The sequence below is a fragment of the Hippocampus bargibanti genome, linkage group LG07, assembly GCF_051943395.1.
Source record: "Hippocampus bargibanti isolate YZ-2025 linkage group LG07, ASM5194339v1, whole genome shotgun sequence".
NCBI lineage: Eukaryota > Metazoa > Chordata > Actinopteri > Syngnathiformes > Syngnathidae > Hippocampus > Hippocampus bargibanti.
The window spans coordinates 11327692-11399780 of NC_142740.1; the positions used below are offsets into that span (position 1 = coordinate 11327692).

Below are 72089 nucleotides of genomic sequence, written 5' to 3' on the forward strand. Positions count from 1 at the left end.
AGGGAAAAACATTTTTAATTTGTCTGCAAAAACTACTGATTTGTGTGGGACAAATGAAAGCCCATTTGCGCACACCAATTACAATTTTGTGCGCATTAATTACTAATTTGCGTACACACACTATTACTTAGTGCACATGAAATTGCCACATTGCGTACTGACAGTATGCACATTAAGTAGTGCTGATCCCGACTGGACAATAAAATAAAGACATCAAGTGCACCATTATTGTATAATATTCAAAAACACACAGTATACACAAAGTATTGCATCAGATGTTTTTATTTTATACCAACATTCAGTGGTGACATGATGACAAAGAGTTGACATCCACCGATAAAATGGATGGCAGCATCCTCGACCTTTCAACTTTGCACGAAGGTGCATTAGATTTTTTTCATCAAAGTGATCCCCATGGGGCCATAGCTACATTCTGAGCATCCTCTCACTCAGGGGTGGGCAAACTCGTGGGCCACAATGGGTTCTAAAGTTTGACAGAGGGGCCGGGCCAGGAGCATTTGGAGGGAGTATTTGGGCCGCATATACTGAAGTATTAAATGTAGTGTGTGCACACCTCATAGCACATTAAGAACACTACAACCCAATTTATTAATTGCCTTTCAAATGTGAAAAATAGCCTTTATCAGTTAATAAATGTGTCCCAAGTAATATGCAAGAGATGGCATTTACATACTATTTTGCAGATACTGGGAGGAGGAAATGTAAATACAGTGAGACCTCAACTTACAAACACCTTAACGTACAAAATATTCGTCTTACAAACGTCAAATTTATGAAAATTAAACCTTATAATAAGCACTATTTTCATAATACACACCCACCACGGCTGGCGGAGTGATCTTCGGCGGAAGCACACGCCCGAACAGCACCAGAGGTTAAGTTAACAACAGTCCTTATGGAAGGTGACTCTCCTTCCATAAGCCATCAACGACCATAAAAAAGGTAAATAAAACTTTATTTTACAGCACAGTTTATTTCTTTAATTACAGTCCTCATGTGATGCGGCCCTCTTTCCAAAAAGCAATTCCCTTTGACCTTCGACCTCCAACGCCATTCCATCAAGCCATAAATAACCATCACAAATGTAAATGAAGTGACTTTATGATACAATGCAATGTATTTCTTTCATTACAATACAATAGCACATTAATTATACATAGAATAAGGTATATTGTGTGTAGTTTTAAGGCTTATTTAGTTGAAAAGTAAATTTTATGGAAACGCGGGAACGGATTATTCCCATTTTAATGGTTTCCTATGGGATTTCTTTTTTTGAGATACACACTTTTCGCCTTACACACTCTGTCAGGGAACCAATTTAGTTCGTAAGTTGAGGTCTCACTGTAGAATAAAATAACATACGCACTGTGATTTATCATGATTGCGTCAGTTTTTAATAAGTTTCAATAAAAGGTGCAAAGCTAAAGAAATCAACATTTATTGAAAAGGGGAATCACTTTCAACATTCAAAACATATTATTACACAACAAAATACTCAAGCACAATAATATCTACTTGTGTTAAACTCCGCAAAATCATGGATGGATGGATTTTCCTGACCGCGCGCTCTCCAAACTCGACATGGACGCCCTCGCCTTCACGCGCAAACAGTACATGTGTTTTGTTGCCAAGCACACAGACATAGGCTAGCTGTATTAAATATCCTACCTGCAGCTGAAATTTACATACTCTGCACGGCAGCCAATCAGAGGCCTGCTTCGTGCTTCGGACTTTCCCGAGCGTTATAAGGTCCTGCATTTGCATATCATTTTCCAAAGTAGGTGCACAGAACCTCAGCCCCAATAGAAAGATTAAAAAGAAGCTAACAAAATTTATGACGCTACAAAATGTAAACGTACATTGTACCGTGACTGTAAAGTGTACTTGAGAGTTTTAAAAGGCATTTAGTTGACAACGCAACGCAAAGATTACACTGCACCAGTGAATGGATAAACGTAAACTGGAGCATAACCTTGAGCATGGGGTATATACCATAGATTAAGCAAGGGAGAATTTGTAGTAGTTACGTCCTTAATTAAAAGGATATTTTATACTCTGCAACAATGTTTTTTGGCGATTAGTCATCTTATTGTGTTTCAAGTTGTGAAAAATGGGGCAGGCAACTTTTCAGAGTTGTCTGCCCTGGTTTGTCTGCCCTGGTGTCCGCTAATTTTTTGTCATGAGTTACAGACACTGTTTTTACGATAATTTGGACACGTTTGGCAGGCCGGATTAAAAAGCCTATGTGGCCCGTGGGCTGTAGTTTGCCCATGATGCTCTAACTACTTCATATGCACAAACTACTACTTCATGCACACGTTCTATTTGTGCACACAATGTAGTAGTCCATGTGTATTAAGAAGTAGTCCGTGTTTCTAAAGTACTTAGTAGTTACGGCGTATGCACAAAGAAAAACACAACACAAACCACAAATAATAAAAATAAAAATAATAATAATAATACAGTAAAGTCTCGTTATATCGATATTCAAGGGAGTCCGAAAAAATATCGATATAACCGGGACTATCGATATATCCGACCCTGTTTGCATGTAGTTTTCTCCGTGCGTGTATAGAAATAGTATCGATATAACCGGGACTATCGATATATCCGATATCGATATAACAGACTTTACTGTATAATAATAATCGATAGATACAATCACTTCCGGGTCGAATGTACGCTGGCGCGCTTTTGGCTGCCGCTGTTCGCCCGCAAACATTTTGGCTTCTTTTTGTTTTTTTACGATTCCTGTACCACTGGAAATACTCACAGTCACCAGAGGAACTTATGGTCGAACTCCAATCCGCTTTGGCTGTCGGATCGTCTCGTGATTCCGGTCGTTTATCCGGACCGCGAACGAGAACACGGACGAGAACACGTACGATCTCCACCCACCTGTACCCGCTGTTGAGGGCTAACCTGGGCGCTGCCTGTCTCTGGACGTTGCTGGTTGCTATCATGTCGCTCCTCCAACGACCCGTTGGACGGCTGCGATATTCGGCGTCAGAGCTGCTTGAACTCCGCTCCCGGTGGACGAGCGTGCCACAGGCGATTTTCCGATTCCCGGAAATCGCTCGCCGCCCTTCCCGGAGGTATATCCACCGCGGATCACGTCGAGACTTTCACCTCGACGACTCCAAGGATATCACCTCCCTGTGGTCATCTTTCCGCCGGCCACGCAGAGGTTACAGCCGCTCCGTGCAACACCGTGTGTTGGCCGGCCTGGCTAGGTCGGCCAATACCCCTCAAAATGACACCACCCGCGTCACTTTCGGCCTCCTGAACATCCACTCGCTTACGGGTAAGGGTTGTCTTATCCAAGACATCCTTAGTGACCGTAAGCTGGACTTCTTCTATTTGAATGAGACCTGGCAAACGGCGGGGGACTTTTCCGAGTTGAACGACACGACGCCACCTGGGTTTGTTTACCTCTCAAAACCCCGCCTCTCGGGCCGCGGAGGCGGTCTCGCGATATTTTACCGCGAGATCTGGAAAGTCACTCAAGTACCAGTCCCGGAAACTCTTTGAATGCCTTGCGTGTGAAATTTCTGGTCCATCTCCCACAGTTATAGCCACTGTATATCGTCCCCCTAAACCACATCGTGACTTTTTAAAAGACTTCTCAGCCGTCCTCACACACCTCTCCGCTCTGTCACCAAATATTATTATCCTTGGGGACTTCAACATACACATTGACAATTCCACCCATCCCCTCACCAAAGACTTTATTTCCTCATTGGAGAGTTTTGGCTTACACCAATTCTCTGATTTCCCCACGCATATAAAAGGGCATACCCTGGACTTAATATGCTGCTGTGGTTTTACCCCCGCCAACTGCACAGCAAACAAACTTCCTGTAACGGACCATTTCCTCGTCTCATTTAACGTTCCCATCACACTCTCTCTACCCAAGCCACCGCGCATCATCACTTATCGGAACATCCAACACATTGACACTGTCACCCTCACTGCAATGGCTGCCAACCTCAAACCGGACGACAACTCCCCCCCTGATGAACTTGTTTCCCAATACAACATGGACCTTGCACACATGCTCAACACCCTTGCTCCTGTTAAATCCCGGTCAGTCCAATTCACTCGATCCGCCCCTTGGTTCACCGCCCAACTCCGCTCCACCAAGGCGAAAACTCGGCAGCTGGAAAGACTTTACAGAAAGACCGGCCTCACCACCCACCAGGACATGTACACAGCTCACCTCACCCACTACAAGGACTCTATCACACGCGCAAAATCGGAATACTATTCTGGACTGATTGATGCTAACAGTGGGAATTCACTGACTCTGTTTTCCCTATACAACAAAATCATTCAACCCCCTATCTCTCTCCCCCCACACTTTCACTCCTCAGACACCTGCAACGCACTACTTCTGTTTTTCACTGAAAAGATCAACAAGATCCACCAGCATCTCGGCTCCTCTGTATCCCCCCCCTCCCCCAACCTTCCTACTCCATATCAACTGCTGTCGTCTTTTGAACTCCCTCATCCCTCCTTACTTTCTGACCTCATCACCAAGTCCAAGAATTCCACCTGTCAACTTGACCCCCTCCCTACTGTCCTCATCAAATCTTGTCTACCTGCTCTCCTCCCTTTTATTTCAGCTATTATTCACTCCTCACTGGCCGCTCACAGTTTATCCAAATTACCTCATTCACTTCACGGTCCTCCCCTGTGTCTTCTGGTGTGCCCCAAGGTTCTGTCCTGGGGCCCCTTCTCTTTATTATATACCTTCTTCCCCTTGGTGATATCTTCCGCAAATTTGGAATTCATTTTCACTGCTTCGCGGATGACACCCAGCTCTACCTCTCCAGTAAACCCGACGCCTCTCTTCCACCTGCATCCCTTACACTTTGCCTCTCAGAAATCAAATCCTGGTTTTCTCATAACTTTCTCAAACTAAACAGCGAAAAAACTGAACTTCTCCTTGTCGGTACAAAATCCACCCTTCACAAAGCAAACCGTTTCTCTCTCACCATTGACAATTCTACCGTGTCCCCCGCCCTTCAGGTTAAGAGCCTGGGTGTCATCCTTGATAGCACACTATCTTTTCACTCCCACATAAATAACATAACCCGGTCTGCATATTTTCACCTCCACAATATCAATCGTCTCCGTCCCTCTCTCACCCCTCACACCACTGCTATCCTCGTCCACAGTCTCGTCACCTCCCGTATCGATTATTGTAATTCACTTCTTTTCGGGGTCAATCAAAAATGTCTCCATAAACTCCAACTAGTCCAAAATTCCTCAGCCCGGATCATCACAAAAACCCCCTCATTTCACCACATCACTCCTGTCCTCCAACAGCTCCACTGGCTCCCTGTTAAAGTATTGAATTCAAGATACTTCTGTTTACATTTAAAGCTATCCATAACCTTGCCCCCCCCTATCTGTCTGACCTAATTCAAATCTCCGTTCCTACTCGGGCCCTCAGATCCTCTTCCTCCCTCCACCTCTACACGCCCTCTGCCCGTCTCACAACGATGGGGTGCAGAGCTTTCAGCCGCTCCGCTCCTAAACTCTGGAACTCACTTCCACCCAACATCCGCAACATTGACTCCCTTCCTACTTTCAAATCTCACCTGAAAACCCACCTCTTTAAACTTGCTTACATGGTCTAATTTATTATGCTGTTTTATTATTTATTGCTTTATGCATGATTTTACTGTTTTGTGTGTTGTCTTTGTTGTAAAGTGTCCTTGAGTGCTCAGAATGGCGCTTGTAAATTAAATGTATTATTATTATTATTATTATAAGGAACACGGGCAGCCTGGTAGTCGAGTGGTTAACACACCGACTTTACAGTGTAGAGGTGGTCCGGTCTCCCTGTGTGGAGTTTGCATGTTCTCCCCGGGCCCCTCTGGTTTACTCCCACATTCCAAAAACATACGCGGCAGGCTGATTGAACACGCAAAATTGTCTCTAGGTGTTTGTCTCTGTGTTCTGTGTGCCCCGTGATTGGCTGGCAACCAATTCAGGGTGTCCCCCGCCTGTGTCGGAAGATGGCTGGGATTAGCTACACCACCCCCGCGACTCTAATAAGGATAAAGCGGTCTGGAAAATGGATGGATGGAAGAATAAGAACATATGAAGGGCCCCAAGAGTGAACCACAATCTAATGCAGATTTGGATCTCAAACTGGACCGCTGCAGCAAAGTATTATAGGTGGAAAGTGAGTCACATATGTGCATGTCTCAAGTCATGCTTTAGTCTCAAGCAAGAATCAAGTTATTGCGAAAAAAAAAAAAAGAAATCAAGCAAGTCAAATCTTGTCCCCAGCAAATTTCAAGCAGACAATAAATTATGTTGTTAAAGAAAAAAAAAACTATATTTGAGTGACAAATATATTTTTTACATATCCTAAAATAAAAAAGTGCAGTTATAACAGTAACATTTAATAAACCCATATTTGCATTTCTAAACAAATAAGAGAAAAAAACATTTATGTCTCTGCCACATGAATATGATGGACACGATCAAGTCCAGAAAGTCAACATAAAGCAGAGTTTGTTTATCCATTTCCATGCCTGAACCGCAATCTTTTTTTAATGGTGGCATTTTAAAATAACAGCTTTTGCAATCTAATCTTTGTACTTAAAAGCACAACTGACATATAGTTGAGTTTAGAGTTTCTCTTTGAACAGCTATAGATGAGGGATGCCCAAACGTTTTGGACCGAAGATCAACTTTTTTATGATCCAACCACCTACGAACAACTGAACACACGCACGTCATGATGAGCAACAGCCCTATTCTTGCATCCTGTTAACTATTGAAGCTTGCACATATGATTTTAAAAGGTTTCTTTCAGCCCTCTAGCTTCATTTTCTTTGCCTGTTGTCTCGGTAAGTTGTAAATGAAAAAAACCAGAATGAGAATAATAATTAGAATAACATATACAGCACAACGGCCCTGATCCCAAGCTACAATTGCAGACTGCTGACCTTCTGGTTGCAGGTCACATGCCACAATAGGTTAAAGATTTACTTCCATTTAATTTAATTTAATTTAATTTAATTTAATTTTTTCAGTATTTATTGTGAAAATTAGATTGATAGGTTGATGAGAGTGCAGTGTACATTGACAGATCAAATATACAGTGCCTCGACTGGGATCACCACCTTATCGTGGTGAGGCACTTTGCGCGTCTCCGTGACCCCGAGAGCTATGTCGGCTGGAGTCTTGTACTCCTGGCAGGGTCACCCAAGCCGAACAGGTCGGAGGGTAGAGGCCAGACAAAGAGTGATCCCAAATTCGCACCCGGGGGTAGGCGTAGGCGGAGTCCAACAGATCGGACCACCGGCAGCCCCTTGCAACCGCACTCACCTGAAGGTCGTCTCGAGTCTTCACTCTTGCCACTGGAATACAGTGGGCGCGGCCAAGTATGTGGGGGAAGGAATTGCGCGCCCCGTCCCTCACACTAAATCCACTAGTAGCGCAGGTTTCAGCTTCCACCATATAAGTCCACTGGCGATAGGATAAAGTGACGGGGGCAGGTCATGGATGTGACTGGAAGCTTCTAGCTTGATTCCTACACAGGGGCGGTACAGGATTGATGGTCGTTGCGAAGATGGGATGGAGCAACATTATCCTTCGGCAGCATCCTGTGCGTCTGAGCAGCCCTATTCAGGGTCCGCACTGCTCACCCCTTATAGGGGAAGGGTCTAGAAAAGGTGACCTAAACATTGCTTGTTCCACCACACCTGGGTGGCCCACCGCAGCCACCAAGGCATCCCCCCTCTGCGGTCGAAAACGAAATATAATCAAACCCATGACTATGAACCTGGCTTCCTGGAATGTTCGCACCCTCCTCGATGCTCGAGACGGGATGGAGAGACCTCGAAGACGAACTGCCCTCATCGCACATGAGCTGAGAAGGTACAACATCGATATTGGCGCACTCAGTGAGACTCGGTTCTCAGGCGAGGATTCACTCACAGAAGTTGGTGAAGGTTACACCTTCTTCTGGAAGGGTCTCCCAGAGAATGAGCGAAGACTCCATGGAGTTGGCTTTGCTGTGAAAAGCAGCTTACTCAGTAACATCCCTGAGTCCCCCCAAGGCATCAGTGAACGGCTTATGACCTGGCGTATTCCCCTGGTAAAAGGTCGCTTCGCAACTTTAATCAGCGCCTATGCTCCCACCTTGGATGCTGACGATAACACCAAAGATGTCCCTGGATGCTACCATATCCAAAATCCCTGCCTCTGATAAACTTGTTCTGATGGGTGACTTCAATGCCCGAGTAGGTACTGATGCCAGGCTCTGGAAACAAGTAATCGGAAGGCACGGGACGGGGAAAATAAACAGCAATGGCCTCCGACTCCTCACTCTGTGCTCTGAGCATCAGTTGATTGTAACTAACACCATCTTTCAACTGAAAAAGAAATACATCACATCATGGATGCACCCCAGGTCCAAACATTGGCACTTACTGGACTACATCATCACAAGGCAACGAGACCAAAATGATGTCTGCATCACGCGGGCCATGCGTGGGGCTGAATGCTGGACTGATCATCGACTGATCAAGTCCAGGCTCAAGCTGAGAATTCGACCTCCTCATAAGAAACAGCAACCCCAAAGGCGTCTTAACACCAGGGCCCTGGAGTCCCCAGAATGTGCAGCCAGCTACCGCCACAAGCTGGCAGAGGGACTTGCCAGCCTGGACAACGACACCAGTAACGGTGACCTTGATGTTGAAAGCAGGTGGAAAAAATTGAGGACAACAATTCATCAAGCTGCCTCTGAGACCATCGGCTTCACTCAGAAACGTCATCAAGACTGGTTCGATAACAGCTCAGCTGCCATACAGGAGCTTCTGGAAGCCAAGCGCAAAGCCCATACCACACTTTTCTCCAACCCTCATTCTCCACTTCTCCTCTCTCACTACAAGGCCATCCGTGGTGAAACACAGAAACAGCTGAGGATGATGGAGAACAAGTGGTGGCTCAGCAAGGCCCAAGAAATCCAGAGGCATGCAGACAACAACAACACACACGCCTTCTATGATGCTGTAAAATCCCTGCACGGCCCACGAAGACAACACATTGTCCCAGTTAAATCTGCAGACGGTTCTGTACTACTGAAGGACAAACAGCTAATACTTGAGCGCTGGGCAGAGCACTTTGACTCCCTGCTCAACCAAGTAAACCCTTCAGACACATCTGTCCTTGACTCCCTCCCAGAGCTTCCATCAGTTCCCTCCCTTGATGAACCTCCTCAGTTCACAGAGGTCCTCTCTGCAATCCGGAGCCTTAAAAACAACAAAAGCCCTGGCCCTGATGGACTTCCAGCTGAGGTCTTCAAGAGCGGCGGTTACCTCCTGACACGGAAGCTTTACCACCTCATCTGCAACATCTGGCAAAACGGGACACTTCCTCAGGAATGGAAAGACAGCAACATTGTCACCATTTACAAAAGGAAGGGGGACAAGTCAGTCTGCGGCAACAGCCGTGGCATCTCCCTACTTTCTGTTGCTGGCAAGATTCTTGCAAAAGTAATGCTGTTCCGTCTTACATCGCACATTACCGAAGACATCCTCCCAGAGACACAATGCGGCTTCAGGAAGGATGGAAGCACTCTGGACATGATCTTCGCTGCGCGCCAAGTTCAGGAGAAATGCAAGGAACAAAACAAGGACCTCTATATCACCTTCATTGACCTTACAAAGGCATTTGACACAGTTAACCGTGACATTCTCTGGACCATACTGCAGAAATTTGGCATCCCCTCCAAATTTCTCGGCATCCTAAAACAGTTCCACAGCGGCATGCAAGCAACTGTACTTGTTGGTGGCCAGCAATCTTCCCCGTTCCCTGTGGAAGTCGGGGTGAAGCAGGGCTGTGTACTGGCCCCTGCTATATTCAACCTGTTCCTGATGGCAGCTACGCTCCTCTTCCATAAGTCCATCCAGGAAGGTGGCGGCGTACAAATCCAATTCCGCCTGGATGGTAACCTGTTTAACATCAGACGCCTACAGGCCAAGACCAAGACCCTGATCAGCGGCATCCACGAGCTACAGTATGCAGATGATTGTGCTCTGCTGGCCCACAGCCCAGCTGCCATGCAAAATGCCCTTGATACCATGTCCTCCGTCTACCGATCACTCGGTCTCGTGATCAATGTAACCAAAACGGAGGTCATGGCAAAAGAGAGTTCTCCAACCCCAGCGTTCACCCTCAGTGGCACACACCTCAAGATTGTCCAACAATTCAGCTACCTCGGCAGCATTCTAACACCCTCCTGTCTAATTGCTGATGACGTCCAGGCCCGCATCCATCAAGCGTCCAAAGCTTTTGGCAGATTGCGTACTCGTGTGTTCGAAAACAACCACTTAAGAACTCCAACAAAAGTCGCAGTCTACCAAGCAGTGTGTGTGTCCACGCTGCTATATGGCGCAGAAGCCTGGACCATCTATCGACGCCATGTGAGACGCCTTGATGCATTCCACATCAGGTGCCTCCAACGAATCCTTGGCATCACCTGGCAGGATCGTGTTCCACACACCGACATCCTTCAACGCACTGCCTCCACCAGTATCGAGGCCATACTGGCAAAGAGGCAACTTCGGTGGGTTGGACATGTCATCCGGATGCCTAGCTGCCGCTTGCCTCGACAGGTGCTTTATGGACAACTCTTGTCAGCGAAGAGGAAGCCTGGTGGTCCTAAGCTGCGATACAAAGACCAGCTTAAACAGACTCTAAAGAACTGCAACATCAAGCCCAGCGATCTGGAGTCTGCTGCAGCGAACAGGCCACTGTGGCGCTCCTTATGCCACGAAGGGGTGACACAACTTGAAGACAAGCGCACCCAGAGGAGGATCGTGCGGCACGAGCAAAGACACCTTTGTGCTGCTTCAGTACCGTCTCGCCAGCCCGGTCCTGGCCTCACATGTCCTGAATGTGGCAGGATTTGTGGCTCCAGAATCGGGCTTCATAGTCACCTACAGTGGCATCGCCGCCAGCGCCAATAACCACTGTCCAATACCCCACAAAGCAATGGAAGCGACGTCATCCTCGACTTCGATGGACTGCCAAGAGATACAGTGTATTACTAAAATTCACAAAGACACACAAATGGTTGTTTATTTGCTTGTTTTTCCTCTTTCATGATTGACTTGGGACCAGTTCAAAACCTAACAATCGATTGTGATTGCATAATGGATACCCTTGGAACAGCAACCAAACCTGAGCACATGGAGGGAGTGATTCATCACCTGTTTGGTGGGCAAAACTGCACAAGCAACTGGTTAATTGTATGATGACACGTTAAGTGAGCGCCTGGTCGATGGCAGTTCATTTGTGAATGATTAGAGTGATTAATATCTCACTGTCAAGAAAAGACATATGAATGTTCAATTTGTTTTAGAGAGTAAATATTTGGCGGGAAATGTCTGTGCAAAGTCATGTCGTAATGTAGTGTATGTAAAGTATATGTACTGTGTGAGACAACACACTTGCTGTAATGAGACAGGTGTGTGCTGTTAGTAAGAGTGGGATTGAAAGTCCCAGCAGAGTGAAAATATATATCTTCTGAATTTGACACACATCAGAGAAGAGTGTTGTTAAAAACACTGCCAAGTATGAATAATCCAAAAGATATTGCAAAGGGTGTACAATAAGGCTCTAAACTGTCTTTGGCTTCATTTTTTTTAGATTTTAGAGCAGAGGTGGCAGCAGTAGGACTTCATGCTAAAAAAAGAGTACGACAGAGGCAGTGTTCGCTTTAAAGGACAACCGACACATTCAGACAAGTTGTGTCCATAATTTGTAAAATCACTTCAAATGACTTCTACTGAGCGCATTATACAAAGATTGACGGCATATAGCGATATTTTACGTTTTAAGACTCGCGCTGAAGATTCAGGAAGTCTTGTTTTCGAGTTGATGACGATGCCTGACGTGACATCACGTCAGGAACGCCTCTGACCGAGAAAGCGACACACAATGCATTTTGGGTACTTTTTTGGTCTGAAAACATCGTGTTGATCCGTGTTGATGGCGAAATTAGAAGGAAAAACATAAATAACGCGATGGTGAATCGTTCTGTGTCGCACCAACACTACCAATTGCGGTAACACCATAAAAGTGGACACACATTCTCAGCAGACAAATCAGCCCATTTCCAACGGAGCTTGTGCGCCATCTTGTGCATTTTCTCCATGCTACAGATGGCTCGAATTGATACGGAAGGACTTCTTTAATTGATTGCAAACATTGATGCTTTCCTCTTCAGAACTATTTGAATCATATTCATAACTGTATAAGTAACAAGAAAGCATCTTCTCCAAATCTGAATTCTTGAGCCATTGTTTTGTGTCTGGAGTATCCTGGCGTGACTTCACGAACAAGGGGACGGGACCTTCTGAAACTCGCCATTTCTGAGGTCATTTTGAAGCAGTTTTGGGACATTATAAGTCATTTTTATTGGTGTTTTGCATTTGACAAAAATATCAGCCTGCATGTTTTGAGTATTTTAGATGCTATAAAACGTTTTTTTTTTTTATGTCAGTTACGAAACAGAAAAAAAATGGCAGGCTGGAACGGTTGGAGAAAAATGTCAGGTATGATGTGTGATAGAAGGGTTTCAGTGAGGATGAAAGGAAAAGTGGATGAAATGGTAGTGAGACAACTCATATTGGAGGCGTTGGAGAGAAAGTCAGAGAAGCCAGACTGGAATGGGTTGGACATGTCCAGAGGAGAGAGAGAGCGACGATATCGTGAGAAGGATGCTGAGCCTTGAACTGCCAAGCAGCAGACCGAAAGGAAGACCAAAGAGGAGGTTTAGAGATGTTGTCAAAGAGGACATGTAGCTGGTGTGAGAAAAGAGGATGCACAAAACCCGGGTTAGATGGAGGGAAGGGAAAAGCCGAAAGGAAAAGAAGAAGAAGAAGATCAGGGGTGGCACACTCGTGAGCTGCATGCTGTTCTTTGGCTGGTTTATTTGCTGCTCCTGGGGTTCCACGTGACAAGTGTAGAAAATTCCTCTGCAGTGGCGCTGACGTTCAAACAGCGCTAAGTACAGGAGAATTTATAATGTCAGCCTATCATCAATACAGTTACTTGATCTTCATACAAGGAAGCCATTCAAACGACAATGAATCACCGCACATGCACAAACAACTGTGCTAAATGCTAAACGCTAGGCTAGTCAGTGAATTACTTTTGATTTTAAGGCAAGGATGCCCAATAAGTCAATTGTGACCGACCAGGAGACAGCAAACGGATCCCAAGTTGATAGCGAGGGTTGGGAAGAGGACACGTGTGGCAAAAATACTTGCGTGTGTGTGTTTGTGTCTTTTGATTTTCTTAATGTTTGGTGAAATTGCAGCTGTCACTCATCTCGGCGAGCATGCGTGTGTGGGTGAATATGCGCACATGTGCATGGTTGGGCATGAGTGTGTCCATGCTTGCACATGAGAATAAGCTTGATCGCGGGAGGCTTGTGGCTGTAAAAGTGTATGTGCCAAGCTGACCCAAGTAAGTAAGCACTGCAACTTTCATTTAGACAGTGCCCTGTTTCCAATGGCAACAACGGAATTCAAATCAGATTTGAAGAGGATTTTTTAGAAGTAGTCATGCCAAAAGTAGATGCACTAAGGGAGGAAACAACATCCATAGTGTGATGGCATGAGAGGCTAGCTCTCAGCGGGGCAGGACAAGGAGTGCAATGGGCGACAGGTTTGAATGCAAACAAACATTTTAATAATGGGTTACAAGGGGAATTCACAAGCAAAAAAGCAAGAATAGCGTCCCTTCCAATTCTTAAATCATATTAAAGTCTCTTCTGAGGTGAAACTGAAGACGGAGTTCTTTTCCATGTGTTTCTAGGCCTCACCCCTCTTGATGTCCTTCCTAGTTAGCCTAGCCACCATTAGCAAGGTTCCAAATCTGGTCTTCCTTGTTATGGTCCCAACTGGCTATGAGTTCCATGCAGCAATCAGTTTCTCGATGTTTCTCCACAGAGGACAACAATGGAGCTTGTCTCCCCGGCCACCACACTCAGAGGCTTTCTGCCTTAAAAGCCTTTCATGCCAATCAAGCCGTGATCAGCCACAGGTGTGGGGTTTGGATTGCTGCCTTCTACCAGATGTGGCCAAAACTCTGTCTGGGTGGAGCCATTTTAGGGGAATATATTTCCCCTCCAGGACCCAGCCTCTCGTAACATCACAATAGTAAGAGGAAAAACATGATTATATTTTTATTAGTGGAGTTGGGTGAACTGACTTTGTCTGAGATTCTGTCATTCATCGTTGAAAATGACAGACCTGTCATGTACAATAAATGTGGCTGAGCAGAGGTCTATGTTTGTGTGTGCGTGTGTGTGTGTGTGTGGGTGGGTGGGTGTGCGCGCGTATGTGCACGTCCATCCATCCATCCATCCATCCATCCATCCATCCATCCATCCATCCATCCATCCATCCATCCATCCATCCATCCATCCATCCATCAAATTTCAGCCCTCTGCCTTGAAATGTTATGTCAGGCTCGAGACTGAAAGGGAGAGAATGGAAAGCAAGAGAGACTGAAAGGGATCTGCCAAAGTTGGCTGTTAAAGAGCAACATATCATAACTTGAAGCAATCAAAGTGACAGGCTTCACATGATCTCATACCACCCTGTAATAATGAAGTGCAAATAAGCCGCAATGCTTTGTTCAGAATAAAAGGCACGCTTTAACTCAAACCTGAGATGTCGAACATCCCATTTTGGGTAAACCCTTGTAAAAAGAAAAACTGTTGAATAAATGATTAGCCATCTAGTATTTTTTTCACCATCATCCCCCAACAGCTCACCGACAAACTGAGCAAACTGGGTATCAGTCCCTCCCTGTGCAACTGGCTGCTGGACTTCCTGACGGGGAGACCACAGGCAGTCAGAGTTGGAAACAACACCTCCAGTACCATCACGCTGAACACAGGGGCCCCCCAGGGGTGTGTGCTGAGCCCCCTCCTCTTCACTCTGCTCACATATGACTGCTCACTATCATCACCCAGCTCCACCCTCTTCATAAAGTTTGCGGATGATACAACCGTGGTGGGCCTCATCAACAACGATGGAGGATGAGGAGGGATGAGGTCAGCCGCCTGGCCACGTAGTGCAAGGACAATAATCTCCGTCTGAATGTGGAGAAGGCGAAGGAGATTGTTGTTGAGATTGTTGAAGAAGCCTTCAGGAAAGTGCACCCCTAGCATACTCCACTAACCATCGACGGTGCTGCAATGGAGAGAGTGAGCATCACCAAGTTTCTGCGAGTGCACATATCCGAACCTGTCCTGGAGCCACAACACGGCATCACTGGCCAAGAGGTCCCACCAGCGCCTGTACTTCCTCCGCAAGCTCAAAAGAGTTGGAGCCCCAACCCGCATCACAACCTCCTTCTACCGCGGTACCATCGAGAGCATCCTGACCAGCTGTATCACTGTGTGGTATGGCGCCTGCACCGTTTCCTGCCGTAAGTCTCTGCAGCGCATCGTGAGGACAGCTGAGAAGATCATCAGTGTCTCTCCCCCCACCGCCCATCGGGTAGGAGACTGCGGAGTCTCCGAACCATGCAGACTCAAGGACAGTTTCTGCCACCAGGCAGTCCGGAGACTCAACTCCCTCCCAGCCCTGGCCCCCTGCCGCCCGCCTCCCCACTGCCACACTCACCGAATTCTGAGTACACGCTACACGCTGTACTATCATCCATAACTCTATTTTTTGTTCTTTCTCGTTTTTTTCTGTAAGACCTCACTTCAACCCTTTATTGTTGTTTGTTTTTGCATTACTACATTACGTCACTTTACTTACGACACTACCTCACTTTACATACGTCACTAACTCACTTTACATACGACACTACCTCACTTTACATTCAGAAATTACATGTATTGTATGTTGTCAATTGGATGTCTTTTTTAGCCACGTTATAACTGCCTTGCACGCTGGGTCCAAGAGGACATTAATTTCATCTGTGCTGTATGGCATGCATATTAGCATATTTGACAATAAAGCTGACTTTGACTTTGACTTTTGTCAGTGGCAAAAATCGTCTGGGAGCAAAGACTTCCTTGAGTGAAAAGGGAAATAAAATACGCTGCTTAATTTAGCAACATAAATCACAGTTCTAAGTTGAATTGATCTCAAGAGGTCCACAGCTATCACTCTATCTTCAATTGTCCACACTGCTTGAATGGATTTGACTTATGTTCAGCACTCCAGCCTGAGCAAACTGTTATTCATATAGTTAAGTTTTTGTTCTCTTCCGCTGAACAGTGCAGAATGTGACCGACCAAAGCAACCAAACTCTGATGACATCATTCCACAAAGTGTTATGATCCCCTCATTGTAAAAACACATTTTATGTAGACCTATCGACAGTTTATTCTAGATCCATCCACCCAGGGATTCATTCTAACATCGCTTATCCTGAACAGGGTCGTGTAGAGTCGCTGAAGCCTATCGCAGCTGACCTTGAATGAAAGGCACACTACACCATGAACTGGTCACCAGTCAGTCGGAGGACACAGAAAGACAGACAAACATTCCCACCCACATTCACATTGTCGCAGAGTGGGAACCGATCCCACAATACCCACACACAAGTTTAGCATGTGTGTCGTGGTACACATCAGTGACTTTTCTTTCTAGTTTTGAAATTCCGAAAGGCCAAGGGTGTCAAAATCCGGTCCTCAAGGGCTGCTGTCCTACATGTTTTTCAAGTCTCCCTGTTGCAACGCCCCTGATTCAAGGCTACAGGCTCAATGGACACACCTGATTCTAATCATCAGCAAGCTCTGTGGAAGTCAGACATGAGCCCGTTCCCTTGAATCAGGTGCGTTGCAATAGGGAGATTTGGAAAACATGTAGGACAGCGGCCCTCGAGGACCAGAGTTTGACACTTCCCAAAAACATGATACACCAGCAATAAAGTTACATCAAAAGTATAGCTTTGATTTGAACAACAAATACATTGGCAAATTGATTGAATGTGATGTCGGGCATATTTTGCAATATTTAATGCATTTAGTTTAGATTATATTAGATTAGATGAGTCTTTCTTTAATGTAGCCACAAGGGGGCACAAGCCAGTGTCTTATTGTGCCGGTCCCAAGCTCGGATGAATACATAGGGTTGTGTCAGGAAGTGCATCCGACGTAAAGATCAAAGATGGTAAGGACTTGCAGCAGGTCCGGGTGATTAAGGATATATTAACAGGTGCCAGTAGTGGGATGGCAAGATGGAAAGAGTACTTTGAAGAATTGATGAAAGAGGAAATTGAGAAGGAACAAAGAGTAGAAGACGTGACTGTTGTGAACCAAGACTGTCAGAGATATGACAGACACCGTGGACAGAGACTCAGAACCAGAAAGATTGTCCCCACTGCCGGCAGGAGACGCAGTCATCAGATGACATACGTCTGAATTGTGCGCCCCTCTGCCAAGCTATTTATTGAGAGTATATGCAAATTACAGTGATATATTAGTAAAACACAGTTTTCTTGATTATAATGCCACGCCTCTGGGCGTTCTGAGCACCAACAGCTGCAAGCAGTAAAACATAACACATTTTAATTGGTTGTCTTTTCCAAGAACTAATAAGTTTGTAATCTGGCGCTTGTGCAGGATGTTTAAGCCGTAAATAACTTTGGTGGAAAAGGAGTATCTCAAGACCTTAATTCTGTGCAAGGCCGGACCTTCTAGAATCTTGATGGAGACGACAGTTCACCTTGCCGTGTCTGTTTCACTCAGATTTACTGTGGCCATCTGCGCTTTAACTGTAGGCCCATTGTTTAGTTCAGGGGTGGGCAAACTTTTTGACTCGCGGGCCGCATTGGGTTCTAAAATTTGACAGAGGGGCCGGGCCAGGAGCATTTGGAGGGAGTGTTTGGGCCGGAAATACTCCGAACAAGTTATGTCCATAATTTATAAAATCACTTCAAATGACTTCGACTGAGCGTATTTTACAAAGATTCCACAGCATATAGCTATAGTTTACGTTTTAAGACTTGCGCTGAATATATGAAGTCTTGTTTTCGAGTTGATGACGATCCCCATGTGACGTCACGTTTGGACCGCCCTGACCGAGAAAGCGACATACAATGCATTTTGGGTACTTTGTTTAGTCTGAAAACTTCGTGTTAATCCGTGTTGATGGCGAAATTAGAAGGAAAACACATAAATAACGCCATGGTGAATCGTTGTGTGTTGCACCAAGACAACTATTTGATATTCGCTGACACAAATTCCCAGCTGACAAATCAGCCCATTTCCAACGGAGCTTGGGCGCAATCTTCTGCTTTTTCTGGGTGCTACATTGCTGTCATTGACGGCTCGAATTGATATGGGAGGACTCCTAGAATCAATTGCAAACATTTATGCTTTCCTCTTCAGAAGAACAAGAACAAGAAAACATCTTCTCCGAATCTGAAGCCATTGTTTTGATTCTCGAGCAACCTTCTGAAACTGGCCATTTCCGGATTCATTTTGAAGTCATTTTTATTGGTGTTTTTCATTTAACTAAAAATATCAGCCTGCCTGATTTGGGTATTTTAGATGCTATAAAACGTTTTTCTGATGTCAGTGGGAAACAAAAACAAAAAATGGTGCCGGTTGTCCTTTAAATGTAGTATGTACAAACCTCATAGCACAGTAAAAACACTACAACCCAATTTATTAACTGTCTTTCAAATGTGAAAAATATCCCTGATCAGTTAATAAATTTGTCTCAAGGAATATGCAAGATATGGCATTTACAAACTATTTCGCAGATACTTGGAGGAGGAAATGGAAATAGATTAAAATAACATATGCACTGTGATTTATCAAGATTGCGTCTGTTTTTAAGTTTCCATCGAAGGGGCAAAGAAATCAACATTTATTGAAAAATGGAATCACTTTCAACATTCAAAACATATTATTACACAACGAAATATTCAAGCTCAATAATACCTACTTGTGTTAAATTCCGCCAAATCATAGATGGTTTGTCCTGACCGCGCGCTCAACAAACTCCTCACTGACGCTCTCGCCTTCACGCGCTAACAAAACACGTGTACCGTCGCCGAGCACACAAACATAGACTACCTGCAGTTGAAATTTGCATACTCGGCTCGGCAGCCAATCAGAAGCCTGCTTCTTTCTTCCGGACTTTCGCAAGCGTTACAAAGTCGTGCAATTGCATGTCATTTTCCAAAATAGATGCACAGAACCTCAAACTAGAAGAAAGATTCAAAAGAAGCTAACAACATATGTGACGCTACAAAACGTAAATTTACATTAAACCGTGACTGTAAAGTGTACGTGAGACTTATGAAAGGGGCTTAGTGGCTCGTAGGAATCAATGCAAACGTTGCATTGTGCACCACAATGACAATCGACTACTCTAGCAAAATTTACAGCCATGCGCATTTGCCGTAAATTAAGCAAGGTAACATTTGTAGTTGGTGCATTTTTGATTTAAAAAAAAACTTTATACTTTGTGACAATGTTTCTTAATGGGATTGGTCTCATTTTGCTTCAAGTTGGGAAAAATGGGGCAGGCAACTTTTCAGTTATCTGCCCTGTTGTTCGCTAGCTTTTTGTCATCAGTTTTAGACACTGTTTGTACTATAATTTGGGCAAGTTCGGCGGGCCGGATTGAAAAGCCTAACGGGCCGTATGTGGCCCGCGGGCCGTAGTTTGCCCATGCCTGGTTTAGTTGGTCAGCAAAGCACGGCACTTTTAAACATGATACATTATTATTCTCCATCAATCCCACCTCTTAATCATTTTTAAAAGTGATAGCAAACATTATCTTGACAGTGATCGTGGAGTGTAAAAAATGTGGAAAAAAACAAAATAGTAAATATAATGGCATATATGTGTCTATACTATTGGGATATATGTATATAGGTAAAATACAAGACAGAAGACATTCCCCGCAATAGCCTAACAATCAATGGGAAGCATGTATGTATATATATACCCCCCAGTCCCACCTCTTAATCATATATTTCAAAGTTGCATTTTCATTAGTCTGATTATATGACTGGAGTGTCATTTTAAATTACTGTTCAACAAATTGCTCATTGATGACAGTTTCAAAATCACGGTGGGCATTTGGAAACAGTTCAACTTAATTTGAAGACACCAGATAATAACCAATATACCTAAAAAACATATTTTTCTTTTTCATTAAAAACAAATTTGGGAACATCTCTCATTTCATCCCCGCCCCTTTTTTTTCTCTTGGGAAAAGAACAATGATATTGGGATAAAATGTACGTCAGCATGCAATCCGATCTTAGCATGCAGGGAAAATCCAGATCGGTCCCTCCGTCCAAAGGCCGTGAGATACGAGTTCCACATCGCTTGACTCCACACCCCTAGATAGGCTGCGTGACAGGTCCCTCTGGTCATCTGGAGGCCCCTTCCGTCACCAGCCTCGACGCGTCTGTGGTAGCAGCCTGGTATATCATGGTCCAGTCTGCTCCTGAAAATAATGGACGAGAACACAAAATGAACGTATGTCTCCTCAATGAACCATTCTTTGAGGAGCGCCTGGGTCCATGCATTTACATGGAGCCGGGAGCTCTCGGCCACGTTCCACCTCAAAAGGCGTGGAACCCCTGCCAGAATTTACGGTGACCCTCGAGCCTGAGTAGCGCAATTGGCACAGCCTCAAACCATTTAAAATATCTCTCCAGGTCACCACCATATAATTCCTAGATTCTAGTCACTGTATTGTATTTCGATCTTACCGTGGTTTTCTGATGAACCCCATTTCCCCCGTCTGGAGTCTCCAACCGTTGATACAAACCTTCCGTCTCTGGCCACTCCGTCTGCAGTCCCCCGACTCAGGAATTCACCCAAACGGTCTGCAAGAAGGTGGTTAACGTGGAAAAAACAAAAACAAAACAAACAAAAACTATCTTTCCCCTTAAACATTAAAAATCTCCAACTACATCGCCTGAATCAGCATAGGAGTTGATCTCCCATCAACTGCTTTCTCTAGCACCTTCAAAAACCCTTACCATCTCTTTGGCTAACCCGTCTCCTCCTAATATTCTAATCAGAAAAGAATTCATACACAACATCAACAACTGTTCATCCTACTTGAATATCATTGACAACTGCACCCAATCCCCCCTCTAACTGTTGCAACTTTAGAGTTCATATTGATGAGCACCTCTCTTTCTACCATTCCACCCAACACCCAAATTTCCAAAACCGCATTCTTCTACCTTAAAAAAAGTTTTCTAGTCTCCGCTCTGTTTCCACACACTGCTGCACACACCACCATAAATACTCCCACAATCAAGGCCTCATCTGATCTTTCCTGACCCCCACCAAAACACTCCGTCCCGCAGCCCCCAATCCTCTAACACAAATCTCCTTGACATCCCTGTAGCCAGACTCAGAACTGGGGGGCATCCAGCCTTCAGATAGATAGCCGCCCCCGCCAATGGGACGCAACCTCAAAAACTAAATTGTTCCATTATGCTTTTTTTCATGTTTTAATCTCGTTACTCATGCTTCCTTTTAGATCGATTTTGGCGTCAATTAAGTATGCTTGTCTTCAGGCGTACATTTAATGTAGCATTTTTAGCTCTTGTGAAGCATCTATGAGTGCAATAAAAAGCGCTTTCAAATTACATTTATTAATATTATCATCATTAATCTATGAGTCACTTGGTGTGGCATATAAACCATCTTTTCTTTTTATTCTTATTTCCTGTTGCTTCGCTGACATTGTAAAAATTTTCGAACAAGGTAGCCACTGTGACAATCGGGATCATCCTAACAAAAACAATGTGGCCATTTTTTTTCTCTTTGAAACCATTTGCCGAATGCTGCCGCACATCTGACGCATGCTGGATATATTTGTTCGATTGGGTTCAATTGCATGCTGGTGTCGGTCAAAATGTTGTCGATCTCTCCCCCCACTCCTTTCTGAAAAAGAACAGAAGTTGAGGCATTTTAACAAAACTACCAAAATCAAGCACCTCCAATTAGTCAGTTTGCACGAGGGTATCATGTAAACCCCCCAAAAACCATGCAAATTGGAATTTTTCTTTCCATTTGGGATCGTAAAATAAAGAAAGGTCAAATTGGCCACAGAGTGGCTTCCAAGCAACAAAATCTCCTATCATGCAGTGAGAAATATCCCATCTTCACACCAAGATAAGTGAATGGGAAATGTCCACGTATAAACGTATAATGTCTGAAATTGTCAGTCAAAATTATTTCTTCTGGAAAATTTGATTTAAACTAACAATTTTTTCCCAAAACGTTTGCGAAAAACAGCTTTTCAAACTATTGAGACACAGCTCACGAGGCATTTCTAACAATTAACATTACCAACCAATGAGCTTCCTGATAGGTCCACACAGCTGCCACATCCTCCACACACCTTTGGAAATTAGAATAGGGATCAATGTCATTTTCAAATGTGTCAAAGGCATTGTGAAGTGGGGTGATTATCATGAGGTCGGTCGGGTCATGTGGAGGAAATCAAGGGATCAAAGCCAGTACTGTTGCAGGAGTTCAGTGGTTGCAGCGGAGTTGCATTGTGAGAGATTGTTCATTCAGAGTCCTTTTCTGCAGCAAATCATGCTTCAGCTTTCTGAGGTTCAGGTCTGTGATGCCAGCAGCAAGCACTTTCAGTTGAGTTTCCATCCCAGGGAGCAGGTGGGATGTCTCTTGGCTTTGTGGCTTGATCGCTGAACGGGTGGCAGCAAATGTGTTTCAGCTTTCTCAAGTTCATTTCTTTGAGGCCAGCAGCAAGCATTTGGAGTTCAGTTTCTATCCCATGGAGCAGGTGGGATGTCTTGGCTTTGCGGCTTGACAGTGCCGTGGACATCATGGAGCTTGTCTGAACGGGTGGATGCAAGTGGCTGTGCATTCAGAGTCCATTTCTTTCACGTCACCACAATTTGAACAGCCAGCTTGATTTCAGAGATTTCCTCGCACACGCCCTCAGGCACTCATCCTACCGCCCCACAGCCATGCCGCCTTGGTCAAGCCTTTGCGGCCAGCCGGCCATAATTTCGAAGTGGAGCTAGAGGGATGGGCCAGCCGTGCTGGAACCTGGACACATTAATTTACATTCGGTCAGATTTTTTTGTTTGTTAGTTTTTTCTTAATTAGAGGAGCATAGCTTCCCGCAAATTCCCTGAATGTGTGCGGCGCAACCAAAGACGTTCCTATCTTGTCTTCTCAAAAATGTGACAAGTCGATTTGTAGCCTGGACATTCCCACAGTCACCTTCTCGGCCTTGATTCGGGATCGCTGCACATAAAGTAACATTCAAAAATGAATTTGTCAGGTAGCGCCATCTGAGGTGGAGGAGAGATAGAATTGAGTTGGCATTTCTCAAACATCACTTTGCACTTTACAGATCAAGTACGGTGGCCACACATTAACTATTTCCATAATTTCAACAATTTCAAGAATTGAATCAAGTTTATAAAGGCTGAATCTGATCCCACAGTCGCATAGCAGTTACCAGTTCGAAAATATAATTGGTATCATTATTAATTCTTCCTTACTGTTTTCTTTCTTTTTATCAATCGCCGAGCCAGTTCCATCTGTTACAGTACAAAGGATAATGCTTTTATCACGTTTATGTTGTATTAATTTACTCAAATTAATCAAGCTTTAATTGTTTCCTTCATCAGTGTCTTAGCTCAGTCAGATAGTTTCAAACTAACATACTGCATGGGAATGCACACTATTTGTTTCACTTTCACCCCACAATGAATGGTGAGTCTTCTACTCTCGACACCTGCATTGTAAATTTTGAACAGAGTGACAGGTCGCCCTGATAAGGAACCACTCACAGAGAAAGCCAGATCTTGCTCTTTTGCCATAAAAGACAACTTCCTGATTTAATGTGAAGGAAATAACTACGGCATCTTAGTTTTCTCATCTGAATACTTGTATGTTTAATATCTGTTGAACATATCTTGTCACCTCTTAAAACATTTTGATCTTCTTTTTCAATTTGTGCCCTTTCAATGTGGTCAATTTTTGGTGAACAGCTTGTCGCGCATGAATGTTTGTCATCCTCCCCTTCTTGTGATTTATGACTGCATGAGGAGCCCCTTACACATTGATTAGAGTATTTTGTTAACAAACGCCGTGTAAATTCTTCTTTTCTTAATCCAATCAATATCCTCAACCCTCACAACAGTGTTAACAATTGTGCTAAACCTTATATCACATTTTTGGTGAGCTCAGGTATTCTTGCCTACAGGTTTAACCCATCAACTCCTTATTTCTAATCTAATTCCGTTCAGTCTAGATGTACGCACGTATTATATCGTCGACACATCTCACCTTTTATTTACAAAACCATCAGTACTCACCACTCGAGAACAAATGCTATCTCATAACTGCCTCAAAACAAAACGTATGCGGAAAAAGTGGTCAACACCGCTTCTCTCTATCCCCTGTGATCGAAAGGGGAAAAATGCAACAAGTTAATTCAAACCTCAAAACATCATTGTTTTTAAACTTTCACTCTACCAAAGCATACCGTCCTCACATTTCTTCCCACTGAGGCAATGATGAATTATAGACCTTGTCTTTTTTGCTATATTAGCTGCCCAAGCGAGGCAGTCGAAAATCAACAGTACACAAAAACATTCCAGATTAAACGAGCAAAATAACATGCCTTCCCGCATACCCCAAAATAATTTCTAATTATTCATCGTATTGTTTACTTCATTTTAGAGCATATTTTCTCGAACCATCATAATCCTTCTAAATGTATCAATATCAATCACAATTCCATACAACACGTATTCCAATAGAATGCCATCCATCACTAATATGATTTTTGTCTCTCTCTTTCCTAATGTAAAATGTAAAATTCTAACTCACGTTACCCTCTGAAGTCTGAAACCAAATACTTTGGGACTTTTTTTGGACCCAACTCGCATTTCTCTCTGTGCGAAAATGCGGTCCGTGTCAAAATAATTTTGGCAGTTTTCTTGCCTTCGGGCACTTCTCTTTGCTTACAACCATACGGCCATAATATGCTAAATTTTCTTTTTTCCCAATCTTTATATTTTAATAACGTTTTAGTTCCGCCAACATCTCCTTCAGAGTAAAGTTACTCTCTTTTTATAGGCATAATTATATCGCATTATCGATTTGGCCATCGACGAGCATTAATTCATCAACCTTATTTCGGCAACTCAGATCGAAGGCAGTTTGATTTCGAATGTCCGAGTAGGACTGACCACATTCCAACACTTCGTCCGTCCAAAGCAGAAACAAGTGTGTTGTCAACTTTTTATCCTTTCGGGGCGCCCCTAAATACTGCCTGAGATCTGCGGGCCGGAACACGCATCGCGCTACCTTTTTCCACCTTTTTCATGTGTGGTCTTCCATCTATTTTTTTTTCTTTCGGCATCGTAAATATTTACTTGAACAAACAGTGTCGATCCTTCAACGTCTATATCAACCAATTGTTTTTTTCTACAAATTCTTCTTCATCGAGGCAGACTGGCAACTAATTTGATTTAACTCGTTTCCAAAAAACGGGAAGACTTTCGCTTAGTGCCTCGACTTCACTGTAATTTACATGAAATCGCAATCTCGTTCCGGCGTGTTTTTTCGAAATAAAATATTTAGGTTCCGGCGCCAAATAAAATTTTCATTAATACTATCGAAGCAGAGCGAATTATTAACGTTCAAATTTTCGCCACATCCCCCTTCTCTCTCTCTTTTTTTATTATTTCTATGAATTTGGTCCAGTTCTTCACCGCATAGGGCGGACTCTATAACTGGGTTCGTTCAGTAGGACAGCAATTCAAATTTACATTTGTGGTTTCTCCTTCTTCAACCCCAGAAAGGGTGAGGAGAACTTGCATACTGCATCCACAAAAGTGTGCTGTTTGAATCCCACTGTATATTATATGAATTACGACACGTTATCGCAATTCCAGTCACACTCAGATGCGGTCACACCCGAAACAACCCCGCGACATAGTCAAGCTCGCAAGCTTGACTCACAGACCCTCATGCTCACACATTGACTCACACAGACACAGTCACACAACCACAAGGATGATCAGTCCTTGTGTACCCAAAAACTAAGCTCAGTTCAGCACTCTCACTACCACATGAACTAGCTTAATTTTTTCCGAGGCTTTTCATTCTTCCAGACCTTCAAAAGGCTGTACTATCCAATCTTCCAAGACCCAAACAAATAGGCTTGTACTGTCCAAAATCTTCCAAGACCTAAACAAATAGGCTTGTACTATCCAAATCTTCCAAGACCTAAACAAATAGGCTTGTACTATCCAAAATCTTCCAAGACCTAAACAAATAGGCTTGTACTAGCCAAAATCTTCCAAGACCTAAACAAATAGGCTTGTACTATCCAAAATCTTCCAAGACCTAAACAAATAGGCTTGTACTATCGTTTATCAGACTGACCTCAATTTTTGGAGACGATCCTTCCGGTCCCGAGCCCGCCCAGGTTCGTTGGGATGGCGTTTGCGTCTCACCCGGCGAGCAGGCCTGGCTTCTGACCCCAAGAAAAGGAGGTCCTCTCGAAATCTTGTTGGCCTTGCCGGTGCACCGGTTCTTGACAGTCGCCGTAGACCGCTCACCGCAGGAGACGCGTTGCCATCCCGGACGAGCCCCCAAAAATGTCAGAGATATGACAGACAGACACCGTGGACAGAGACTCAGAACCAGAAAGATTGTCCCCACTGCCGGCAGGAGACGCAGTCATCAGATGACATACGTCTGAATTGTGCGCCCCTCTGCCAAGCTATTTATTGAGAGTATATGCAAATTACAGTGATATATTAGTAAAACACAGTTTTCTTGATTATAATGCCACGCCTCTGGGCGTTCTGAGCACCAACAGCTGCAAGCAGTAAAACATAACACATTTTAATTGGTTGTCTTTTCCAAAAACTGATAAGTTTGTAATCTGGCGCTTGTGCAGGATGTTTAAGCCGTAAATAACTTTGGTGGAAAAGGAGTATCTCAAGCCCTAAATTCTGTGCAAGGCCGGACCTTCTAGAATCTTGATGGAGACAACAGTTCACCTTGCCGTGTCTGTTTCACTCAGATTTACTGTGGCCATCTGCGCTTTGACTGTAGGCCCATTGTTTAGTTGGTCAGCAAAGCACGGCACTTTTAAACATGATACATTATTATTCTCCATCAAAGACGTAGCAAACATTAGCAAGGATGAAGTGAGGAGGGCGCTGAAGAGGATGAAGGGGGGAAAGGCACTCGGGCCTGATGATTTACCAATCGAGGTATGCAAGTGTCTTGGAGAGGTGGCGGTGGTGTTCCTGACTGGGTTATTCAACAGGATTTTAGATGGTGAACAGATGCCTGAAGAATGTAGACGAAGTGTACGCGTGCCCATTTTTAAGAACAAAGGAAATGTGCAGAGTTGTACTAGCTACAGAGGAATAAAGTTGATGAGCCATACAATTAAACTCTGGGAAAGAGTAATTGAAGCTAGACTAAGAGCAGAGGTGAACATTTGTGAGCAGCAGTTTGGCTTCATGCCAAAAAAGAGTATGACGGATGCTGTGTTTGCTTTAAGAATGCTGATAGAGAAGTACAGAGAAGGTCAGAAGGAATTGCATTGTGTCTTTGTAGATCTGGAGAAAGCGTACGACAGGGTGCCCGGAGAAGAGCTATGGTATTGCATGAGGAAGTCTGGAGTGACAGAAAAGTATGTCAGAGCGGTGCAAGACATGTATCATGACTGGAAGACAGTTGTGAGGTGTGCTGTGAGGTGGGACTCCACCAGGGGTCAGCTCTGAGCTCCTTCTTATTTGCTTTGGTGATGGACAGGCTGACAGATGATGTTAGACAAGAATCTCCTTGGACCATGATGTTTGCAGATGACATTGTGAGAACAGGGAACAGGTGGCGGAGAAACTAGAGATGTGGAGATATGCCCTCGAAAGGAGAGGAATGAAGATCAGTCACAGCAAGACGGAATATATGTGTGTGAATGAGAGGGATCCAAGTGCAAGAGTGATCCTAAAGGGAGAAGAGATAAAGAAGGTGGATGATTTTTAAGTACTTGGGGTCAACTGTCCAGAGTAATGGAGAGTGTGTAAAAGAGGTGAAGAAGCCTATCCAGGCAGGCTGGAACGGCTGGAGAAAAATGTCAGGTGTGCTTGAAGGGTTTCAGCTAGGATGAAAGGAAAAGTGTATAAAAGGAGGGAGCAGGAGTTTGTTTGACAAATTGTATTAAAATAAAGTCAGCAGGAACAAAATGTAAAACATCAAAATCATCTGAATGGAAAAAATACAAAGTAGCAAAAGAAGACCAAAAGTAAAAGTCTGCCAAGGTTAAACAAACACATACACAATGCATGCAGCCAACAAGCAGCAAACAATGAACCGACCACGGATGGTCGTGTCGGGTGTCTTTTTAAGTGACAGTGATTATAATGACCAGCACCTGCGAGGCTGCCGGCAGGGCTGACGTAGCTACCCGTTGGTCGCCAATCTGATCGGGACGACCAGCACCTGTGCAGGTGCAGGCGGGGCAGACAGCGCCCCCCGTTGGTCGCCAACCAGATCATGACAATACGTGGGACAAGAAATACATGGGACATTTCTTGTCCCACGTCAATCCGCTTAAACCCGCGACAGTTCCACATATGCATCAGCGTTCTGCGCTGACGCTCCTTTCTTCTCAACACGGGCTATTCAAGCCATGCATCCATCCAGCCGCAGACTGACCAACAGCACCGACCTTTCCAGTGAACAAAGCGCGGCCGTGAAAATGCTGCCCATTAGAGGCGCACACTCGCCCCAGAGCTGCCCAGCGATGACAGTCAAATGGCATCGACATTCAACATTCTTCCCAATCAAAAACAGTACTGGCATATTCGTGCTGCCAAGAAGGCGAAACCGCTCAGCAGGGTCTCCTCTTTGATGAATGTCGTAGCCAAAAATGCTGAAAAACAATCCACATCCACACAACAACACAAAGTAACAAAATAAAACACAAAGACAACACAAAAACAACTAACAAAAAAAAGCAAGGCTCATGAGAGCACTTGCCGACAGCTTCCTCGTCGATAATCATCTTGGACTTCAGCATTCTTCATTTGTTTTTGTTGACGTCTAACAGTAAAAATGAAATTGTTTGGTCGGATGGCCGATACCATGGGCATGGAGTAAAATGTTTTGAGCCATTTGTCCTGGACTTCAAGGGGAATAGTGGACTCGGTCTTACAAACAAAAAAAAGGTATTGTAACCTCTTCAGCAGTAATGCATCTCCATAGGTAGGGAGAACTGTTGAAAGAGTGAGATGAAGTGCAGTCCTGTGCTCTGCTTATATTGCAGCGGTAGTTCTTTTGTGGCCAAGTGGCCTCATGCGAATGGTAACTGGATCACAAAAAACAGCTGCAGCCACGGGGCAGCCATGGTTCTCCCATAGGAAGGAACACAGGGCAGCTCCACACATGCTGCATGCACACTCTCAACAATACGGTTAATGTTGAAAAAAAGGGATGGAGCTAAGTGGAGCGGTGGGGAATATAATTCGACCCTGCCTGTTTCAATGATGTTTTGAAAGCTGTGAAATTTTGACTTGACCCACAGCAGTCTAAGTTACATATAGGGATGTATTTTCAAATGAGACTGAGTGTTTGTTATTCTGTGAAATGAGGGGTGGTGGTGGTTAGTCAGGAACCCAAATCTAATAAATTGATTTCAGAGGTGAAGCGCAGGCGAGGTGCTTGTTTTCTATTAGAACCACATTGTTCTTTTAAGCTGTCATGGCCCTCGCTGTGAATTGATCAAACGACTTGCTTCAAACTACCTGAGACTTGACATGTATACGTACTTAAAACATGTGGCTAATGTTTTCACCATCAGTGGTTGAAACACACATTATGATTTTGTGGAATTATTGGACAAAAATGATACATAAATAGAGTTGATAACATTCTTCGACCCTCCCAAAGTTGCTTCATGCTGCATTTACCTGGTAAATATATTAACAATGTTTTTTTTTTTCTGTCACAGGGGGAACATTTATTATTTGCATCCTCTCATGCCTTTGCTGCCAATGTTAAGGCTTGGACACCACTTTACTGTAGTCAAATGAGTTTGTGGAATCTGGGGTGGTCGTGATTTTAAAAATCCAATCACTTTTTTTATTTAATCAGGAATGTCATATTTGAGGTGAAAAAAACTTCCAGCAAAGAGGCGGCAAAAAGTAAATTTCAACACCATTTCAAATGATGTACAAATCAGATAAAACACTTAAGAGGTTAAGCAGGCTGCCTCAAGTGCTCTCAATCTGTATTTAAAGTCATTTGTTGAGATGAATTCCATTCCATTTCCAGTCCTTTTGCAGCCTTCTCTGCAAATTTCATGTATCAAGAAGAGAAGACAAAAACCCTTTTATCAAATGCAGTGTAGGTAAATTGAATAGTGAGAAAAAAATATGTTGTTTGAACAATAAGTTATAAATATAATAACATAAATCCAAATATGGTCTTGTAAATTAAAGTGTATATACTCTGATGGGGGTGGTCCGGTGATCCATTGTTTAGCGCGTCAACCTCATGGTGTAGAGCAGGGGTGTCAAAGTCATTTTTTGCCGTGGGCCAAATTGTAGCTATGGTTTCCTCTTGAGGGCCTTTATGAATTTGGGGAAGCCTTTAGAATGTTTAATCCCCTCCACATATTGCATATAGACCACACAAAAATAATAATAAGTAACTAGGTTTCAAATCTAAACTCAAGAATAATGACTGTTATTGTGGTTTACATCCACAAATATACAATTTGGGTTAGGATTTTAGCAAGCATCATGGAATTTGACATGTTTAATTTGCTTTCGCAGGCCGAAAAAAATGACGTGGCGGGCCAGATTTCGTCCCCGGACCTCGAATTTGACACCTGTGGTGGAGAGGCACTGGGTTCAATCCCAGCTGCTGCCCCATGTTCCAAAAACATGCCGGACACATTAATGTCAGCATGGATGGTTGTTGGTCTGTGTGTATCCTGCAATTGACTGGCAAACGGTTCAGGGTGTCCCCCGGCTACTGCCTGAAGATGGTTAGGATAGGCTCCATCACCCCCGTATCTCTTGTGAGGTAAAGTAGATCGGAAAATTGGTGGATGGATGGATTGATAACTTCATGGTGGACAAAGAAGACCATCTTATTTACAGTACAGTTCAGAGTCAACGATCAAGGCTTTACATTTATTAAGAGACTTCATAAAAGGATAATACAGGGAGTCAATCTAAAACATGCCTCCAAAATCTAAAATAGGGAAGAAAAGATCCTGTCACAATTCGTTGTTTGTTACTGACATGTAAGTGCAAAGTACTGTAACATAAAAACAGTAGTCTCATCATTTTAAAGGAAAAAAAATCTTTGGTCAGTCAGCTAAGAGCTTATAAGAACTAACAATGCAAGAACACGTTTTGGGAAATCATGGCTTTCAAAATACTTTGAGGGACCTGAATCATATACTGTATACAACAGACTAGGATGATTTGGTTCATTGATTCAAGTCAGGACGCTTGGAGCTGTGCAACAACATGGACCGAAAATGACTCAAGTGAACAAGATCCCTTTAGTGAGTGACTGAGAGTAACCCGAGTCCATAAAATATATTTACCACCAGTCATTTCAACACTTTATCGAACTTACCTTCTTCACTGAAAACATTCAATGAAAACATAAAGACATATTTTGTTTTGTACGTGAAAGAAAATAGTGAAGAAAAATTGACTAAAAATTGATTAATTTATATTGACGACGGTCGAAAAGCTACTTGATTGTGCGTGGGCACACACACACACACACACACACACACACACACACACACACACACACACACACACACACACACACACACACACACACACACACACACACACACGCACACACACACACACACACACACACACACACACACACACACACACACACACACACACACACACACACACACACACACACGAGCACACATGCGCAGTTGCGCAATGTAACTTGATACCAATGTCTATCATTCAGGCTTGTCGAACAGATACCAAAAAGCATGTGGGGCTGTTGCAAATGTTGACATGGGAGAACCTAAAGCGCATAACAAACTGGCAGACACATCAAACACTTTGTGCTGAAGTTAGATACTCCAAGTTGCAAATACTTTGAGAGAGGAAATCCTGCCTGGAGTGTAATGATATCATCCGTCAACAGTCCACCGACAGCTGTCTTCCAAAACGGGAAGAAAAAAATGAGTTACTCACTATCTCCTTCAAGTGCTATACACAACTTGCATAATATGTGAACAGTATAGGTATTGACCTGAATAAATATAGTTGAAATAAAACAATATTTGAACAATTAAAATCCAAATATAACCTCACAGGACCTTGCTAATAGGTTGTGTCCTATTACTGTTGCATCATTTACATTTTCAATTTGGCTCATCAACTTTTTAATGATTCTGCTACCCTTCACATCTACTCTCAATGATTTAAGGAGTGAGGGCTCATTTTGTACTATTCTTGTTGACTCATTAGAATGAAGATAAACTGTGATTTGTTTTCCTCGATATTTTTTTCATGTGAACCGAGTATACAGTGATACCTTGCCTTACAAACTTAATTGGTTCCCAGGAAGTGTGTGTGAGGCGAAAAGTGTACATTCCAAACATTAATTTCACATATAAAACCATTACAATGAGAATAATCCGTTCCCAGGTCCACATAAAACATAATTTTCTACTAAATAAGCTTTAAAACTACACAGTATACCTCATTTCACGTATAATAAATTTGCTATGGTATTGCAATTAAAGAAATAAACTGATAAAGTTGTTTTATTTACTCTGATGTGATATTGCAAAAGCAACAAATACAGGCAGACACACCAGAAACTTCATTAATAGCTGGTTGCCTTGCTTGTATTTTCATTTTCAAATTGAACTGATGGCTCGTGTGGGTTATTTGTGGAGCTTGATTGATGGGAATTTTAACCTTGCAGTCTACACTCTGCCTTTTAACTATCAATAAAGTTGAAACGAGTCCAAATTTCACTGTTTTCTATCCATGTATGCACCTTTTCACTTTAGTTTTTTTCACTTTTGTTTTTTGTCAAAAGCTCTGACGTCTGCCTTTCCTTTTCATGTGCAGCTCTGTTTTTCTGTAACCCCTACCCCGCTCACTGCTGCGTGTACCTGCTGCGTGTCCCCCCCCCCTCCTCTACCACGGATCTTGACCAATCACGTGCGGCTTTAACCGAAGACTGGGTGCGGGGAATAGAGTACAAAATAAAGTCGGCTGCCATTTGAAGCTCCTCGTTCACTTCAGTGATCCAGCTCCACGAACCGGCTCGTTAGCGAATGACACATTACTCCGTGTGTTTCCTGAAAAACAGTTCGTATGCCAAGATTATATTCTCACGAATTTAACGTTCGTAAGGCGAAAAGTTCATTAGCTAAAGCGTTCGTAAGTCCAGGTACCATTGTATATTATATGAGCAATACAGTCCATCACCAAAGACAGCAAATGATTGGTGACCCTTCTTGACTCAAGCATTTCCCTCCTTTATTATGAGGTACAAACAATTGTACAGTACATTGCGCAGTGCATACTAACTCCGGATAAATACAGAGGGTTGTATCAGGAAGGGCATCCGCCGTAAAAGCTTGGCCTAAACAAACATGAGAATCAAACCTCTGAAGATGGAGGACGCTGATTTGCTGTGGTGACCCTTTTGAGGGAAAAGCCGTATGGAAAAGAAGATTCCGCAGTGCATAGTGGGTAATGCAATATAGCCATAAGAGTATCAATTTGGTTCACACCAAACAAAACATTGAAAAAGTAATCTGGACTTGCTCGACAGTCTCAAGGGACAGGTCCATACTTCAGCACGCTATGAATAACTACTCGGAAATGTACTTCTTACTTATTGGTATAATATCTCGAGCATTTATTTGAGTGTGACTGAAAAGAGGCTCTGTCTATTTCTCACTCGACACAACCGTGTTATTATCATTAAATATATGAAGCTCAGCAATAGAGAGTGATGCCAAAACAAAGCTTTTCTACCCTGGACAGCGTGAAATCAATCTTTCTGAAATGGAACTTAGCCAGCCACAAGGAGATCTCAAAGTGTAGGATTTGAGCGGCAGACTGCAGGTAGAGGGCAGGGAAACGAGATGGGTTGAAGTGTGAGCGTATGCGGTTTCTAATCCAAAAACATGTTTCAGCATGTTGAAAGTGCATTGTCAGCACCACGGCCTTCACTCAGCAAAGGCGCAATGTCCTTTTGACCATTCATCTCTTCCCCGGGCCCACAAAAGAAAATATTATTACACTGTTCGTTACAGATGGAACTTTTTACCAAGAATGCAAAGCTAATCTTTCTGTCCCTGTTGTGGGACATGTTGTGCATTTTTGTAGAAAGAAACTCTCTAATAAGATGCAACATATCCTCTCTGAGGACACCCGGCAATGATAAACTGGAGATAAATGAGCCTTGCCACTTGCTTTGCGGGAGAGAAATCAGATTTGTATGCTGTGTTATTTTTCACAATAGTCATTATCGTTCCTCTGTGATGTGTGCTTGTCTTCTAATCTAAGAAGATGAAAATGTGGTGGTTTCACGGGAAAATGATATGCTATATTTTGGGACAAGTCTCTGTTGATAATATAAAATGCAACACAATTTCACATACCCGATGCTTTCAAACCACAGTCACGTCTTTCATTGTACCAGCCAGCCCTCAGCTTGACTGTGAGGAGATAAAAAAGAATTCCGATGGGGTGGTAGATACGAGCAAACAAAGAGAGCGCTATCACCTGTGTTGACGCCACGAGGTCCAGAGTTGTTAACAATATCCGACCTTCATCTCAACAAGATTAGAGAAAAAAAGAAAAAAAAGGAAAAAAGCAAACATTTGCGTCAGGTTCAGCACAATAAATAAATGAATAAAATAAAATTAAATAAAATCAATCTTTCTTTGCAACACTGACTATGTCCCATTATTATGGGCAAATTTCCCTCTCTTCCCTCATCAGAATGCTTGCTTAAAGGGCAACTGACGCCTCTGGACAAGTTGTGTCCATAATTTGTAAAATCAGTTCAAATGACTTCTACTGAGCGTATTTTACAAAGATTCCACCACATATAGCTATATTTTGTTTTAAGACTTGCGCTGAATATTCAAGTAGTCTTGTTTTCGAGTTAGTGATTATTCCTGACGTGACATCACGTCAGGAAGGCCCCTCACAGAGAAAGTGACACACAATGCATTTTGGGTACTTTGTTTGGTCTGAAAACATCGTGTTGACACATAAATAACGCGATGGTGAAAAGTTGTGTGTTACACCAAGACACTTGATACTAGTTGACACAGCAGACAAATCAGCCCATTTCCAACGGAGCTTGTTGTGTCCGGAGGAATGAGAGGAGGAGAGTTGCTTTGTCAACATGTTTATTGTGCCCCCATCTTAGTCTACCTGCGGTCGTGACGTCACCGCTGCTTTACGACCTGTCGCAACATTCTGTAGCAGTGTGACATATGCTACATTTACCCCCCTCCCTGAAGGAACCAAAAACACTCTGTAACAAGGGAAACCGGGTAGACTGCCGGTTTCCCTGCTTAGCCGTGTGGGTTATTCTGCCACGCGATAGGCTAAGCACTGGCTAGGGTCTGAACATTCAAAATATGTGATAATTGTCCAAATTACCAAAGGGCAAAGGCGAACGCGAGCCGGCCGAGGCTCTGGCCCCACAGGCACGGCTGGTTCACAACGCTCTTCGAGGCGTCCCATCGGTGTTCTCTGATGTGTGACAGGACGTCAGTAGTCTTTGCTTGAGAAGTCGTTCGAGGGGGTCGGTGCCGCCACTCTCCTTAGGCGGCTGGCATGCCAACGCGACCCGTCAGCCAGACAGAAGGTGGTCGGTCCGAGTTGGGCGGTAATCTGGAATGGTGCTGTCCAGAATGAGTCCAATTTGTGAGAGCAGCACGGCTGGCGAATGCGGACCCAGTCCGACACAGTAAGTGTGCTTCGTCCGGCGCTTCTCGTTGGGCCCTCTGCTGGGTGAGGAAGAGTAGGGCAGGCCGTCTGCTTGGTTGGAGCTTTCTCCACCCCCGTTGGCCTGGGGGTGAATTGTGGCACCCGCATTGTCAGAGATGGAAAAGCCGAGTGCACAAAACAAGTCCAAGCCCAAGAGGTTGGCGCCATGACGGGATATTTGGAAGGTGAAGGGGGGGAGAGTCCTCGAGCCATAGCGCACTGTGAAGGTGGCAGTGCCCACCATACCAATCTTAGTTTGGCCATAGCCAAACAAGTCCTCAGCGTTGGCCTCGATCTGGAGATGAGGAAATAGCCGTCGAACTGTGGACACATTCAACAGTGACCTGGAGGCTGCCGTGTCGAGCAGGAGTGGTAAGCTCACTCCATCCAGTTCCACTGTGCACCACTTGAATGGCTTGGCGCGCGAGCCCACGCAGTGGATGGTGGTTCGCCTCGGCTGGTCTGGTGAGCGGCGTGGCGGGTATGTTGACGTGGGAGCAGAGCGGCACATCCTGGCGAAGTGGTTCCTCCTTCCGCAGTGCTGGCATCTCTGTCCAATGGCTTTGCAAGTTGGCGCACGTGTGGGGTGCCAGGCAGACCCACAGTTGGCACAAGGTCTGCGTGTGTTGGCCCGTTGATGTCTGACGACATTTATCTCGGTACGGTCGTAGGTGAAGGTGGGAGCAGAGCGGCACATCCTTGCGAAATGATTCATCTTCCCGCAGCGTTGGCATCGTTCTCCGGTGGCTCTGCAAGTGGGCGCACGTGTGGGATGCGAGGCTGACCCACAGTTGGCACAAGGCGTGCGTGCATCGGCCCCTTGACGTCTGGCCATATTTATCTCGGCACTGTCGTATGTCGCGGTAGAGTCGTAGGTCAAGGTGGCGTCTGGGAGTGGAGGGGTTGGAGCAACAATCTGTGCCAACGCGGGAGAGTGTGAAGGTGTGGGTGGGTTCATGAACCAAGCCGTTAATTGTGCTGCGTTCTCCAATTGAAACGCCATTTCCACAGCCTTTGATAGTGGGAGGTCATCAGGGGACAATAACAGTTTCTCCCGTAGTTTGGGATCAATTGTGTGCTCGGCGAGTTGATCCCTAATCATTTCCTCCTCCAAGCGGCCGAATTTACAGAGGCCCGCTAAACACCGCAAGTCGGCAACGTAGTGGTGTACCGACTCGCCTGTTCGTTGACGGAAGGCAATCCGCCGGACAATCACGCCCTGAGGTGGGGCGAAATGTCGGGCCAATAAAGTGACACAATCCCCGTATGTCTTCGCGGGTCCAAGAGAGCGAAAAATGCGCTGCCCCTCACTACCTAAACTGTGTATTAGCATAGCCGTTCGGCGTGCTTCGCTTGCCTCGTTTAGTCCGGTCGCCGTCAGATACGTCGTAAACGAGTCATACCAGCGGGACCACGGGACTGGTGGCTCACCGGGGAGCGCGAGAAACGAGGGGAGGGGAGCTGTGTAGAAGTCCATCTTCGTCGCCAATGTTGTGTCCGGAGGAATGAGAGAAGGAGAGTTGCTTTGTCAACGTGTTTATTGTGCCCCCATCTTAGTCTACCTGCGGTCGTGACGTCACCGCTGCTTTACGACCTGTCGCAACATTCTGTAGCAGTGTGACATATGCTACAGCTTGGGCGCCATATTGTGCATTTTCTGGGAGCTACATTGGAGTCCAGACGCCTCAAAATGATACGGAAGGACTTCTTTAATTGATTGCAAACATTTATGCTTTCCTCTTCAGAACTATTTGAATTATATTCATAACTGGATGAGTACCAAGAAAGCATCTTCTCCGAATCTGAAGCCATTGTTTTGATTCTAGAGCAAGGCAAGACGCCCTGGAGTGATGTCACGAACAACGGGGCGGGACCTTCTGAAACTCACCACTTCGAGGTCATTTTGAAGTAGTTTTGGGACACTTTCAGTCATTTTTATTGGTGTTTTGCATTTTACTAAAAATATCATCCTGTGTGTTTTGGCTATTTCAGATGCTATAAAACGGTTTTTTGGTTGTCTTTTAAGTGATCTATTGCATCATGAACATGCATCAGAGAAATTGCACGATTGTGTCACGAGTGTCCAAAGTAAAGACTGAAAGTTTTCCCATTTTTTTCTTCCTCTTCTAATCTTCTGTGCCCCACCTTCAAGCACTCACAGAGGGATTATTTCGTGGTCCTTCACAGTTCCAAAGTGAGAGCCATAATATCTGAGGTAAATACGCTTTTGTTTACGCACCTTCACAATGGAATTTTCCAGCCATAGTTGGCGATGGGATTCATTGTTTATAAACATCTACTTGTAACTTCTTTTTCTCATCCTATTGCTTTAATAAAAGTATGAAAACAACCACAACAACTGTGGCACATATTTAGTTGAACTCCTATCTCATAAAATCAAATGGATTTCTTTTACACCAATCTGCGTGTAAAATGCCTGTTCTGATTCACATAACAGCACATGTAAACAGTATATTGTGATCTATCACACAACACTCAAACAGTTGTTTTTTTTTCTGAAACATTTTTTGTGCATGCAATATTTTGTTTGTCTTTTCGACCCCTCCACCACTCATTTTCAATGCTGTGGTAGATTGAAAATGTCCCTGTTATGGGACTATTAAAGGCTTTCATATAAAAGTTCTTTTATTTCCGCATACAACCTTCCAAAACCTTTGTTTTGAAAGGTGCGTAGCGCTTGAGTCGGCGTGCTTTCGTATGTTTTGGTCGATGTTGGTTGCTCCCGTTGACAATTAGGATAACTCTGGAATCAAATACCGCGAGACTGTGCGCGATGAAACGAGAAAACAAATATAGCGGCTCCCTTACTGCGCTTTTCGCCAGTAAACTTTCACTAGACATCGTCAAATTTGTCATACTGTAAAGATGTCGTGGAAGAGAGATATACTGTCTTTGTGTTGTCATATTATTTGTTATTTTGTTTTTTTTTTTTTTTTTGGTTCTTCTGACTTTTGTTTATGTAGACATTAGTAAGAAATATTGTGCTAAGTCTATTCTCTTTGTCTTTTCTGTAATACCGTACAACAGCTATCTAGCTGGCTGGCTAGCTATCTAGCTGATTAGCTATTAGCTATCTTTTGGCTTGCTAGCTAGCTTTCTATTTATTTGTCTTACTATTCTATTTGAGTTACTTCTGGGTTGAGTGAAAACTGGCGCATGTGGCTGCCGCTGCTCACCCACAGAAAAACCTGTGACTGTAAAGTGAACTTGAGAGTTGTGAAAGGCGCTTAGAAATTAAATGGATTATTATCATGCAAGTTTTCTTATTCTTACTTTTATTCTTCTTCTCTGAAAGTACAGTCCAGTTACATTTGTTTATATGGCCCTTAATCACAAATAGTTTCAAATGTCTTCACATGCCTACAGTTGACAAATATTCACAAAATCCCCTGAATTTAACACCTAGGACAGCAAAGAAAAACTCCAAAAAACACATCTGGGGAAAAATGAGAAACCTTGAGAAGATGCAGGATGAGCAGGTTGCAATGGATGCTCAGTGTGCAACATTTTACACAATTTTGATATACAATTTCAAATTTGAATGACATAATGTGCATTGATGAAGATGAAAGAATGATGCTGCTGAGAGACAACTTCGTAGAGGTGGCCGGATCCCTCTCTGAATCTGTCCCGGTTGGTCAAGGAGAAAAATCGACATAACAGTACCTCCAAAGTCAATAAATAATATAGTTTTCAATTAGACTGTGAACAAATGATATATACATATGTATAAACCCAGCTACCGTGTGCGAGTGAATTGTCAGTGCATAATTTGCACTGAAACATGCCACAGGATATTTTTGTAGGCATGTTGGTTGAATGTCTTGCCCACACTGGAAAGGAAACTGTCGTCAAATGAGTGGTTGCGAGTGTGTGATGTTAAAATCTTATCGAAAGAAAATCGATGGTTTGAAAGTGGAGCAAAACAAGTTATTTTTATAAAACAGCAAAATCCTTCACTAAATCGCAATGGTGGTATGAGGTTTAATTTGGATCGTGCTTATAATAGACTTATTAGATCGTTTCCATGTAGGCTTAGTCCTGCTGATGAGGTGTTACCAGAGCGAATGGGGCAATCAAGCCAGTCATCGACCAAAATCAGCCGGGACAATAGAAGTAATCAGTGTAGCTTCAGGAAATACTCCTCTGCTCCCCTCAACCTTAGAACAGGGACCTGAATTTCTCCACTGCGAGATTAATAAAGGCAAATCCAATCCAATCAAAGCAAGGTTCTGGCACCGCCACCTCTGGACAGTAGGGATATATATATATATATATATATATATATATATATATATATATATATATATATATATATATATATATATATATATATATATATATATATATATATATATATATATATCGACGAGGGTTCGAATCCCACTTGTGGCAGAGAAAATGAGCACAATGACATCATCCAGTGTGGGTCCTTGGGCAAGACCCTTCACGCTAATGCCTACCTCATACAATGATGAGAGACAATAAATGGAATGACATGCCGGCTCAGACGTCGCCCGGCCAAACAAGGTCTGCGTCAGGTGCTGGGGAACCAGAGCACCCTGATGAAAAATGGGCTACTGGAACAAAGCGGAGATGGACGAGATGCGATAACATGGCTCTGTTGGAATGCTACTACTCAAGCAACCCTAGTCAGAGGGGTTACATGCGGAGAATGGGGGCTGAATGGTTACTTCGAAACCCACAGTCACGGTTGACCACGAAACAACTAGTAGCTCAGTGTTCCAATATCCACAAACGGCAATTGCTATCACAACTTGAGATTGATGAGGTACAACACAAATTCCGAGGTGAAGGGCCCCAGGCTGCCACATCACAGGAAGAGGTTCAACCAGAGATTGGGAGGCAAGCCCCAATGAATAATGAGATTGGGAAGCCAGCCCCAATAAATGAAATGCTGAGCGAGGCAGCAAATGACCTGAGAGATAAGATCATGGCAAGAATGAAAACTGGGCAACGAAGGCACCGATTACAACGGCTATGTGAAGTACCACCTGAAAGTCTCATGGAAACTGTGAATGCAGCACTGAGAACGATCCCGACCGGAACGATCACGGAAACCAATGAGCTGATATACACCTCAGCATCAGTGATCCTAGACATGCTTGGCTACAAGAGCAACCATGAGAGCCACGAGATTCATTACCCACCATGGAAAAGACGGTTGGAGGCCAAGATCAAGGCGGCTCGGAAAGATGTGAGTCAATTGACGGAGACCCAGAGAGGTGTGAATAAAAGGCCAATACCCAAGAGGTACATGCAGATAACCATACCTGAAGCACTCGAAACTGCCAAACAAAGGCTCCAGGCCTTGGCCAGTCGCCTAAAGAGGTACACGAAAGAGAATGAGGCCAGAAGAATAAACAGGCTGTTCGCAACACAACCTGCGAAAGTGTACGCTCAGTGGCAGGGTTCTAACAGCAGAGCAGACCCTCCAAGGCTGGAAACTGAAAGATACTGGAAAGGCATATGGGAGAAGGAGGTCGCACATAACAGCAGTGCACAATGGCTGGTGACTCTGAAAGAGGAGCACAGCAACCTCCCTGAACAGAACCCAGTTACCATCACAGCGGCAGATATACAAGGAAGAGTCTCAGGTATGAAAAACTGGACGGCACCAGGCCCGGATATGGTCCACACCTACTGGCTAAAGAAACTCACAGCTCTCCACGAGCGCCTAGCAGCACAAATGAACCAGCTGCTGATGGATGGGACTCACCCAGGATGGCTAACCGAAGGGCGAACAATCCTGATCATGAAGGATTCCTCAAAGGGTGCAGTTCCTTCCAACTATCGGCCAATAACCTGTCTCTCCACAACATGGAAGCTCATGTCAGGCATCATTGCGGCTAAGATAAGTGGACACATGGATCAATACATGAGCAAAGCAAAGAAAGGCATTAGTAGAGATACTAGAGGTGCCAAACATCAGCTGCTGGTTGACAGAACAGTCGCTCAAGACTGCAGGTCCCGACATACCAACCTGTGCACAGCCTGGATTGATTACAAGAAAGCATATGACTCGATGCCACACACATGGATCAATGAATGCTTGGAGTTGTATAAGGTCAACAGGACCCTGAGAGCCTTCGTTGCAAACTCGATGAGGATGTGGAAAACCACACTTGAAGCCAATGGCAAGCCACTAACGCAAGTGTCCATCAAATGTGGCATATACCAAGGTGATGCACTCTCCCCACTGCTGTTCTGCATAGGACTGAACCCCCTCAGCCAGATAATCGCCAAGACAGGCTATGGATACCGCCTCAGAAATGGAGCTACGATCAGTCACCTCCTCTACATGGATGACATCAAGCTGTATGCTAAGAGCGAAAGGGACATAGACTCCCTGATCCACACAACCAGGATCTACAGCAGTGATATCGGAATGTCATTCGGGCTGGAGAAATGTAGTCGGATGGTGACGAAGAGGGGCAAGGTAGTCCACACTGAAGGGGTCTCACTCACTGAAGGAACAATAGCAGACATTGAAAACAGCTACAAGTACCTCGGTATACCACAGGCCAATGGCAACCTCGAATTAGCAACAAGGAAAGCGGCTACGACCAAATACCTCCAGCGGGAGAGGCAAGTCCTCAGAAGCCAGCTCAATGGCAAGAACAAGACCCGGGCAATAAACAGCTATGCCCTGCCAGTGATCAGACACCCTGCAGGAATAATAAGGTGGCCAAAGGAAGAGATTCAGACCACGGATGTTAAGACCCGAAAACTCCTCACCATGCACGGAGGGTTCCATCCCAAGTCCAGCACCCTGAGACTGTACACAAGCCGTAAGGAAGGAGGCCGGGGACTAGTGAGTGTGAGAGCCACTGTCCAGGATGAAACATCCAAGCTCCATGAATACATCAAAGAGAAGGCTCCAACGGATGATGTACTCAGAGAATGTCTCAGTCAATGGGGAACAGAGGATGAGGTGCTGGAAGAGGGACAATCATGGGAGGAAAAGCCCCTACACGGGATGTACCACCGAACCATAGCAGAAGTGGCTGATCTCAAGAAGTCCTATCAGTGGCTAGAGAGGGCTGGCCTAAAGGACAGCACAGAGGCACTCATCCTGGCTGCCCAAGAGCAGGCCCTGAACACCAGAGCCATAGAGGCAGGGATATACCACACCAGACAAGACCCAAGGTGTAGGTTGTGCAAAGAGGCACCTGAGACAATCCAACACGTAACTGCAGGGTGTAAGATGCTGGCAGGGAAAGCCTACATGGAGCGCCATAACCAGGTGGCTGGCATAGTCTACCGAAACATCTGTGCGGAGTATGGACTGGAAACCCCAAGGTCAAAATGGGAAACACCTCCCAAGGTGGTGGAGAATGACCGAGCAAAAATCCTGTGGGACTTCCAGATACAGACTGACAAGATGGTAATGGCCAACCAACCAGATATCGTGGTCATAGATAAAGGGGAAAGGAAAGCCGTTGTCGTGGATGTAGCGGTCCCGAGTGATGGGAACGTCAGAAAGAAGGAACATGAGAAAATCGAGAAATACCAAGGGCTCAGAGAGGAGCTGGAGAGAGCCTGGAAGGTAAAGGTGACAGTCGTGCCTGTGGTGGTCGGAGCACTTGGGGCAGTGACCCCCAAACTCGACGAGTGGTTGCAACAGATCCCGGGAACAACATCGGATATCTCGGTCCAGAAAAGCGCAGTGCTGGGAACAGCACGGATACTGCGCAGAACCCTCAAGCTTCCTGGCCTCTGGTAGAGGACCCGAGCTGAAATGGGGACAGACACCACCCATGGTGGGTGAGACGAGGATTTTTATATATATATATATATATATATATAGGGCCAGAGCTACCAGCAAATGTATCCGAGAAGCGTCCGACAACTTTAAAGAAGTACAGATGATGGCTGAAGAAACCTTTTCATCGATGGACCACTGTCCTGTACGACTGAGAGCTGAGACAGACAGTCCACCGATGATGACTTTGTGTCATCTCACGGCTTTTATTTAAATTACTCTGTGTTAGCTTCAGGCTACTTTGGATGTGATGCTGTCCATTGTTTTGAATATCTGCCTTAACAGTCTTTAATTTCTTAACTACTTCATATTCTTTTCATTACAAAAACTTAAAATGTTGTGAATTGATATGCTTCTCTTTTCCTCAAAAATAATAAAAAGATAAATGTACATTTTGTAACCGTATGTGAATGAAAAAAATGTCAACAATTTTATATCAGTGTTGTATTTCAATGGTTGATAATGTTTTTGTAGTCGGATTCAGACTGGGAAGCTCTATTCTATATTATATATTTTATTTCCTGGTAAAGGCAAACATGGAAGAACCAAGGAGAAGCCCGACAATTCCAAACCGCTCAAGATGCCTTTTGCTTACTGAGGTTTGGTGGATGAATTCATCCTTTTTTCAGACCGTCCTCATTCACAGCCAATCGCAGGCCACACCGAGACAAACAACCATCCACACTCACACTCACATCTAGGGACAATTTAAAGTGTTCAATCCGGAGGAAACCGGAGGACCCTGAGAAAACCAACGCAGGCCTGGGGAGAACATGCAAACTCCACACAGGGAGGCTGGAGCAGGATTCAAACTCACAACCCCTGCACTGTGAAGCCAGCATGCAAACCACTCGACGACTAGGCCGACTGGGTCGAATACTTACAGACAAGTGTAAATGAACTCGATGTGATACAAACTATCAACGCTTATAATAGTAAACATGATAGCTGATCGTGCTAAAATACATATTTATTGTAACAATTCAAATTCTATTGAAAGTAAGGCAAAACAGATTTTCAAGTACCGTGCTGTTTATCGGGTTGCTGACGTTCTCGTGTTAATTTGCTCTTTTTTTCCATGACATTTTGCAGAGGGGTGTTTTGCACCAATGAAAACATGACATTTTGGAACAGGGGTTTTTGATACACATGCATTTTTTCCCCCAATCTTGGAGGTCTTCACCCTGCTGAGTCCCATTTTAATAGAAACCAGCTCCTGTCAGTGGAACATAACTATTTAGAGTTCATGTGTCAAAATGATCTCTGCAAATAAACAAAGACAAGTACTTTCCGTTGGCTTGTCAAGCCCTGAGCAGAGCCTCCACTGAGAAAGGTAGTAGCGGTTTCATGGCTGGAGTCCCGCCTGAGCTGCCGGGAAGGCTCCCGACAGAGTCTTCCTGAGGATGCGCCAGGGCGGCAGCAATGTCAGCAGATCGGCCTCTACCTGTCCGTGGAAACGGATCAAAGGTCCTGCTGGGGGCTGTGACATTTGACAAGTTCGGGATGCCCGGATCTGATACAAAAATAGAGCAGGTGACATTTGAGTCTGGAATTTGTCTTGGTTTGGAGTCAGCTTTAATGTGGTCCCAATCCAACAACTTGCTACCGTGATATTTGAGGCTTTGTTGAAAAGTCAAAGGTGTCAGCTCTGATGTCTCTGTCTCCCGGTAACCTGTCCAGCCAGGCTGCAACTCATCCTTCTGATCTCTATTTTGCACTGACCTTTTGCACAACTGGGAGCTAACATTTTCACTTTTTGTACAAGTGCTCTTGAAATGAAAACAGTGATAAAAATGGAAGTCCCACTCTGGCAGAGGCTTAAGGCTACTACCCACAGACTCAAAGGTGGATGTCCCTGCAGATGAAGGGACTTTGCTGAATGACTGTAAGCTCGGTGTGATGGTCAGAGGCAATGGGTGAATTGCGGGGAGGAAGGTCGAGTAGGAAAAGGAAAGGTCGTTGTAAAACTCCCTCTGTCTGAGTTCCCGCTCCAACATCACATTCTCCAGCTCCGTGTCAGCAAATGTTCGCCTCTTCCTCATGCGGGCACTGATGGTGGGGTGTGTAGCATGCGTATGGTCACGCTGTGTCGGCCTTAAACAACAGGAATCGTTTCCCTCCGGTGGTGTCAGGCCTGCGGTTTCCACAGACAACACGTCACAATTATATTTGTGCTGATTTAAGTCAATGATAAATCACAATCATTTTAGATAATTGGATATTTACAAAACAATTCATGTTGGATAAAATTGGGTTTAATTGCTGTTTGGTAGTCCTTATTTTATTTTAGTGGCTGTGGCAACAGATAAATCCTCCATTTAAACCAACTGACAAATGAAAGAGAGATGGATTTGTTGCAATGTTACCAGGCTGCATGGTCTTAATCTGCCACATACTTGGCCCCGCCACTGCAGAAGAGCGCTGCAAAAAAGTTCTCTGTGAACGATTTGATCGATACTTGACACCTCGCTTCCCCTGAAAGACACAAGGCAACAAGAGTTAGACAGTAAGAATCATTTGAGAGAATAAATCACTGCTGAGATGACGAGCTGTGAATGTGTTCGCTGTGCAAACTATATCAGTTGTGTCAGACAGAATTCTGACACCTCCATAAATCATCACTTTTCAGGAAACCAAATAATCTCTTGTCCGTCAGGCCATTAATTTTGCACCGTCTAAGAGAGTAAACAGTTCACATTGGAAACATCAGATTCATGTTGATTTGTGAAAATAGATTAAATTGACTGAATTCAAGCTTTGGACAAACTCCAGCAACATGTTGAAATGCACAACAAATAATTATGCGATTTGAATTTGACTTAAGTGATGATGATTTTTTTTCAATGCTTTATTTGTTTGTAACAGAGACTATTTGATGGTTTGTTCAGTTAACGTCTCTTCCGAGTGCAGAATAGATGATGGTATTTTTTAAGTTCCCCCTTTTGTGCATGCACCTACACTTCCCAACTCAAAACCATGATAGCACTGATTCAGATCCCAAACTAAAATTTTGTGAACGTTTTCTTATGTTACTGTTAGTGGCCAATAAAAGTAATTACAGGTGCTTTATTATTATTATTATTATTATTATTATTGTTAATAATAATAATACATTTAATTTCTAAGCGCCTTTCAAAACTCTCAAGGACACTTTACAGTCACGGGATTTTTTTTGTGCGGGTGAGCAGCGGCAGCCATTCGCGCCAGCGTTCACTCTACCTGGAAGTAACACAGCAGCAAAGTTATGAAACGAAGACTCTTATTCTTAATCAATCTATTTTATACACCACCTTTTCCAGCTACTCCCCTCAGGCAGGCGCTACCGATCCATGCGCACCAAATCCAGCAGACATTTAAACAGCTTCTTCCCCCAAGCCATTAACTCTTTGAACTCTTTCAACAGTAGCCAAAATGGAACTGTATAGTGCCACTTAGCAGTTTTTTTGACAACGATACTAGTGCAGCGTGTTCTACCGGAAACAAATTCCTTGTGTGTCCTACATGCTTGGCAATAAAGATGATTCTGATTCTGATTCTGATTCTGAAATACACCAGTAGTTCTCAGACATATAAAAATGAATAGATATTTATGACATAAGTATCTCACTTCCAAGAAACGATAGTTTTTGAAAGATTACTCTAAATTTAGAAACAAAAGACATCTGATCTTTAATTGACAGTATTGCTATGTTTTTGGATTGTTTGAGAGATTATATTTTGGGATAAATGCTCTTCCACTACCTTCAAGCTAGTGAAAGCATTAAAAAAATGATCATCTCGCGCAGCCCGAGTGATGTAAGCGGTTAAAAAAAATGGATGGATGTACACAAAAACAAAATGTGAAATAATTTGGCCTGTTCTTGTGGCGCAGCATTGAGAAAACACCGGCTTTGGAAAGTGAGTATGTCATTTTTCGACTATTTGTTGGCATTCTCCCAAACTCTGGAATTCTCTTCCACCCAACATCCGTAATATTGACTCCCTCCCTATTTTCAAGGCTCACCTCAAAACCCACTTGTTTAAAATTGCTTTCAATGTATAGTTCTATCTGCTATTTTATTATGTATCATTTACTTATGGTTTTATTGTTATGTGCTTTGTTTTATTGTTTTTATTGTAAAGTGTCCTTGGGTGTTTTGAAAGGCGCTTGAAATAAAATGTATTATTATTATTATTCTGATTAGTAGTAATATTGTTCAATGTTGAAATTGAAGGTTTCGTTGTGTTTTGATTGGGTGGCTCTACTTGACGAAACAACAAAAGAATAAATTGATTAGTTTGAACGCAGCTTTCTTGAAAGTGACGTCTGCACCACAGTACGATTGACAACACACATTTGTTGGCAACTAAAACTTGGAAATTTTCCTTGTCTCCACCTAATCAGAAGCTCTCAACATAAACTCGTGTTAATCAATTATTAAACAAGAGAATATCATTTGGGTATTCTTCACATGAAATGATATGATGTTCAAACATAAAATGGTAATACTGTTGCGTCACACGAGTGTATGATTTTGAAGTGCGCCTTTCAACACTTTCATGTCTTTCAATTTCTTGATCTCCTTGATGTGCGTATCACCCTGACGCATAGCACACGCTTGTAAATTGTATAAAAGGAGCTGTCGTGGGACAGAGAGATTGGGCGAACCACGGGGCAGAATCATCTCGGACTCACAGACCCAAAGAGACTTGCACGGACCCGCTCAGGCGCCCTGCTCGCGCCGGGCGTCGGACGGACATCACGGCACGACTTGCTCAACTCCACGCCACGCTCTGCCTGCCTGGGAGATTGGATTGGATTGGATTTGCCTTTATTAGTCTCGCAGTGGAGAAATTTTAGATCTGACAACGAACCTACTTACAAATAAAGAGAACCATCAAACTCTTTATTGGCGAGCCAGCCAGGAGCATTTTTTCCCTCCTCCTCAGCCCAATCAACTCTCCAAATGGAAACACCCAGATTTCCCAGCCGCCCGTGAACCCGGCATCTTCACAGCAAGACCCCTCAAGCCGAGCTCCCGATGGACCGCCACCACCCGTGGGCGCCCCGACCCCACCGTGAAACCTGCCGCACCCTGATGGCCGACATCGTCCAATTCGCCTGGCGACTCTGCAACTAGCTGCATCGTATATGTCCACGATCGCACATCGTCGGACATCGCTTATGTCCACGATCGGACATCATATATGTCCACGATCGGACATCGTCGGACATCGCTTATGTCCACGATCGGACTTCGGGAAGACGCTTCATGGCCGACACGGCCGCCGACGTCAGCGTTCTTCCTCAGCGTCCTGCAGAGCGCCATGGCAGCGCGATCATCGCCACCGTCGCCGATGACCGGCCTGTCCGAGCCCGGCAGCATGGCCAACCCCACGCACCTTCGTCCTCACAATCCCTCATCGATTCTCCGACTTGACCGATCCCAGCCGAACAACTCACGGTGAGAAGACCTTCCGGCATCGACTCGACGGCCGCGAGGAAAGTTTCCATCGATCGACTCAAACTGGCAGTCGTAGAGCACTCTTTGCCGTGCTCCCGTACAACGACTTCAGGCACCACGAAACCTCCTCGGCAACCTCCCCACCGACGCCTGCCATGCCCGGTGACCGTCATCTTGCCTGGCCTCACCATGTCGCAGAATGACTTTTGTTTTTATTTGTTTTTCCTTCATCACTTTGACCGACTTCGGATCCAGGAGGGGAGCCCTGTTGCGTCACACGAGTGTATGATTTTGAAGTGCGCCTTTCAACACTTTCATGTCTTTCAATTTCTTGATCTCCTTGATGTGCGTATCACCCTGACGCATAGCACACGCTTGTAAATTGTATAAAAGGAGCTGTCGTGGGACAGAGAGATTGGGCGAACCACGGGGCAGAATCATCTCGGACTCACAGACCCAAAGAGACTTGCACGGACCCGCTCAGGCGCCCGGCTCGCGCCGGGCGTCGGACGGACATCACGGCACGACTTGCTCAACTCCACGCCACGATCAAGCTCTGCGCGTCACCTGCCTGGGAGATCTGACAACGAACCTACTTACAAATAAAGAGAACCATCAAACTCTTTAATACAAATTTAAACAAAACATGAGATTAGAAATGTTTGCGTAAACTTGCACCTCCATGTCGGTGCTCGCGCGTACTCACCTCAGCAGCCTGTTGCCTCCTCAATGCGACCTGCGCGGCCATGACGCGTTGCCGCTGCACCACCAGCAGGCAGCAGGCACATCCGCAGTCCCTCCAGCGGCACAAGCGTTTGTGACCTTTCAAGCACGAAACGACGCCATGATTCCGGCAGCGGGCGCATTTGGGACTTCGCGTCATTTTAAGCGGCTTCTCCTGCAGGAGCGATTTAGCCTCTCTGCCGTTCCCGGAGGTCCGCGCTGGGCCGCCGTTCACTCCCGAGCATTCATCAGGACTTTTCATGTTTTGAGGTATCACGTTGTTCTCTTGTTTCCAGATGCCGGATTCCTTCCAAGTGGGTGGACATAACCATACCTCATCTAGCTGAAATAATTCGACAACGACACTCGGCTGTACGACGCACACAAACCAAATTAATTCATGCAAAATAAATGTTACATTATCAATACATGTTATGTCGGTCGTTTATGGATGAGAACCGAAACTATTCGTATATCATATATCATCTACCCTATACGAAACAATCACATTCTTGTTTGCATTAAATTGAGCACAATAATTGATTGGGTTAAAAAAAAAAAGCTTAACCCGAAAAAAAGTGCCACGCATACAATGTAGTGGTCCTTCTTAGCGAACTCCTACTCAATACTGAGGTGTTTGATCCAGCCTGCAACAGTTTTAAAGGTGGAAACTTTGCAGCCCACCGCCAGACGTCAGAAATATTAAGCCCCCCTCAGCTGCTATATGACGCGCCTTCTAAAAACAAGAGAGTCACAAAAGTTTCCAAGTTCTTGCGCAGCGTCCGCGAGCAAACATAGGAGAGCCCACCTGCAAGGTACTTTCTCTTATTAATCTCCTTACCTGCCCTGCCTTAAACCACCCAGCCTAACTGGGAAGTTGCCTCAACTAGCAAAGATTAAAGACAAAGCAGCTCAAATGCAAAAACAAAACAAAAAAAAAAAATCCTCAATTGGACAGTTAACATCCGTGTCAAGAACACTTGCACTACTATTCAGTGCCTATGACATTTAACTTTGCTCGGCATGTTTGGATGGTTACAAATATTCCCAAAGATGGGCAGGCGAGCGGATGGACAGATTGATACACCTGTGTGCATTTGGAGACAAACTAATATAATTTCATGACATCAAATTTCCAAATCTCAAAATTATCACAGACTTTTAAATTGTTGATGAAATACCTTTATTTGTCTCGTATTGGAGGAATTCCTATTTCACAGCAGCAAAACTCTCAAAGGAAGAGAAAAGAAAAAAGAAAACAGTAAGTATAAAAACAATGTAGAATTATTATTATTATTATTATTATTATTATTATTATTATTATTATTATTATTATTATTATTATTATTATTATTATAGTGATACCTCAGCTTACGAATGTTTTAGCTCACGAACTTTTCACCTTATGAACATTAAATTCACGAGAATATAATCTTGGCATATGAACTAGTTTTCGGGAAACACAGAGCGCCACAATGGCTGGCAGATTAGTTTTTCGACGGAAGAACACCAAACCAAAACACCAAACAGCGCCACCGTGGCTGCCGGACTAGTTTTCCACACAGCCTTTCGCTGAGTGCATACGTGCTATACGTGGTTTGCTATCGAGTGGATACTTTTGCTTTTTTGGGACAGAAAAAGAACCCGCCACAGGCTAGTGTTCAGCCGGAGAGGACACAAAGCAAAATTACGGTTGAGCAAAAGAAGGAGATCATTGAGAAACACGAACGAGGTGTGCGTTTGTGTGACCGGTACATATCCTCTGTGCGTATTTATAAAAACAGATCGGGAGCAAAACTGAGTTTCGTAGTGCTTTATTTATTAATTACAAAGTAAGAACATTTTGTAATCATCACTCAATAGGCGTCGGCATGGTAAAAACAAGCACATTATCGGTAACAGTCAGTAATCAAACCCATCCAAGTCCTCATCCTCTGTCTCAGAATCGAACAGCTGCGCTAAACCAACGTGGCAGGTTCGCTTTCCTCCCGGTCAGTCACTTTCTGTGCTGTGCGGCTCCTCGGAAATTATGCCTGCTTTTCCGAAAGCTCGAACCACCGTGCCAGCAGTCACGTTACCCCAAGCATCCACAATCCATTGGCAAACTGGCGTAACATCCAGCCCTTTTCGTTTGCCTTAATAATGACGGCTGCTGGAAATGTCTCTTTAGGCAAAGTCTTTCTTTTGAAAATCACCATCGGCGGGACTTTCTCTCCGTTAGCATGGCAGCCAAGCACAACAGGAAACGAAGCCTTTTCGCCAGCTGTTCAGAATAATTCGCCGGATGTTGCTGCGCTGCCGTAGTCCTGTCCCAGATGGAAAAATGGCACAGTTTCATAAAACGCCAGCACCAAGACGGACCTCCTTGGAAAGCCTTCAGTTTAAACTGAGCTTCATAACCATGTCTCTTTGCCATTTTCTGAGTTGTTAAAACAGCAATGATCTGCATAAAGCTCATACCTGTTAGGGACGTTCCGAATGTGACGTCATTTCGGGCATCGTCATCCACTCGAAAACAAGACTTCATGAATATTCAACGCAAGTCTTAAAACATAAAATATAGCTATATGCGGTGGAATCTTTGTAAAGTGCACTCAGTAGATCATTTGAAGTGATTTTACAAATTATGAACGCAACTGGTCCAGAGGTGTCAGTTGTCCTTTAAGCAAAAGCATTATTTTGACATGTCATTAAAGTGGCGAGGTCCTTAATATTTTTTCCATAAGGCCCCAAAACAGAAAGCAGCAGCTTTTTTTTTTAAACCATGTATATTATGTATCAAGTGGATATAAAATGTGTCACTCTTTCACCTATATCTATGCTTCACAGTTGTCCCTGAGAAGTACCACTTACATTAAGGAATGACCTTTCATACTTTTTTCATGTTTATTTTTTCCATGATGATACTAGTGCAGCGAGTTCTAAAGGAAACAAATGCCTTGTGTCTTCTACATACTTGGCCAATAAAGATGATTCTGATTTTGTATGTGCAGCTTAATTGCTTTAGTTTAATGAATGATTTTGTGATATCGGGGCCCGACTGAAACATGCGATTTCAGATAGTGTGAAAAGTGTGCTTCCTGCTGATCAACATGTGTTACTACATTGAGGTTATTTCTCAACTGATTTTTTCGTCCCTACTGGTAAATGCAATTAATTCCATTACAGAATGAAGTTTGAACAAACAAACTACAGAACAAGAAACTCTTAACATTGTATTCAGGGGTTTAATTAGGTGACAAACTAAACACGCCCCCCCCCCCCACACACACACACACGAACCCGCACACGCACGTACGCATACACACATAAACACACACAAACGCGCGCACACACTTTATTTAATATATATCTGGAGATTAAAAAGGGAGTCTTTCAAAATACTGGTAAATATTTACATTTTACTAAATTCTTGCTACATGTTTTATTGGGCGAAAACTATAAATTATTTATGTTATATTGACATTTGTTGTGGATTTTTTCTCCTGTGAATTCTGGAGATCATGTGAAATTAAAAATACATTTAATACGTTTAAAACTAATGCTAAATACAACACTTTCAACATTTATGTTTGGAAAACATGCTGTCATTAAAAAAACCATAAAAAGAGAGGACTTACAATAAATATATTATCGAGTAGGGAGTTGTATTTTTCTATCAGAGTTGAAGATAGATGGTTTGGTTTATTGATTATTGATTCTGATCAATATGAAATTTGTTCATTTTCTCATCCATTTATCCTTACAAAGGTTGGAGATTTATGTCACTGTTTAATAAAGGTGCTGATCGGAGATCTCAAAGCTCACATGGACAGAAGAACAAATAAAAGCTGTACAGAAGGAGAGTTGATGTAATTCCTTTATTGTTAAACCTGGACAAGATGGAGACGAAAACAATTATAAGGAAGAAAACCAAAGACTGAAGTAACATTTTTTGTTCTTTCTTAAATCTATTTATCTATCTTAAGGATTATTGTTTCATTTTTTACATTACAACACAGAAGACAGAAGGAAATACAGTAGTTTGTTGAAAATTTAGAACATTGTCATATTTATTTTATTTTACTGTTTGTTTGTCAAGTACGATTATACAGTAAAGTCTTGTTATATCGATATTCAAGGGAGTCCAAAAAAATATCGATATAACCGGGACTATCGATATATCCGATCCTGCGCCGAACTGCATTAAACAAAAGCCGCCAAAAGAGGGCAGCCAAGCGCCATATAAGAAACGGAGCTGGCCATTAGCTCCCTTTTTTTTGGGTGAGAGATGTTCCCCCAATGTTGCCTCAAAATGGCACATATAATTCTTTAATGATTGTAAACATGTATGCTTTAATCTTCAGAACTACAGTGTATTTGAAACATATTCATAACTGGATGTGTAACAAGAAAGCATATTATCCGAATCTGAAGCCATTGTTTGGATTCACAAGCAATGCAAGACGTCTTGGCGTGAAGTCATTTTTATTTGCATTTGAATAAAAAGTGACATCGGCTGTCCTTTAATACACAGTATGGAATGTTAATAATTTTCAAAATCATCGCGCTTCAGCAGACAAAACAAAAAGTCATCAATCTTCTTCTGCTTCCCATTTTTACCTTTTAACACAAACACTTCAATCTCGTCTGCTACACACGAGCTAGCGTCTGAAAATGAAAATGGCTCTGCTACACGGGTGCTGGGCACGTAACCAAGTCACCTGACCAAGTCGACCAATGGCGCGACTGATGGCGTGACACGTAACCAAGACACGTGACCAAGTTGACCAATGGCGCGACCAATGGCGTGTCACGTGACAAAGTCACACGGCCAAGTCGACCAATAGCGCGCCCGATGGCGGCTCATGTGACCAAGTCGACCAATGGCGCGACCGATGGCGGCTCACGTAACAAGACACGTGACCAAGTTGACCAATGGCGCGACGGATATATCGATATAAACAACAAAAATGGCCGGCGGGGGATGAAAAGGAGCACCGTAATAACCGGATTATCGTAATAACCGGGTATCGTACTAAACGGTACTAATTATACATAAAAAGACTAGAAATGTGCAAGGGAAATGAAAATAGTATCGCAATAAGCGGTACTATCGATATAACCGATATCGATATAACGAGACTTTACTGTATATATTTTAAATTAATTTTCTTTCCTATGCAATTCGGCAAGGGAGGTAGTTTGCGCCTCCACCATGCAGTTGTCGTTGGTTTGGAGCAGACTTTAAAACTAATGCTTAATACAACATTTTCAATATCTGTTATTAATAAACATACTATCATTAAAAAGCATAAACAAGAGAGAACTTAAAATAACTATTTTTTGGAATAGAGAGTTTTACTTTTCTACCAGACATAAAGAGGGAGAGATGTCTTGGTTTATTTAGATTCTGATCAATATGAAATTCATTCATTTTTAACTTCACTTAAACTCACAAAGTTCGCAAGGCACGCCGGAGCCTATCGCCTTTGGAAGCAGGTGGGGGACATTCTAAAGCATTTGCAAGTCAAACGCAGAGCACACATGGAAAAACACCCGTTCGCGCTCACAGTCACACAAATGAACAATTTGGAGTGTTCTGTTAACGTGCCACGTGTTTTTCTCATATGTGGAACGAAACCCACATAGGCACATGGAGAACGCACAAACTCCATACAAGAAGACTGGAGCTGGGAATCGAAGCCTGCACCTGTGCATTGTGAAGCGGATGTGGTAAACAGTCACCAACTGTTCCACCATATGAAATTCAAATTTATTTACTGTGTGTTTGGCTCGATTCACCCCATTGAGGCCCGTTGTGTGAAGTGAATGACAGCATATTTTCAAATCTGGAGGTCTTTGATGAAGACCAGAAGTAGTGAATTGTTCCTGCCATTGCACATTTCACAATCCATCTGTGAATTGATCGAGCAGGTGGATTAATGACTGTTTCGTCTCCTAAGTCTTATAAAACAAGTCAACTGAATGGTGAAGAGGCGTCTGTGTAACAGGAGGGGTCCATTGATGAAAAGGTTTCTTCAGCCGTCATCTGGACTTTTTTAAAGGTGTCGGACGTTTCGCTTCTTATCCAAGAAACTTCGTCAGCAAACAAAAGTCTTACTGTTAGTTTAGGCCCTATATATATCGCTACTGTCCAGATATGGTGGTGCCGGACTCTGCTATGATAGGTCCCTGCTCTCGGGTGGGGGGGGAGCAGAGGACTACCCACTGCAGCTGGTCCACTGATAGTTCCTGTCCTTCTGACTAACGACTGGCCTGATTGCCCTATTTCGACCGGTATCACCTCATCTGTATTACTAATCCTATATTGCCTAAGCAGGCTATTGTATGAACGATCCAAATTGAACCTCACCCCACCAAACCGGTTTAATGAAGGATTTAGTTGTTTTATGAAAATCGCTTCTTTTTAACCGATAAACACTTTATACGCAAAAATTAGTGCAGCCAAAAGATAGGTTGCCATATGAAAAACAAAGTAATGTAGTTCATTCAATACATTGTAAGAATGGAAATTGTAAAGAGCAGTACATTGCGGAGACTAAACAAATTCTCAAAAAAAGACTTTATCAACATCGCAGGGATAATACTAGTGGGCCTCAATCGGCAGTACATATGCACCTAAAAGCTAGCAACCACTAATTTGACGACAATGAGGTTAAAATCTTGGATAAGAAGCGAAACGTCCGACACCTTCAAAAAAGTACAGATGACGGCTGAAGAAACCTTTTCATCGATGAATGGTGAAGAATTACCAATCACCATTCACTGAATAAAAGTTCTTGCAATGCCTCTCTGGATTTTTGAGAAGTGCACCACTCCAAAAAAAAAAACAGAACCAAACAAAATGGAATTCCCTCAAGCAGTCACATTTTGCTGTGACAATTCCTGTCCTATGTGTGTTGCCTCCTTTCTGCTCTTTTGACTAATAACCGGGGTTGTTCAGAAGGCCGTGCCACTCAACGAACATGTGTGCAGCGTCGATGGAGTTTGAGAGCAGCCCCTCACCACCACCTCCCTCTCCACACCCCATTTGTCCTGTCATCATGTCCTACTCTGTCTGCCTCTCCATCCATGCAAAGCACCCTCAATCATCTTCATACCTGTCAACCTCCATGGCTCCATGCCCTTACAAATTACATTTCCCTTACAAAATACAAAATAATCTTACACCATATTTTTTCAAACATGTTTATTTATGTAGGATTTTCACAGCAGCAAAGTTGTATAGGATTTTCTTGTAGACGTCTTAAAATGCATAATAAACGTACAGCGGGGCCTCGGTTTACGAACACCTCGCTTTATGAACTTTTCGGTTTACAAACGTTAAATTTATGAAAATTAAACCTTGCCATGCGAACTACTTTTCGGGATACACACCCACCACAGCTGGCGAAGTGATCTTCAGATCTGGCGGCGTGATCTTCGGATCCTCGGCGGAAGCACACGACCGAACAGCGCTCCAGCCGGCGCACCTTTCCACACCCCCCCTCTCTCTCTGAATGCACAAGACCCCACCACAGGCTCGTGTTCAGCAGAAGAAAACACAAGGAGACGTCAAGGCGAAGAAGGAGATAATTGAAAAACACGAACGAGGTGTACGTTTGTGGCGTCACAGGTCCACACCGCGGCTTTCAAGTGAATATCAGCCTGACACAGTTCCCACGCTGTGTGTCACTTCCCTGAGAGGAACTTTGTACTACCATTCTACAACTAAAGAGCCCGGTACCGTCCACCATTGCTACCATCCTTCACAAAAAGCTTGACACAAAGGCGTTATTTGGTCGATGCTTTCACGTGACTATTGACACAGAAATTGTCACGTGCGAGTTGACAGCTGGGGCGGGGCCGCCTCTCCCGACCTCCACCAGCCCAAAAAGACACAAAAAAAAAAATTACAGTCGAGGAGAAGAAGATCGGCGAGAAACACGAACGAGGTGTGCGTGTTGTTCCACTAATCATCGATACTGGGACATTTCAACGAGTCGCTGTCACCTCACTAGTGACATGATAATGACGCCTCTTGCCTCGCTGTGTCTTGGACTTGCCAGCACAAGAGTTTGCTTCACCCGAGGTGATTGTTAGCCGCGATCGGGTCAGTTTGTTGCTTTCCGGGATCGCGAGTGTGCCATTTTTTTTTTGCCTACCTTGATAGGCTGGACGGATCGCCCCCGCCCGCCTTCTTTTGTGGTGTTTTATTCTGGGTCCGTGGATTTATCGTACTCGCGCCTTTTGTTGTAATAAAATCTCTGCCAGCACCTACGGGACTCGAAGTGGATGCAGATGACATCGAGGAGCTTGTTGCTGACCATAATTTTAAAAAAATATTATTATTTTTTTTGGTTCTTTTGACTCCAAGACGGCGCCGCGAGAGTGGCTGCCTTTCCAGCAGCTCCTGTGTTTTGCTTTTCTACTTTCATTTCTTTCACAACTTTGCTGCTGTGAAATGTAAATTTCTCCACTGCGCGACTAATTAAGGCAAATCCAATCCAATCCAATCCAATCCAATCCAATAATGAGGTCCTCAACACAGAGGATTTGATTTGCCTTCAACAGGACAAGCAGAAGCAAGCCATTCAGGAGTTGATGTGCAGGCTTTTATTGAACAGTTCCATCCAGAAAAGACTGTGGCTATGAGAATCATCAACCTGATTAATGATCATGTGATGCCTCAGTTTCGTAAGACCTTACAAGTCAGAACGCAACAGGTGTCAATTAAGAACCATCAACGGCCATCACAAATGTAAATAAAGTGAATTTATTACACAGTGCAGTGTATTTCTTTCATTACAATACAATAGCACATTTATTATACATAGAAGAAGGTATATTGCGTGTAGTTTTAAGGCTTATTTAGTTGAAAATTATATTTCATGGAGATCTGGGAATGGATTATTCTCATTTTAATGGTTTCCTATGGGAAATTAATTTTTGGGATACACACTTTTCGCCTTACTCTGTCTGGGAACCAATTAAGTTCGTAAGCCAAGGCCCCACTGTACTTTGTACGGCAAAAAATGTATAGGTTGACCACCCTCAAGGACAGCTACTTCAACTTCATTTATTGTGCTGACGTTTGTTTATAAGACGTAAACACAGCAGCTTTCAGCTTGGCTTTTTTTTTTCAAAAGATCCTGAGCTGAATTTTAAGACTATTCAAAGAGACCAGGCCTGCATTCCGCACAAAGTCTTTAGCAGCTTCTGAAGAGTGGAGAGAGCACCCGAGCAGTTATCAGCACAAGACAGATGCCAATAAACTGACAGCTTGAGCAAAAAAAGGCTTAACCTGTATCTGTGAGAGTTTTTTTGGACTTTTGATCTTGGTTAAGTCGTGATTTTACACAATGCTGAAATAAACACAATTTTAATCCTATCACAGAAGACACATTGAGACTTTATTTTTGTGTATCTTTTTACCTGTCAGAAATGGCATCTCAGAAGAGGCTGTTTGATGTTAATTTTTAATGTGACATTGATATCCGTTACATTTTGGATTTGCCTTTATTCGTCTCGCAGTGGAGAAATTTACATTTCACAGCAGCAAAGTTATGAATGAGGACCTCTTTTGGTCTGACATATTTATTTTACACTCTGTCTGTCTCTCTGGGCAACTGTTAGAATTTCATGAAATTATTCGGCTTTAATTGTTAACAAATGTTTATTTCGACTGACAATTTGCGTGACAAACGAGGAGTCTTTTTTTGTTTCTATATACTGTTTCCAAATGAGAGGCGGAGCGGAACTTGACCAGCTTGTAACGTTGGAGACCCCAGAAAAAAAGGCAGCGCCTCATGAGGAAAAGTGTGTGTAGTACGCACATTTAGGTTCAAGCGTGAGTGACAAAGAAAAGTGTATGCTTTTCAAAGCTTGGTTAAATCGTGATTTTACACAATGCTGAGATAAACACAATTTTAGCTAGCCAGCTATCTATGAGCTATCTATTGGCTAGCTAGCTAGCTTTCTATCTGAGTTACTACCGGTTTGAGTGAACGCTGGCGCGTGTGGCTGCCGCTGCTCATCCACAGAAAAACCTTTCCTGTGACTGTAAAGTGACCTTGAGAGTTTTGAAAGGCACTTATAAATGAAATTGATTATTATAAAATGGGATGGAACAAAGTCCCAGTTGAAGAAGCAAGCAGTATGACAGCCTGTTCATTTGAATGGATTTCACCTCTGTGGTTCACACAGAGGCCTTCAGTACTGCTATGTCTGAATCAATCCAGCCCATAATAACTAGTTATGACTATACAACCTCTTGTGCAGCTACAGCTGTTACTGCGACTTGTATCAATAAAGTGTGGTGTGATTTAGTACAGGTCCACTAGAGGGTACCGTTAGAAGAAATAAGGCCTGCAAGACGGCCTTGGTGTTGCCTAGAGGTAAGAAAATAATCCAGCCCGACTCGACCCGACTCACGGGTATTAAAGACTGACCTGAACTGAGCCCGACCAATTACAGTGATACCTCAGTTGACGAACCCCTTGGCTTACGAACATTTCGGTTCACGAACGTTACATTTATGTAAATTTTACCTTGGCATACAAACTATTTTTCGGGATACACATGGAGCGCCACAATGAGTGATGTGTCGTTGGCGAATGAGCCTGTTCTTCTAATAAGAAAATGGCTGCCGACTGTTATTGTCGTCTATTCCCCACCCCCAGTCTTCGGTAAAAGCCACGTGATTGGTCAAGAACGGAGCAGTAAGGGGTTGGGATTACAGACAGCGAGAGAGTGAGGCCGTCCTCCAAAAACGAAATGGCGGCCGACTTTTTTTTGTCCTCTCTTTCCCGCCTCCAGTCTTTGGTTAAAGCCACGTGATTGGTCAAGAACGCAGGAGTGGGGAGGGGGGGGTAAACATTAAAGACACAGGCATACGACAGAGAGAGAGAGTGATAAAATGGACCGGAAACAGTGAAATTTGGACTTTTTTCAACTTTGATAGTTCAAAGGCGGAGTGTAGACTGCAAGATTAAAATATCCCATCAATCAGGCTCAACAAATAACCCGCACAACCCATCTGTACACTTGATGCACAAAGCTATCAACCCAGCTAAACAGAACACAATTGATGAGGAACAAGGTAAAATTATCGCAGAGAAAGCACCTCCAAGGGATCATTCCTCAAGATGGTGAAAGAAGAAGGTTACGTTCCTCATCAAGTGTTTAATGCTGGTGAAACCGGTCACTCGATTCCATGAAGCCATCAACAACCATCACAAAGGTAAATAAAACGACTTTATTATAGAGTACAGTTTATTTCTTTAATTATAATACCATAGCACATTTATTATACACAAAATAAGGTATAATTTGTGTAGTTTTAAGGTTTAGAAAATTAGAAAGTAGAAATGTTTTATACATTTCAAAAGAACTACGCTTGTCTTTTTAAATGAATTTTCTTTCCCACCCAGGATGATAATGTAAGGGGGTTTGCACGTCCGCCTTGCAGTGCAGAGCTCCAGTGATGTGCGGTGAGGTTCATGGCCGGTGAAACAGTGACGTCATCACAGTCAGATTTACAAACATATGAACTCTACAGAGTACCTTATTCACCACTTGATTGGCAACAGTTAACGTGTTTTGTTTAAAATGTCATGTCCGCATTCTTTATATAAACTGTAGCATTACAAGAATTAAAAAAAAACATTATTGTGTTACCTTTACTTCTTAATGAAGTCCATGCGCCACTCCTTCTGAAGAAAGGCATTGATACCTTCTATGTAGAAGCCTTCCTTATCTTTCTTCAGTTTTAAAAGTCTCTCTATTTCTCTCAATTTAGATATGTAATCCTCCATTTTAAAAATGAGGCCAAGCAACACGAAAAAATGACTGGATGGTTGGACTTAACTTTCTAATTGTATACTGTAGCTTGCACTTACTAATTCTATTATTCTGTGTCGAGGAGTCACAAGAAGTATCCCTGTAATCACCAGCGTCCCCTGTCATGAGGCAGGAGAACTGTGTGCCTCACCTATGCACACAGTTTTGATGAAAATAAAATAAAATAAACACTGTAGTACAGTGTTTATAATGTAAAGTCACTCTACATTATATACACCAGCTCAACTGTAGAAATTTAGTTCATATACTAAAAGTGTTTGAACACTTTAATAGCGACCGCATTGCTTTAATAGCAATGCGGTCTTACTGCAGAGCAAGCTAGCACAGTTCGCATTGTCATTGCGCAATCCATGGTGAGGCTCAGCTGGCTGCTGCCTCACCGCTCGTCTCTATTTAGTATTTGAACGGTAAATGTGAAAATTCAGCGATTTTGAAAACAAATCCAAAAATGGTGAAGTTAAATGGAAAAGAAGTACACATCACTAAATAAATATAACTTTAATTTATTTTTTCATTTGATATGTCCATGATGACAGGTGAGGCTGTGCGTCACCTGCCTCCCCTGACTGCACGTCACTGCAGAGCTCGTTGATTTGGAGCTAGCTCTGGTCTCTTTGTGTGGAGTTTGCATGTTCTGTAAGGGCCTGCTAGTTTTTTCTCCAGGTCCTTGGGCCACCTCCCACATTGCAAAATCATGCATGGTAGGTTCGGTGGATACTCCAAATAGTGAACTGGTGTCAATCAAACAATCAATGATTGCTTGTCTATTTGTTCCCTGTTATTGGCTGGCGCCTGGTTCAGAGTGTGCCCCGCAGACTGCCCGATGATGACTGGGATAGGCCCCACCATGCCTGTGATGCTGATGAAGAAAAGAGTGTCAGAAAATGCATCAATTGATGGAAGTTTTCCATTTTATTGCACCTAATCTATGATTAAAAAAAAAAAAACAACAACAACAACAACAACAACAACAACAACACGTATTTACAATCTGTTGACCTCGCACATAAAAAACTTTTTGTTCTGCTGTCTTGTTTTTGTTATTTCATGAAATTGTTCTGTGAAGCTCTTTGTTGTAGCTGCAGCACTTGTGAAAGCTCCATCTAAATAAAGGTGCAGTGAATTATATTCATTCATCTTCCAGACGGCTTTATCCTCATGAGGGTCGGGTGCTGGACCCAATTCCAGAGGTCTTCAGACACGAGGTGAAGACATCTGGCCAATCGCAGGGCACACGGAGACGAACAACCATCGGCTCTCACACTCACACAGAGGGACAATTTGGAGTGTTCAATAAACCTGTCATGCAGGATTTGAAGTCATGACCTCTGCACTGTGAAGCCATCAAACTAACCACTAGACTACCGGGCAGTTTATTAAACTGTATGATGTTTTTTTTCTTACTCACATCTTTCTTACTCACATCGTTTTAACCATTTATGACCTTTTTATTTATTTATTATTTATGATATGAAATGTGATGGAATATGGTTATGATTGCATGGCGATTCATGTCCCATGTTGTGTTGTGTTATGTTTGTTATGATCTGTTATTTTTTTCTGTAAAGTGCTTTACGCTCCATGCTCGCTCTTCTTGACCTCAAAGCTGCAGCTTTTGACACCATTTCTCATCCCATCCTCCTTGACAGACTTTCCTCCATAGGGATCACCGACACGCCCCTACGCTGGTTCCACTCTTATCTCTCTGGCCGCTCTCAGTTTATCCAAATTAACTCCTTCACTTCACAGTCCTCTCCTGTACCTTCTGGTGTGCCCCAACGCTCTGTCCTGGGACCTCTCCTTTTTATCACCTTCCTTCTTCCCCTTGGCAATATTCTCCGTAAATTTGGTATACAATTTCATTGCTTTGCGGATGACACCCAGCTCTATCTCTCCAGCAAACCTGACGCCTCTCTTCGACCTTCATCCCTTTCACTTTGCCTCTCTGAAATGAAATCCTGGTTTACCCATTACTTCTTGAAAAACTGAAATTCTCCTCGTTGGTACCAAATCCACCTTAAGCAAAGCTAACAGTTTCTCTCTCACTATTGAGAATTCAACCGTTTCTCCCTCCCATCAGGTCAAAAGCCTAGGGGTCATCCTTGACAGCAAACGTTCTATGAAGACATGGTTAGCGTTTACCTTTCTGGGATATCAAGAAAGTTTCATGCACACTAAAAGACCGGTAAAAATAACAGTTTTGATCACACCTCAGGCTCCTTGTTTTACTCGTGACATGCAGATGGAGAATAATCGATCATCACAAAGTGGAGTTAATTCGAACTGGGTCCAGAGAGTATCACTGCCGTGAACCTTGTTCAAACAGTTTTTAATATATTCCAACAGCAGGAATCATTAGCATGTTTAATTATGCAGCTCTGATGATGGATATACAATAGTCAACTGACAGTTTAGGGCTATGGAGGAAGAACTGTTGACCTGGAAATTTTATATTGTAGCTAAAATGCCTGCACAAGGACCCACATGTGAGTTTGAATATGAATGAGCGGATGAATACAGTAGGTTTGAGGCTGATAGTGGAATAGTCATGAAAAATTGTCTTTCATTCTCTTTGACTATTGACAATTCGACCGTTTGTCCCTCCCATCAGGTCAAAAGCCTAGGTGTCATCCTTGAACACTATCTTTCCACTCCCATATAAATAACTTAACCTGATCTGCAAACTTCCACCTATGCAATATCAATCGTCTTCGCCCGTCTCTCAACCCTTACACCACTGATATCCTTGTTCATAGTCTTGTCACCTCCCGGATTGACTACTGCAATTCACTTCCCCTTGGTGTCCCTCAGAAACTTCTCCACAAACTTCAACTAGTCCATAATTCTTCAGCCCGGATAATCGCCAGAACCTCATCCTTTCACCACTTCACCCCCGTCCTCCAAGAGCTCCACTGGCTCCAGTCAAATATAGAATGAACTTTAAAATTCTTCTTTATACATTTAAAGCTATCCATAACCTTGCCCCCCATACCTATCTGGCCTTCTTCAAATTTCAATTATCTCTCGTTCCCTCTTCCTCCCTCCGCTACTGTGTGCCCCCTGACTGTTTCAGCACAATTGGGGACAGAGCTTTCAGCTGCTCTGCCCCCAAACTCTGGAACTCACTTCATCCCAACATCCGTAATATCAATTCTCTTCCCACCTTCAAATCCAATCTCAGAACCAACTAATTAAAATTGCATTTTCTGTGTGGCTCTATCACTTGTTTCTATTTATAATTGTATTTTATTTATTGTATTCTATTTATAATTGTATTTATTATTGTATCTAGGCTTGTCTGTAACCGTAGTGTCCTTGAGAGTTTTGAAAGGCGCTTGAAATAAAATGTATTATTATTATTATTATTATTATTATTATTATTATTATTATTATTATTATTATTATTATTATTATTAAATGCTATATCAACAGAGATGTATTCTATTCTCAACTGCAAGTCATTCTACTCGCCACGTGAGTTCGCTTCCTTTATTCTCGTTGCCGTGTACATCGCGCCACAAGCTAATGCTAACGCGTGTATACAAACGCTAGCGGACCATGTAAACCATCTCGAACTAAAATATCCAGAATCACCCCTGATCATTTTGGGCGATTTTAATCAAACACGTTTGAACCGTGAACTTCCCAAATATAAGCAGCATATTGACTGTTTCACCAGAGGAGAAAACATTCTAGATCATTGTTACACAGCACTCAAAGGCGCATACCGGTCTGTTGCGCATGCAGCATTGGGTCTTTCTGACCACTATTTAATCCACTTAATTCCCACATACAAACAGAAACTCAAATGTGTAAAACCGGTAGTCAAGACAGTTAAAACATGGACAGATGAAGCAAAGTTATCGCTACAAGAATGCTTAGACTGCACTGATTGGAGCGTCTTTGAAACTTCAACGGGCACATTGGATGAATACACAGACACTGTAACATCATACATCAGTTTCTGTGAGGACATGTGTGTACCAACAAAGTCCTTCCGCTCATTCAACAACAACAAGCCATGGTTCACTCCCAAACTCAGTCAGCTTAGGAAAGAGAAAGAATCCGCATTTAAAAGCGGCGATCGAGCAGTTTACAAACTCGCCCGAAACAGGCTGACGAAGGAAATTAACATCGCAAAGAAAAGTTATGCGGAGAGGCTTAACAAACAGTTCTCCGCTAACGACTCTGCATCGGTGTGGAATGGCCTGAAAGCAATAACAAATTATCGTTTACCTTCCCCCCAAGCAGTGTACAACAATGGTATGGCTGATGAGTTAAATACATACTTTTGCCGATTTGAAAAGGACACCACCATTTCCCCGGTCTGCCCACCATTACCAGAAACTACCGTATCTCCGCCCTCTGCCCTACAGATCCACGAACTGGACGTTAGACGGCTCTTCAAGCAGCAAAAGATCAAGAAAGCTGCAGGACCTGACAGAGTGTCCCCCTCCTGCCTGAGAGTCTGCGCTGACCAGCTGGCTCCGGTCTTCACACAAATCTTCAACAGATCCCTGGAGCAGTGTGAAGTCCCATCCTGCTTCAAACAGTCTACTATCGTCCCAGTTCCAAAGAAACCAGCACCCTCGGGATTGAACGACTATAGACCTGTCGCTCTGACGTCTATGGTCATGAAGTCCTTTGAACGCCTCGTGCTGAACCACCTAAAGAACATCACCGGACCTCTGCTAGATCCTCTTCAGTTTGTCTACCGGGCAAACAGGTCTGTGGAGGATGCAGTCAACATCGGACTGCACCACATCCTCGACCACCTCGACAACACAGGAACCTACGCAAGGATCCTGTTTGTGGACTACAGCTCTGCGTTCAATACCATCATCCCAGAACTCCTCATCCCCAAACTTCTCCAGCTTGGTGTGTCCCCCACGATCTGCCAGTGGACCCTCAGCTTCCTGACAGGACGGACACAACAGGTCAGACTGGGAAATATATCATCCACAACACGAACCACGAGCACTGGAGCCCCGCAGGGATGCGTCCTCTCTCCATTGCTCTTCTCTCTCTACACGAACGACTGCACCTCAACGCACCCAGCTGTCAAATTCATAAAGTTCGCAGACGACACCACGGTCATCGGTCTCATCAAAGACGGCGACGAGTCTGCGTACCGACAACAAGTGGAGCAGCTGGAGCTCTGGTGCAGCCGTCATAACCTGGAGCTGAACACGCTCAAGACAGTTGAGATGATGGTGGACTTCAGGAAACATCCATCACCACAGCTACCCCTCACACTATCCAACTGCCTGGTGTCAACCGTTGAGACCTTCAAGTTCCTGGGAATCACAGTCTCCCAGGACATGAAGTGGGAGGTCAACACCAACTCTATCCTGAAAAAGGCCCAACAGAGAATGTACTTCCTGAGGCTGCTAAAGAAGCATGGCCTGCCACAGGAGGTGCTGCAACATTTCTACACGGCTGTCATCGAATCCATCCTGTGTTCTTCCATCACCGTTTGGTTCGGGCCGCCACAAAAATGGACAAAATCCGACTTCAACGGACAGTTAGGACGGCGGAAAAAATCATTGGCACCGCCCTACCCACTCTCGAGGACTTGCACACTGCAAGAATCCAAACTAGGGCGCGGAAAATCCTACTGGACCCTCCGCACCCTGCCCACCACCTTTTCCAGCTACTCCCCTCAGGCAGGCGCTACCGATCCATGCGCACCAAATCCAGCAGACATTTAAACAGCTTCTTCCCCCAAGCCATTAACTCTTTGAACTCTTTCAACAGTAGCCAAAATGGAACTGTATAGTGCCACTTAGCAGTTTTTTTGACAACGATACTAGTGCAGCGTGTTCTACCGGAAACAAATTCCTTGTGTGTCCTACATACTTGGCAATAAAGATGATTCTGATTCTGATTCTGATTCTGATTCTGATTGCATTGAACAACCCCCAATGAAAAATACACATTCAATACATTTTAAAGACAGGTGCTACATTTGCCACGATGTTCCTTTTGTTGGTTTTTGTTTACATTTCAACCAGCATCTTTTCTTTGTGTCTCTTTTTGTCTATGTCTATTTCTAAGTTATCGTGTTCACCTGCTCTTGTCATTTCAGTCCTGTGTCAACCAATGAACTTCAAAGGCACTATTTCTTTATTTTCATTGATCCGCTTTTCTGCAATTAAAATACAAGTTTCTCAAGAATATTTGCCTTCTTGCCAAGTCATGTCTGGCAATTATATTTCCACGTTGGTGACTCAGGCCATCAAAACATAGGATTTATGAATAGACACATTGGAAAGCACTCATTTGATCCATATATATAATACGTTGTACTAAATTCATCCTGTCTACTTGATAACTAATGTTAAGCAGATTCCTTACTTACAGACAGTGTATTGTAGGTGTTCAAATACCTGACATGTTTCGGCGACTACTTCCGCCTTCGTCAGAGTGTCACGGATGTTGCTGTGACGCGCCATTTTCAGCTGGTGTTGCTATGAGGGCGTGACCTACCTGTCAGAACTGACAGGCAAGCCACGCCCCCCGCTGTCCGCTCGTCCCTCCAGGATGCTGCTCCAGGTAGTAGAGAGCATGTAAGCTCCCTCATCCCTGTTGATGGTCCTTGGTCCTCGCTTTCGGATTTCAATGGCCTCCCTGATCCAGCGCTGATGTTTGTTGTCTTCGGTGCGGATGACTCTGGCCTTCTCCCAGTCCATGATGTGGTTCTCTCTTTTGCAGTGGTCCGTGATGGCTGATTTATGGTGCTCCTGTTGTGCTTGTTCTTTTATTGCTCTTGTTTGGATCGTTGCCGTCTCCTTCTCGCACTCGTTCTTGTGCTCTTTTTTTCTTGTAATGAAACTCCTTCCTGTCTCCCCGATGTATGATTTATTGCATGACTTGCATGGGATTTCATATATTGAGTTACATTTGTTTTCCGGGAGTATTTTGTCCTTTGGGTGTACCAAGATTTGACGGAGAGTTGTGTGTGGTTTGACCGGTGTGTTTATGTTGTGTTTCCTCAGTGCCCTTTGTATGCGTTCTGTGATACCTCTTATGTACGGTAGTGTTACCATTGCTCTGTGTTCTTGTTTGTTTGTTTGCTTTTTCTTTCTTCCCTGTCTTGTGTTGTTTTTGTTTTTAACCTGCTCTGCCCCTTTAGTTATTGCCCACTGGGGATATTGGCATTTTTTCAGTGCGTGTTGTATATGTTTTTCCTCCTGTGTTTTGTCTTCTGGGTCCGTGATTATTGTGGTGCGTTCATGTAATGTTCTGACGACTGACAACTTATGAATAGTGGGGTGTTCAGATGTCCAAAGGAGATATTGGTCAGTATGTGTAGGTTTCCTGTGTACTTTTATTTTGATGACCCCGTTGTCCGTGTGGTGTATGTTCAAGTCCAAGAAGGCGATGGAGTGGTTTGTTTCTTCTTCATGGGTGAACTTGATACTGCCTGTGGTGTCTATGGAGTTGAGGTGTTCCGTAAGCTGTTGCGTATGTCCTGTTTTGATTTTTTTCCAAGATGTCGTCCACATACCGTTTCCATAGTGTTGGTTTGTATATTTCCGGGGCTGTTGAAAGTGCTTTCTGTTCCAGGTCCTCCATGAAGAATCCACACATGATGGCAGAGAGTGGGTCCCCCATGGCGAACCCTTCTTTTTGTCTGTATATGGTGTTTCTGTATTGGAAATATGTGGATGTGGCTATGAATTGAAGTAGCTGGGTTATGTCTTGTGCTGTAAGATTTGTGCGTTTTTTGAGTGTCCTGTCTGTTTTGAGACTGTCCTGTACTATCTGAATGGTGGCTTTGGTGGGTGTTTTTGTGAAAAGTGAGGTGACGTCATGTGATATGAACATTTCGTCTTTCTGTAATTTTATGGTGGCGAGTTCTGTCAGTTCTGACAGGTAGGTCACGCCCTCATAGCAACACCAGCTGAAAATGGCGCGTCACAGCAACATCCGTGACACTCTGACGAAGGCGGAACTAGTCGCCGAAACATGTCAGGTATTTGAACACCTACAATACACTGTCTGTAAGTAAGGAATCTGCTTAACATTAAACATCATATATATAATAAGATGTTGTGCCTTGTGGAAAAGCTCCTGAACAGTAATTCAGCGTGAACAAAATTAAATGATTCTGATTCTGATTCTGATAAAATCTGACTGGGAGTTGAAGTGTTTTGTGGACTGTGAATCTTGAGCAACCCGGTATTCTGAGTCACTTATTTTTTTCTACTAGACAAATTGCTTTTGCGATACAAAGGGGGAAAAGTCATCAGTGAATCCCCATTGACTGACAGGACTGGACAGGCATCGTGGAATGCTGTGCGGCATGCATGGTGGCTTGACCGCTATTTAAGTCTACAACCGCTCCAAATTCAAATGGGCTGACTGACTTCAGATCAGAAGGGTGCTAGCATAGAGCAGAGATTCAAACTTCGATCATCTTGACTGCGAGGACATGCTGAAATTGAATATACAAGCAACACAATTAAAGGTTTTCCCATACATTCTGCTCAGCAATTGTCTAAGTTTGTTATGCATCTTAATCAGCTGTAGATGAAAAGGTTTCTTCATCCGTCATCTGTACTTCTTTGAAAGAAGTTCAAAGAAGTACAGATGACGGACCACTCCTGTACGACTGAGAGTTTACACAGACGTTAATCAGCTGTACAAACAATTCAACTCAGTTGTGGCTTTGGGAAAAAAATATCAATCAACAATTTTACATTTGCCTTTAACTTAACAAGCAGCCAAATGAATCAATTTAGACTATACAGACTACACTCTGGTGCTCGACAGGTCACATCAGCTATAAAAGTGTAACATTGTCTTTTCTCCTCTTCCCTGCTGACTGTATGTGACAGCTGAAGGGAAAGTAGAGAACAGTCGGGTCCATTATCAATGCACTCATGCCCCACTATTTCTTTCATTCAATGTATTCATGATTCCAATTAGTTTTCTCTCCGCAACTGTCATTATATTTCCAAGACTCTGCAAAGCAGCTCCTTGGGCCTCGATAAATGCTGCAATGGTGAAAATAAATGGAATTTAAAGCTAAAAAGGAATCAACAACTGAGACATTTTGGGGAATGAAAAGAACACGAGCTGTCTAATCACCATCTGTTGCAACTGCTGGAAACTAATTAGCAGACAGAAAAGTGCTTTTTCCACTTTGTTGGGTCCTAATTGTCGCTTCCGCCAACCAAATAGCATTCACCCCCAAAATAATGATGCAATACTCTCCTACATCGGCAGACAGATCGAGAGGAAGATATTGGCATGAATGACTGGAGCTGTTCATTTACATGCAGTTCGTTGCTTTTCCTCTAGCAGCCAGTGTACTGAGGTTGTAGCACACGAACAGAGTAAAGAAAACATTGGGCATTGCGGGTCTTTACTTTGAAGCAGAATTCCTTGAACCTCAAAGAAAAAGAAGAATAAATCAGAATGGTGTCAAGTTGAACTGTTGCAACACATGAAAGGACACTTTGATGTATTTTTTAATACATGCTGGTCAAAAGATGCACTCTTCATCATTGATTGAGTGTCGTCATTCTTTTATTTCTGCCTCTAATTTTTCGTTGACAACAATCACAACATTGCTGCCAATTTACCTTCACATTTGAATATCTTGATTAATTATGATTATCCAGACTGTCGTAACAATTGTGGGGGTTTTATCATGTGAGCACGTGAATAGAATTTTCATAGTCCAACTCAAGGTTCATAAAAAGTGCATTGAACTTGGTGAAACGAAAAAGAAAAAAGATTTATGATAATTGATGACGGTGTTTTTATAAATGAGGAGGTAAAATCAATGTAACTTTTAAAGAACAAATGAGAACAACAAATGCAGAAAATGATTGAATATAAGACTTTGTGTATACAAACCCTGTTTGGTTCACATTTGGAATGCTCTTTCTACTTTGTGCTCTGCGTGTCGTATCTTTCACCTGTTTTTTTTTTTTTTTTTTTTTTTTTTTTTAGTTTTCACATGTACGTACTTTGTCCCTCAGGTTGTGTGTGAGTGTGGATGGTTGTTGGTATTTGTGTGCCCTGCGATTGGTTGGAAACGAGTTAAAGGTGTCCCCTGCCTAATGCTCGAGGACGGATGGAATTGGCTCCAACTGTCACATCTCGGTGCCATCCGGGGCGCGCCCCGCCCCTCCTGTCACCTCCTCCGCCAATCTTGGGAGACGGCCCCTCCAATCATCATTCACCTGGGTTCC

The 72089-nt window shown here is 43.5% G+C and overlaps 1 protein-coding gene across 2 annotated transcripts; it reads right to left on the reverse strand.

The window, feature by feature from the left end:
• Window positions 1-43883: 43883 nt before the first annotated feature.
• On the reverse strand, window positions 43884-50379 carry LOC148895413 (uncharacterized). 2 transcript variants are annotated; one of them, XM_089001398.1, is made up of 3 exons: window positions 50021-50379; window positions 46267-46345; window positions 43884-46004 (listed from the first exon to the last, which is right to left on the reverse strand). In XM_089001398.1, exons 1-3 carry the CDS (start codon window positions 50297-50299, stop codon window positions 45172-45174), a joined length of 1191 nt encoding a protein of 396 aa, XP_088857524.1. In that variant the 5' UTR covers window positions 50300-50379; the 3' UTR covers window positions 43884-45171. The 2 variants fall into 2 exon arrangements, with proteins under 2 accessions (XP_088857524.1, XP_088857523.1); XM_089001397.1 differs by having other exon boundaries at window positions 46237-46345; window positions 50021-50352.
• Between the last annotated feature and the right edge of the window lie 21710 nt (window positions 50380-72089).

Excerpts from the sequence above, each read along its gene's own strand:
- LOC148895413 (XM_089001397.1), bottom strand. The coding sequence starts at position 50,299 with ATGAAAAGTCCTGATGAATGCTCGGGAGTGAACGGCGGCCCAGCGCGG. Across the intron at positions 46,346-50,020 it reads GGAGGCAACAGGCTGCTGAG|GGGAAGCGAGGTGTCAAGTA; the intron begins GTGAGTACGCGC and ends TGTGTCTTTCAG. Across the intron at positions 46,005-46,236 it reads GATTAAGACCATGCAGCCTG|GCCTGACACCACCGGAGGGA; the intron begins GTAACATTGCAA and ends TGGAAACCGCAG.